Source organism: Passer domesticus, chromosome 33 (assembly GCF_036417665.1).
Source record: "Passer domesticus isolate bPasDom1 chromosome 33, bPasDom1.hap1, whole genome shotgun sequence".
NCBI classification, from domain to species: Eukaryota; Metazoa; Chordata; class Aves; order Passeriformes; family Passeridae; genus Passer; species Passer domesticus.
Genome location: NC_087506.1, coordinates 2,861,633 through 2,931,637, shown reverse-complemented (window position 1 = coordinate 2,931,637; position 70,005 = coordinate 2,861,633). Strand labels below are relative to the sequence as shown.

Sequence of the window (70,005 nt, the reverse complement as noted above, 5' to 3'; positions counted from 1 at the left end):
CCTGCTTTGAAGGATGCAGTCCCAAATAGACACATATTTGTGTTTTTAAGGAATTTAGCATCTACCTTTCCTTGAAAGTAATAGGAATCAGGTTTTAAATGCTCTCAAAACACTTGAATTCCTTGCTCTTAAGCTGTGTGTTTGAATTGAAGTGCTTTTGTCCACAAAGGCTGGACCATGGGATGAATGCAGGCAATTCAGTTGCAGTGGCACTTGTTTCACCTGCATTTCTTCTTCCTTTCCCCATGGGTGGCCAATTTGGGAGTATTTGTTTTGTACTTGGAGTTCTGTCTTCAACTTACTCATGGATGTGCAGTAAAATTTATCTACCCCTTTCTACTAAAAAATGCTTGCAGACTGGTGGGAATTGCTAGAGACAAGGCTTACAAACCAGTCCCCAGTACGATTAGCCCAGTGTCCCTGCTTCAATCCAGGTATGCTTGTATTAAAAAGGAGCAAACTATTCTAACTCACTCACCCCCTCCCTCCTCTTTTTTTTTTTTTTTTGGTAGCTCTTGTAAGGAGTCCTTACCATTCCAACTCTTAGTTATCAAATGTGTGAAGGCACAATACTGCTGTAGCAGAAGCCTGAGTTCAGTGAGAACATGTCCAAAGCACTGGGTCCCAACAGCAGTGGGCACGGTGAGAGACTTGGCTCTGCTGCCATGGCCATCCAGCCATGGGGAGAGCAGCTGCTGGGGCTTCCCCCATTCTGCCAAGAGCAGTCTGCCTCCAGCATGTGGACTGCATGGTCACGATTTGGAAAGAATGTGTAAAATGCATAGTTTGAATGTATTTTGATGGTGTCTGACATCACCTGACTGGAGCAGTTTGGTAGGCAGGACGCCCTGCGGGCAGGGCCATGGCAGGGATGGGTGGCTGGCACTGGCACTGGCAGTGTTATTTTTCCAGACAGGCTCCTGGTACATCTGCAGGGGAGGGCACCAGCAGCTGTATCAGCCCAGCGAGCAGCAGCACTTGGAGGAGACCCTCATCTGCAAAGAGCCTGTCACCCCCTTTGCTTTTTCCCACGGCAGCACAAGATGATTCCGCTGGAGGTGAAGGGCTGCTGCAGCCTGGAGACTCCTTCAGCCAGCACTTGCTGCAATCTCGTTCCTGCAGCTGTGCCTGGAGGATGTTGGCCTGCAGAGGTGCTGCCAATGTCCCGGAATGCTGCTTGGCCCAGAGAGGCAGTGTGTGTACAAAAGCTGCATTCAAAGCACTGACCACAAGACCCTGGAGCCGCTGGCAAGGGCAGCAGCTCTTCTTCATTCCATGCAGGAGAGAGCCCAGCCTTGGAGCCTGTCCCTGGGGACAGGGAAACACTCTGAGTATAGGTTTGAATTTTCAGGGACAGTCCAAATGAGAATTGCTTTGAGGCAGGTGTTGTAATGTTGGGTTTGGGTGTGTCTGCAGGAAAGAAAGCAGGAATAAACCCCTTGCACAACAATGGGGAACTTTGCATGGCCAATTTACACCCTACAGATACACTGATCATGTCAGCCCACTGAACACTGGGGGCATCTAATGCAGAGATCTTTGAATAGATAAGAGAGATGAGACTTGAAGAATAATTTTGCAGATGCTGAAGAAGGGATCAGACCCACGTGTCCCGTGGGTTAGGCTTAGTTCTGCCAAATCAAGGATGATTAGTTTTATCTGCTCTGTTGGAGAGTATTTTAGAATGACCTGCCAAGTGCTATTTCTATGAAGAAAATTTTGAATTATCAGGAACTGCCAGGGTCAGAAATGTTTTGAGGAAGATGATGTTTATGTTGGGTTTGGGTGTCTCTGCAATCAAGAAAGCAGGAAATAAACCACTGGAACAATGAAGCAGAGCAAAAGTGGAATGTTTGGATGGTCAATTAGTTCCCTAAAGCTATCAGCCAGCTGAATTGTGGGGTCATCTACTGGGGAGTGCAGAGCTGCTTTAACTTCCACCGCCTGGTGCCATTCTTTGTGTCCCAGCACTTTGTTTGATGTGAAGAGAAATTAACCAATTCCCACACCAACCAGCTGCAACCCAGAACTGAGTGGGAATTCCAGAAATAAAGGACTTGAAAAGTAGCTTTGGAGAGGGTTTACTTCCTAGACAGTGTGAAACCGTCAGCTGTGGCCAGGCTGGGCTTAAGGCTGGCTGCCCTTGGGAAGGGAAGGGAAAGGGATGGAGTTGGGGTGGGGTTTTGCAGCCATGGAAATGAGAGAACCACGGTCTAGTGCATCACAAAGGGGCAGCCCCATGGGCTGTTGTGTCACAAAGGGGCAGCCCCACGCTGGGGCTGTGAAGGCTGTGAAGGTTGTGGCTGGCACGGCCGCAGCGGCAGCAGACGCGTCTGGCTCTGCCTCTCTGTGCCGAGCGCTGGCGATCGGAGTCACCCGGCCTTGTTCTGAGGCTGGGCACCAAGCTCCTGTCGCTGGCTACACTGAGAGTGCTCCCAAATTCAAACCCAGATCCTTCTGCCAGGCAGAAGCACGGGTTCAAAGATGGAGTTTACTGGCAAAGGAAAAACCTCTGAAGGAAAAGGTGAGCATAGGAAGGAGCTGAAAGAATGAAGCCAAATGGAAAAACAATCCCACCATATTTCAGGGAAAACTGCTCCATGCTGGTCAGTGCTGGCTCTGGGTCAGAGTAGGTGGCTGACAGATACAGATGATCCTACAAGGATGCCCATGGCATCACAACATTCTGTCATTAGTTTACTCTGCTTTCTCCTTTTTGACAGCAGCCAAATCACTCATACTGTCAGCCAGGACAGGGACTGTGGCCACAGCTGAGCACAGACTGGACATGGTCATGAGATGCAAGTCCTCTTGCTTTCCTTGCCATCAATGTCAGGTCTCACTACAGATAAATTTCCCATTCTTCCTCTGCTTGCTGGTCAGGTCCAACCCTGAGGATGGTATTACAGTGCTACAGAAACACCAATAAGGCCTGCCTGTTGCTGACAGGACTTGGTGGTTTACAGAAATAGCAGTCACAGCGGTGTGGGTTTTTCCTGTGGATTCACAGGCCAGACTGAAGAAGGAATATTTTCTCCTCTTATCATTGGAGCCTTCGCCTTTTCCCTTCAGACTTCCCAGCTCCATACTGTTCATAGGAATTAAATGCAGGCTAGTTCCATGAAAAATGAACCCAAATAAATTTTCTCTAAAATTAAAAATTCTTCCCCTTGAGTGCCACACCCATTAGATATGTTAATGATAAAGGTGGGAATTCACCTAACTCACTTCTTCCCCTGTGAGCATGGCTCAGCCTCACACAGAGGTGAGGGGGTAGAGCTGGGCCAATCTCAGGTGGGAGGAAGGGTCTTGTGGCAGCCCAGAGAGCCTGTGCACATTGCCAGGGAACAGCTGTGCCCTGCATGTGGCCCTGCAATGAGCTGTGCTGCTGCCAGTGCCTGTGGAGCTGGAGGGCTGCTCAGCTGTGGGGCAGGGAGAGGAGCAGGAGGGTGCATGTGCAGCTGAGCCATTGCTGGAGAGCACAGGGCTCTGGGCTCCCTGCTGTCCCAGGGCAGCCCAGAGGCCAGGGTGCTCCTGTAGCATCCCTGTGGAAGTAGGTCAGGGTTTTCCCTTGGCCTGCCTCAAGTGTCTGCCAGCAAGAGAATGTAGCCCTGTGCAGCTGTTTAGAAGTTTGCAGGGAATGTGTCCCACGAGATATGGAGCTTCAGATGCTTTGGGTTTGCATTTTGGTTTCTCTTATATTTTGTGTCTCCACTTTGCAGGCCTGTCTGGCTACCCGCTTGCCAAGAGGTTTTCCCTGGCCAGTCCCTCTATGCTCCTTCCCTCCAAGCCATTGCCTCCCATCCAGAAGAGCTCTCCTTCTACCAAGCCAAGCCTGATATGCAGCAGAGAGCAGGAGAATGGGAAAGATGGCATTGGGTATGCTGAGGGCAGGAGAAAAGAAGAGGAGCTGAGTTCAGAGGGACAAGGACATAAGGTAAGGAGACCAAGCTAAGTGCAGTGTGGTCAATTTTCAGTTTCTGTGCTGTCAGCAGAGCTCTCAGACCTTTTCCCTGGCTGGAACTGTCCCTCTCACTGAAGTTGAACAGGTCCTGATTTGGTTCTTTAGCTGGCCCAGAAATGATGGGATACAAACAAAGGGTGTGCATCTGCCCCTGCTGCCTCCATTCGCATTCCTGGCCATGGCATGGGGGCCCTGGAGGAACTTGGGCAGGCAGAGACCTTGCAGAGAGCAGCAGGGCAGGAAGCTCTGCTGAACATCCTAAATGCCAGTGAGGCTGAGATGGTGGATGTGTGGGGGCTGGAGAGCAGCGAGCATCCCGAGAGCTCAGCAGCAGCATCTGGGCTCAAAGGCTGCTGGGGAAGTGTAGGAGGGAAGGGCAGCAGCAGAAGAAATGAGGGGCTTGAGAAGAGCAGGTTTTGGCCTCCTGCAGAATGGCTTTGTGGGGACATGAATGGAGATCAGCACTGGCTGTGAGGTACCTTAGAGGCAGGAGTTATAAAGCCTCTCCCATGACATCCAAAATGCCCGCGGAGGCAGTGACACCTCAGAACACCTTGATGTCAAATATGTGAATGCCAGCTGGGAATGAAGCCACTTTTGGAGAAGAGTGAGCACAATGGGAGAGGTGCCAAATATGTGCCATGGTCTCTCCCTCATCATCTCCCTTTCCATTCCCCATCCTGGGCCAAGCTGCTCCATCAGTTTCCTTGATTTTTCCTGCCAGGACACAGTTAAATGCATTCCTGAATGTCTTGAGGCATGAATGGGGACAAGGCTGCATGCTTGATCTGAGCACTGTGTTCTACTCTTTGCAGGCTTCCTTGCTGTGTTCCAGTGGAGGGGATATGAAGAAGGGGTTATTGGGACCACCTCTGATCCCCCCCATAGGCAAGGCAGTAAGTCCCTCTCTTGGCAGTGCTGTGGGCTCTCTGCAAAGCTCTCTGCAGCTGGAATTCCAGGAGTCCCAGGAGATGAGGTAAGCCAAGGTGTCTGCTGCTGCTGCAGTGTGCTGTTCATCTCTGTGTTCCCATCCCAAAGTGTGGTTATTTTGCACAGCCAGATGTCCCATGTATTTAGGCAAACCTCTGTGTATTCCCCATTTTGCCCATCTATGATGACCCAGCACAATGTCAAAGCCAGCACCAATGTGCCAAGAGCAGAGGTGGTGGTGGGGAAGAGGAGGCAGGGCTTCAAAGCACCTCAGGATTGGTCCTCTGCTGGACTTGGCTATTGATTCCCTTTGTAATGGTTGTGCTCTTTTTTGGGAAGTGAATTGCTTGGGTCTGGGTCCTGCAGATATTTGAATGCTGTCATTCTTGACTGCTAACTTCTGCACCCATGAGATTACGTATGGGCCAATACTGGCTACTGGAGAGGGGTCTGCAAATTCAGGTGCTGCTTCTGTAAACATCAGGAATATTTTCTCTGTGCCTGGGCCTCCACTGTGAAATGAGATGCCAGAGAAGTTTTGGGGTATAGATGTATAATCTGATCAATGTTTAATATTTTGATCTGGGCTTAAGATCAAAGAGGGCAAGGTGGTAGACAAGAGTTATAGGACCGTACCTGATGGAAAGATATTGGCTTGGATATGGGAGAGAAAATGTAGCTGTCAAGCTTATCCGAGTGATAACAATAAAGAAGGAGACACAGAAGTATCATTTGAATTGGAAATCTTTGGGAGGGCTTTTAAAGTGCAATCTGAATATCCTCCCCTAGCAGCTGAGTTGGAAAAAGCCTTTTTGTTCTTGAAAGAGCCAGGAGGTGTCATAGCATTCTCGGAGACAGCAGTGCTCTGACCACATGTAGCATGAGACTGTCACCAGGTTAAGGCACGAGCAGGCAAAGTCAAGCTTTGGCATCTGTACAAAAGTAGCTGCCCTCCATACAGTCTCGTGTCTCAGCTGAGCAGCTCTTGCTGCTTCAGTGTGGCTGTAGGAGCCACTTGGCTCCAAAAGGAGAGACAGCAGAATTGGGGAGTTAGGATGACAGTTGAGGAATGACTGATGGTGGTGAGGAAGAGGAGGCAGGGCTTCAAAGCACCTCAAGATGAGTCCTCTGCTGGACTTGGCTATTGTTTCACAGAGAGCTTGGCCAGCTCTCTGTGACTCCCGCAATGGAAAGCTTAAGGAAAATTAATCAGCTTTGCATCCTGGTGTATTTCTGTGCTGCATTTCCTCATTCATCAGAGTGCCCACGCTAAGAATGTTTACATCCTTTCATGGTACAGCCATTCCCTCCTTTCTCTTTCTACCTCCTCACATGTTCATTGTCCTCCATTTTCTCCAGGTCAGGATGCAGCAGCAGAAGCAAGGAGGAGAACTCTGAACATGCAGGTAGGTACAGGGCATGTCTGTCCTAAAATGACCATTGTGGTCTTGACTCAGAGGTGACATTTGCAAAGCTTGATTAAAACGCATTCTTTTAAAAATTTCTTTAAATGCATTTCAATTGCTTGACGCGCTCAGTGGACTCTCCCAGAGCCCAGTCACTGGGAGTGTTCTCTGGTGGTGCAGTGAAAATTCCTCCACTTTGCAGGCATGACTAGGTTCATTTTCTCCACGTCTTTCCGGCCATGTCCCTCTTCGCTCCTTCCCTCAAAGCCATTGCCTCCCATCAGGATCAGCTCTCCTTCTTCTAACAATAATAAAATGTACAGCATGGAGAAAGAGAACAAGGACATTGGCACTGGCTATGATAATGACAGTAGAAAACACCAGGAGCAGAGTTCAGAAGAAAAATGTTATAAGGTAAGGAGACCAAACTACGTCCTGTGCAGTAGATTTTCAGTTTATGTGTTGGAGGCAGAGATTGGAGATCTTTTCCTGTGGTGTGACCTCAGGGAAGCAGCTGAGCCAAAGAAGAGCTCAGCTGGACACTGTGCTTCAGGCTGTCTCTGCAGTGGCTGTGGAGTGCAGACTTCATATCCTCAGCATGTGTCAATAACAGGAGAGGTCTTTGAATGGTTTCTGGGCTCTGTTGTGGTTCCTTCTCTGTCTCATGGCTGAGAAAACACCAGCAGCAGCTAAAGTTGAGCAGCTAAAGTTGTCCAATCTGGAGAAGCTGTCCTTCTAGATTTAGTAACCTATGGGTATCTGTGAGCCATGTCTATGTCTTGGTGGTGTTTTTGGTCAGCTGTGTCTGGTTGGGATGGAAAAAGGTCTTTGCTGGAGCAGGCAGTCCTGCAAAGTCAGTTCCAGGTTGTCTCAGCTTTTGACTTGTACAGCCATGCCCTCTGCAGTTGTCTCTGCTGCTATTTCTAGACTTCATCAGCTTCTGGGCAGCTGTGTGCTGTGGCATGGCTTTGTCCAGAGGGAAGGGGTGGGAAGTGGCCATGGGGAGAGCAGCCCAGAGCCCAGGCACACAATTGCCTTGGCAGCAGGGCCAGGAGCTGCAGTTGTTTTGGGTTTGCCATGGGGTGCAGAGGAGGCAGATGAACAAGAGTTTTGGTAGACAAAATGTCCAATCAAAGGCTTGGATACTTGATTTCAGCCTTGCTGAGAAAGGGCCCAGTGTCTCCGTGAGAGGAAGTGACCCTCTCACTGAAGTTGAACAGGTCCTGATTTGGTTCTTTAGGTGGTCCAGAAATGATGGGATACAAACAAAGGGTGTGCATCTGCCCCTGCTGCCTCCATTCCCATTCCTGGCCATGGCATGGGGGCCCTGGAGGAACTTGGGCAGGCAGAGACCTTGCAGAGAGCAGCAGGTCGTGGAGCTCTGCTGAACATCCTAAATGCCAGTGAGGCTGAGATGGTGGATGTGTGGGGGCTGGAGAGCAGCGAGCATCCTGCGAGCTCAGCAGCAGCATCTGGTCTCAAAGGCTGCTGGGGAAGTGTAGGAGGGAAGGGCAGCAGCAGAAGAAATGAGGGGCTTGAGAAGAGCAGGTTTTGGTCTCCTGCAGAATGGCTTTGTGGGGACATGACTGGAGATCAGCACTGGCTGTGAGGTACCTAAGGGGCAGGGAGAGAATAGTGATCTAAACCCATTCCCATGACACCCTATACTCCAGGTGGAGGTAGTGACACCTCAGAACATTTTGATGTCAAATACGTGAATTCCAGCTGGGAATGTAGAAAATTGAGCTCAAGGGGAGAGGTGCCAAATATGTGCCCTGGGATCTCCCTCACCACTTCCCTTTCCTAGGTCAACATTCCCCATCCTAGGCCAAGCTGCTCCATCAGTTTGCCTTGTCTTTTCCTGCCAGGTCACAGTTAAATGCACATCTAAATGTCTTGAGGCATGAATGGGGACAAGGCTGCATGCTTGATCTGAGCACTGTGTTCTACTCTTTACAGGCTTCCTTGCTGTATTCCAGTGGAGGGGATATGAAGAAGGGGTTATTGGGACCACCTCTGATCCCCCCCATAGGCAAGGCAGTAAGTCCCTCTCTTGGCAGTGCTGTGGGCTCTCTGCAAAGCTCTCTGCAGCTGCAATCCCAGGAGTCCCAGGAGATGAGGTAAGCCAAGGTGTCTGCTGCTGCTGCAGTGTGCTGTTCACCTGTGTGTTCCCATCCCAAAGTGTGGTTATTTTGCACAGCCAGATGTCCCATGTATTTAGGCATTTTGCCGATCTATGATGACCCAGCACAATGTCAAAGCCAACACCAATGTGCCAAGAGCAGAGGTGGTGGTGGGGAAGAGGAGGCAGGGCTTCAAAGCACCTCAAGATGAGTCCTCTGCTGGACTTGGCTATTGTTTCACACAGAGCTTGGCCAGCTCTCTGTGACTCCTGCAATGGAAAGCTTAAGAACAATTAATCATTTTTGCATCCTGGTGTGTTTCTGTGCTGCATTTCCTCCTTCATCAGAGTGCCCATGCTCCGGCGGTTTTCCTCCTTTCATGGTACAGCCATTCCCTCCTTTCTCTTTCTACCTCCTCACATGTTCATTGTCCTCCATTTTCTGCAGGCCAAGATCCAGCAGCAGAAGCAAGGAGGAGAACTCTGAACATGCAGGTAGGTACAGGGCATGTCTGTCCTAAAATGACCATTGTGGTCTTGACTCAGAGGTGACATTTGCAAAGCTTGATTAAAACGCATTCTTTTAAAAATTTCTTTAAATGCATTTCAATTGCTTGACGCGCTCAGTGGACTCTCCCAGAGTCCAGTCACTGGGAGTATTCTCTGGCAGTGCAGTGAAAATTCCTGCAGTCTGAAGTGTTGAGTGGCAGGAGCTGGAGTGGTACCTCGTGGCCCTGGAAATGCAGTGCAGGAAAAGGAAATATTCCTCTCCATTCTGCACATGCCTTTTATCTCCCTGCAGCCTTCCTAATGTCACAATTAGTAAGGAAAACAAGGCATTTAGCACAAAATGAGAAATGTTCCCACTTCTTCCTCCTGCTTTTGTAGCAGAAATCCTTTCCTTTGGGCACTTTCTGAGCTGAACCCTTTGAGACGGGATGGACATTAATGGACATTGCCTGGTTTTGTATTGGCAGAAATAGAGAAACCTCCTATGACAGAATGTACTTATAAATTTTCCTGTCAGGGAGAAGGAGCCTTCCAAATGGATGCATCCTATGCAGGGTCTGAGTTTGTCATCCTGTGACAGCACGAGCCCAAAGCCACCTATGGCAGGTTCATCATGACAAATCTCTTCCCTGGCTCTCTGCCTGTGTCAGTGTTGCAGGCTGAGGCTGGGGGAGGAGATGCCTTCTGCCTTGTCCTCCCTCCCTGCCTTGCCTGATCCCTGACAAGTGGAATTGGGCCAGACAAAATGCACTCTCTGGTGCATCTGGCTCAGCCAATGCTTTCAAGTTGAAAGCCCCAATGACACTGTTGTTGTTCCTCTGCCATCTCTGGCTGTGTCATGATGGGACAGATGAGACTTGAAGAAATAATTCTGCTGATGCAGAAGAAGAGATCAGATGACCTGGTCCCTTTGATCCGGGTTAGTTCTGGCAAATCCTGGGTACAGCCCCTTTGGAATGACTCCTTAATTGCTGATGTGCAGCTGGAATGCTTAATGCAGCTAGGGGGAAGTATTGCTCAGTAAGGAAGGTGACATTTTTTCTGGACTCATTCTGGACTAGAAATGACCTATATCATTAATCCTTAGCTGTCTCCCTTTTATTACTGACTGAAGCATTCTACAGGGTGAAGGAATCCCATTTTAGGACAGGGATTCCTCTCAAACTGCTTGGCTGCTGTATGAATTTACCCTCTGTGAAGCCATGTAAAGAATTAGTTCTCTTAGCTCTAACAGCTCTGTTGGAGAGTATTTCAGAATGAGCTCCATTGTTCTTCTTGCAATTAGAAAATCAGCCTTTAATCAGGCTGGCCCAAAATTGGCCCAGTCTCATACAGTTCAGAAGGAAACCCTCGGGGAAAATGAATTATCTGGTGCCAAGAACACAGTTCATGTTTGGGTAACACTCCTGCAATGCTAAGTTTTTCTTTGCATGCCCTCTAAAATATTCCAACAAAGAGAAGAAAATGTTGCTCTAAATGCATCCAGGTATTAGAACCTGGGACTTTTAGTAACCAAAAGAAGATGCTTACTAATATCAGCATGAATAAGAGCAGATAAGAATTGCTGTCAAGAGCAATCTCCATCTCTACCCATCTCTGTCAGACACAGAGGCTCTCCAGCATCCAGGGGCTGGGGCCTTCATCATGCAGCAGGTTTCAGTCTGCTGGCCAGCAGAGTAATGTCATGTCTGCTGCCAGTAGCCCATCCCTTGGGAGAGGCTCTAGGCATTGTACCTTGCTGCTCTCAGTCACAGTCTCTGTGTCTTCTGAGGGCTCTGCAATCTGGAACCTGTCTTGCCTGTTGTCCAGCATTGTGGTTTTGGGGGCTTGACATCTGCCAGAGATTTACACAAACCTTTGCTTTCATTTCCAGGCCTCCCACTGAGCCGGGCCAAGGAGATGGATCATCACACTGATCCTGGTCTTACGCGTGACACAGACCTGAGGGAAGGTTTTGGAAAGGTAAGGGAGAAGGACAGGGATGAGCAGAATTCCTTTCCAGTGGCGGTTTAGTGCTTGGCCCAAAATGTCACTGAAAATCATAATCATCCTCTCCTGGGCAATGTGGATTCTCTTGGGAATATATTTGACAACTAGAGAGCAATTGCTTGGCTCTTTCCAGTGGTGTCAAGGTGCCTGGTTTGGAGATGGTGCTAAGGTCATGTCAGAAGCATTCTTTATGTGCAAAGGCTGTTTTAGAGAAGTTCTGAATGACAGAATAAGCTACACATCAGTGAATGTAAGCAAAGTGCATCCTCGGAAGCAGAGAAGCAAAGATTCTAATGTTGTGTGTAAGCAAGGCTGCAAAAGAAAATGGGAGAGTTTGATTTTTCCTGGTTACCTTTCTGACTGTATGTCACAGCCCTCTCATTCTCAAGTTTTCTGCTCATTAACAGCAGTGTTTCTGCAGCTTGTTTTCATATGACTCCCCATTTTGGTCTCCTGATGTCAGAGACCAAGTCCTTCAGAGTCCTTCAGAGCTGAGTCCTTCAGAAGCCAGGAAGTGAGAAACAGCTGCAATTCCTGTCCATGAGTGTTAAGCAACAGCTAATTACCCCTCCTTGCTGGATATTGCGCATGGTTTTTATTCTCCTGCCATGGCCTGTAGGAACTGAACTGCCTGCTCACTGGCCGTGTCAGCTCTTCCTCTGTCTTGGAGCACTCCTATGACCTTCATGCTTCAAGCAGGGCTTCCTGACATAGGCTGCAGTTGTAGCAGTGTAAGGTTGTGGCACAGAAATGTTCCACCTGGCTGTTTGTAATTGCCAAGGTGAGGACGGGAGACATTCCTCTGAAACTTTTGGAATGTCTATGGAGCTGCATTGAAACCTATGGCACTCTGTGGACTCTGGACTCTGAGCTCCTGAGGAGATGTGTCTGGTTTGTGTGTCTCTCCTTACAGTCTATGATGCATTTCCATTGCACCTAGATCCGTGCTGCATTGTGCATGTTGGCTCAAAAGAACTTAGAGCAGAAGGATGCAGAGCTTTTGGAGAGAGAGATGAAGAAAAGGAGGCAAAGGAAAACATCCTTGCAGCCCATTCTGGAGACAGTTGAGCCCGGGGATGAAGCTGAAGCAAGTAAGTGGTGGCTACACTTGTGGTGGTCCTTTTTGACCACTTGCTTGCCCTTTGCAGTGTTGCAGTCAGACTGGGGGACTGTTCCACTTGCATTTGAGTGGAAGCTTGCTTGGGATTTAATTCTGTTTCTGAAAGAAAAATACAGGGGCATGAAGTGTCTTGCCCATGGCCTCAGTGAGTCAGTAACAGAATATCAGTTTCCCCCCTTCACCTCGAAAGTCTTTCAGAGTAGAAAATTCTGTCTTGCAAAGCACACTAGAGCTTCAGACTCTGTCCTGGAGAGCAGTCTTCAGGCAAGGTGAGTCCAAAAGAATGCTTTTCAACCAGGGTGCAACCTGGAAGAAACAAAATGCAACTCCTTCTCATGAAAACACCAGAGATCCTTCTCCTGCCACTCCCTGCTGAGGAGCTGGTGCTGTAGAGCTGTGCTGAAGCCCCCAGGCAGTGCTTCTGCTGTAGCCCCGGGAGCAAGCAGCGTTCCCGACTGAATCCCGGCGGATGGGCTCTGCCTGCAGGGCTGTGAGCGCTGCCCGAGGGCAGCAGCAGGGCCCTCAGGAGGCAGCACTCAGCCCCAGGGCAGCACGCAAGGTTATCTGCACTTTCTCTGGTAACTTCCCCTGCCAGCCTCTGGAACAGGAAAACAAAAACAAAGCAGTACTGGGTTTCCTTGTTTCTTAGGGGAGGCATTGCTGCAATTTGGTTTGAAGCTAGAAGAGAGTAGATTTAAAGTAGATATTAGAGATATTTTTTTTAAAGGAAGGGGATTAAAAGCTGGAAGGGTTTGCCCAGAGAAGCTGTTGTTGGTCCATCCTTGAAGGTGTTCAAGGCCAGCTTACATGGGGCACTGGGGAACCGGATCAGGATGAAGATGTCCCTGCTCACAGGTGTTGGACTAGATGGTGCCTAAAGGTGCCTTCCAACCCAAAGTCTTCTAGGAATCTGTGATTCTTTTTCCCATATTAGTGTGCCATTGTTATATGTGAAGTTCTTTGGGATAACAGAGAGATGTTACCCAGCTCTGGCAAGTTTTCTCGCCCTTTCCATCATTACCTTATCTAGTGCCTTGCACTTAGAAGCTCCTCTTTGGTCCCTGCAGACTTTAGCCTACCACCTGTTGATGGCACAGCTTCTAGAGTGCAGAGAAAACACCCTGGTAGTGCCTTGAAGAAGAAGGTCTTGAAGAAGCAGGACAATGTGTCCCTACTGCCCAATAGGCCCATCATCCATGGGGATGGCAGCTTCCCACGCAGCTCCTCAGGTAAGCCTGCTCCATGGCAGCTTTTTCCACACAGGGTTTTCCTTGCACAAGGAGCACAAACTGCCTCCTGCCTCAGCCAGCACAGCTGGGATCTTGGGTCCGTAGTCTGTCCTGAGAATGAACAGCAAATCTACTTTTGAGTTACTCCAGCTTGGGAGTGCTGGAGCAGTGGTTCTTAGAGCTCTGTTGGAAAGTTGAGCTGAATCAAGTAGTGTAAAGGCCTGAGCTCTGGCTTTTGCCCATCCTGATAGTCCAAACTACAGCACTGGTGCCAGGAGGCAGCTGTGGCTGCAGGGTGAGCTGCAGGGCAGTCTGCCAGGGTGTGCTCACCGTGCACCTGCGAGAACCACCACCATCAGTTGCTCACTCACCATCTGGCCCTCTGCCTGTGCTGCTGCCCAGTTCTGCAGCCAGCTTTTCTGCTATCCCAGCAAGGGCTGTCTCTGCAGGGCAGTCAGCAGCTTGGTGCAGTCGTGCTGCTGCTGCTCCCAGAAGTGCCCGAAGGCTCCTCGCTGCTGCCATCCCACAGCCTGCAGTGCCAAGAGGGAACAAGCAGTGCCTCCTGTGTCACCCAGCAAATACAGCAGCCATGTGCAGCCGATGACACCAGGAGGGGCTGCCTGCTGCTCCCAGGCTGTTTGCTGCCTGCAGGAAATACACAGCAGACAGTCCCTAGTGGCTCTTGTCTCTCCTTTGTGGGCAGCCTGCCTGTGCTGTGATCCCAAGCAGGGTGAGATAAGAAGATGGCAGCCAGGAGTGATACTTCAATGCTCTTTTCTAGTGATGCTGCTTCCATGCCCAGAATTGACCAGAGCTAGGCCGAGGTGGCTCTCCATTCATACTGAATCCAGATGTGTATGCCTACAGACTTCTGCAGTGACATCACTGGTGTCAGTGGCTGGGGTACCTCAGTGACTTCCAGATTAGCTCCTGTCTGAATATTTTTCTTGTTATGGTTCCTCCATACTTGGTGAGAATATGCAAGGTAGCACAAAAACCCTATAAAGTCTAGGGCAGTTCATCAAGATTCTGTGCAATATTTATACTCCATCATTGTAGACAGCTGAAATGTTTTCATCTACACATTAGAAAATGAGCTTTTTAGTGCACAACATGAAATTTTTGATTGGCAGTGCTTTTGATGACAAATGGGTTTCCTAAGAAATGCATTTATCATCTGATTTTCTTCATACCCTCTAAGTTTTTTTCCTTACCATAAAATTTAATTAAGGCAAACCCAGGTCAACTGATCAACAAGAGAGTGTGTCTGCCAACAAAGCGGATCTGTATTTGCATATTTTTATCCTCAGAGTGCATTTGGAAACCTTTTTAATCAACTGTCTAGTCTGGAAATTACATTTTTCCACAAGAGAAAGCTTAGAACCTGCTGAGTTTACAAACACATCCATTAGATGACCAATTTCACCTCAGCATCTTTGAAATACAGGCAGTGTGCACCTCTGAAAGAGTACAGATTGATGATGTTTGGAAAGAACAACATCCATAAAGTACTCCCTTCCCAATAGTGGGGATACTAAAATGTATGTGCACTCAGCTGCCTGCTGTCTAGAATATTTGCAGTCCGTGGGAACAGAGGCGCTGTCAGGTGGGAAGGGTCAGGTATGGCTGTTCCCTGGTAGCTGCTCCGTGAGGATTGAGCCGGGCCCAGCAGGGCTGGCCTGTTCAGGCTTGGCTTGGTGCTGTCTCCAGGCAGCTGCAGGTCTCTCCTCAGGGAGCTGCAGAGTGCCTCTGTCCCCAGGGCTGGGGAAATCAGGGTGCTGAGACAAGAGGGGCACTGAGGGGTTCCCTCCTGGGTAGCGAGTGCTGCTGGTCAGCGCTGTCTGGCAGGGAGCGGGAGCTCTGCGGGCGCAGGAACCTGCCGCTGGCCGTGGCACCTGTGGCCCTGGGGAGCTGGGGCTGCGGGGCAATTGTCAGGTTTAGCCTGGAGCTGTGCCCAGCTGGGGGGCTGGGAGAAAGCAAGGAGCCCCAGGAGCCAGAGAGCAGGGAAGTCTCTGAGCCAGTGCCAGCTGGCACCACAGGGAACCCTGGCTGGGAGATGGGGCTGCAGGCCGCTCCATGGCGGGGTGCCTTGCCCGGGCCGCAGCACCCATGGCCGACCCTCTCCTTGCAGTGACCTCGCAGACGGCCACTGGTGCCCAGCGCCGAGAGGAGCCGCTCCGTGGGCATGGGCAGAAGGACAGAGCCTCTCCAGACCCACAGCACTCCTTGCTGGAGGCACTCTCCTTGCTCGCCAGCGATGACTGGTAAGAAAGGCCTTGTTCACTCTGTGTCCCTCTTGGCATTAAGGTAGGTTAGAATTGTGTCTTGCTAGTGCCTCTGAGCCCCTGAGAGCCCAGAGTGGACAAAGGGCACTCCATAGCAGTGAGAGGATAAAGATTTGAGAGCAGCCTTTTCTTGGCCTTGCTCTGCAGCACTGCTCCAGCTGCAGCAGCTCCATGCTGTTTCCTCGCTTTGCCTGTTGTTCCATGGAGCTACAAAGGAAACCTTGAGGGGATGGCAGAAGTTTTGAGTGTAGAGATTTGGGTGCCTTGGGCCACTGGCCCAGTGGGACTGAGTGAGATTCCTCTCTGCCCCCACTGCTGACAGCAATGGCAGGTGACAGCGTCTCCCTGTGACCTCCTGCATGGGAGTCCCAGAAGCAGCTCCAGGGAGTTCCTCCAGGGACTTGTGCTGTCCAGTCCCTCAGCCTGTCATTACTCCTGAAGGGCTCATGGCAGAAGAGAAGGAAAAAGAAATACAATCCTCTAGGAATCTTGCACTTTTGGAATTCAACTTTTTCCTTCTCACTGCTTCATATGGGCCTGAGGTGTTTTGTCAATACTCACCATGTGTCCCAAAATTATACACAGGCAGAAGGAGGCCCAGAGGTGATAACCCTACAAATGTTAGGTGATATTGGTTTTCTTTTTAATGTCTTTTTGATCACTCCCTGGTAGATGCTTCATTCACACAGGGGTAAGGACTCCATTCACACTGGGATGAGCATGAAAAATCTGCCACAATGCATCTCCTTGTGCAGTCACCTTTGTTTTGTCCTTTCTCTTCTGCTTTCTCTTCCCCATTTCTCATGGGTGCCCTGTGAGGTGCAGAGAGCTTCTGCAGGTGTGGGGGATCCGGATGACGCTCAGGGGTGCCCGTGGGATCAGTCGCCAGCCCCGTGCTGCAGCCCTGATGCCTCACATTCCTTCCTGTAGCTGAGGCCCTGCACAAAGTGCTGAGAGACAGAGTTGTTTGCACCTTTTAAATAACACGTTGCTGTTGTGGGGGTTGTTTTAGGTAGGGGGTTTTGGGAAAAGCCAGAGTTTCAACAGCTCTTGCTCAGGGGTGGAATCTTCTGGGACATCCTGCTGCTTTTTTGAGGAATGTGTGAGGTGGAGTGGAGGGGGTGACAGAGAGAGGCCTAGATGGCAGAGGGGAAACTCAGCTCCAGAGTGCCAGTGCAGACTCTCAGTGCTGAACTGCCTGCTGGGGCTGACAAAAAAGGAAAATGCCCCAATAACAGCTCGGTGGGACTGTGTCTCAGGGACAGGCACAGGGAGGTGACAAGAAACAGCAGTTTGGTCTGGTCTACAGCTTCTAGGAAGCAGTGCCAGGGGGGCATCATGTGCCAGAGATTTCAGAAAGGCTGTCTGCTTAAATGGCCACTCTGAAACCCCTCTATTCACCTCTTGGATTTGTGTAGGCTTTTGACAGCCACATCATCCTGTGGCAACCTTTTCCACAACTAAATTAAGTACTCCTTGAAAAGCACCTCCCATTGTTTGACTGAGCTGCCAGCCTGATAATCTCAGAGGGTGCTGCCTTGGTGGAGAGAAAAAATCAATCTTCTGCCTTTCAGGGAGCTGAAGGAGAAGGGACTCTTCAACATCAAACACCTGGCTGGGTCCCATTCAGAGGTCCTGCTGTGTAGACTTCATGACGTTTGCTTGGCAGTTACCAGCGAGGTGAGAACATTGTTCTGAATTGTCCCACATACTTCATACATGGTGTGTAGAGTAGGTATCTTCTTGTTCGTCTCCATGTGTGCTCAGGGTCTGCCTTCATTTCTGCTTTTAGACCGTCTGTTTCTAATTTCTGTCAGCTATCTGTGGGATCTGTGGGTACATGTAGCTGTATTTACTGGTAGGTCGGGTATCTGACACGTGTCTTTGAGTGTGGTGCCTTTATAATGCAATGTGCAAATGCAGAAACTGAGACACTAATGAGGTTATTTGCCAGAGTCCCAGTCTCTGCCCAAGCTGTAATTCAACACTGCAAATTGGTCTGTGGGTCTGAGCCTGTGTTTTCTGTTTCCTGGCTGAGTGCTTCAGCTGCTGGTGTTGTTTTTTGAACAGGAGCACCTGACTCTTCTATCTTTATGATTTGTGCTTTTATGATTTGAAAGCAGCCCTTGCTTCAGTTTTCTAGTCAAAGGGCTTAAAATCAAAGCTGTGAACATTTTAGAAGAGTTAAGTAGAACACTTGAATGAAATATTTTTTTTTAGGCCTGCAGTAAGCAGGTGTGAGACCAGAAATTGGTGCCAGAGTAAAAGCCTTTCTGTGCTTGTGCTCTCCTGCTCTTACTGTATTTTGATGTTCCTCTGGACACAGTGGGATGTGTTGTCATTTTCTGGGACTTCTGTTGCAGGCAACTGGTTTTCTTTTCAAGGTGATTCTTATGTTTCCCCTCATTACTTGTCCAGGTGGCCAACCTCCGTTCCAAGGTGTCCTACTCTGCAATTGTCACTCTGGGAGAGCTCTTTGCGACCTTGAAGAAGAACATGGACTCTGAGGTGGATGAGGTTGCTCGGGTCCTTCTGCAGATGGTGTCCAACTCCCCAGAATTTGTTCAGAAAGCAGCCAGTCAGACCCTGGGGATCATGGTGGAGAATGTGACTCCTGCACATGAGAGCAATGACTGCTCTCATGGACATGGGAGTCAAGTAGGTTGTTCTTCTTTTAGTGATATTCTTCACCTTCTAGTGTGTGGGAGGGAGAAGGGATGAGACAGAGAATGGGAATGGTGGGAGGGAAGGGTCCTGTATGCTGCATCTTCTGTGAACTCAGTGACTTCATTCTCCAATCAACATCATTTCTCTCTTCTTGTCACCTGTTTCTGCCCTCCTGCAGCCTATTAGTTCTCAGAATCCCAGAACTTTAGAATATGGGGAGTTGGAAGGGGCTCATCAGGACCATTGAGTCCAGCTCCTGGCCTTGCACAGAACAGCCTAAGGGTCACACCAAGTGCCTGAGATTGTTGTCCAAATGTTTCTTCAACTCTGTCAGGCTTGGTGCTGTGACCACTGCCCTGGGGAGCCTGTTCCAGTGCCCAACCACCCTCAGGGTGAAAAACCTTTTTCCTGATACCCAAATGAAAGCTCCTCTGACTCAGCTTCCTGCTGCTTCCTGGAGTTCTCCCAGGCTGTCAGATTTTCCTAGCTGTGGTGACTGGTGGGGAAGTGAAAGTGCCTGCAAAGGCTGAGGATAGAGCCTTGTGCTTTTGTGGCAAGAGGGACAATTGCAATTGCAGCTGTGAGTGGTGTTTGGTATTTCACAGCACTAACCACAGGGGCCCTGGGAAAACCATGTCTCCTCATGATGCCATTAGCTTGAGAAAGGAGGAGGGTACTTGCTGGGGTGTGGAGCACATGGGGGACAATCTGCTGGGTGTGGCACAGCCTGCACAGCAGGTGCAGCTCCTGCCAAAAGGAGTCTTGTATGACTGTCCTGGCCATAGAACTCTACTTTCTATTCAAACTCATGTTTCATGTTAGCCTTGGGATGATGAATCACTTTAAAGGCACCTTCACAGCCTGACTGCCATGGAACAGTTGAAGCACATGCTGCCTTAAATGTTGGTGCTGGGCCTGATAGTTCCCAAGAGACACTCTCTAGAACAGGACAGCCTGGCTAAACTGCCTGTCCCTCCTTTCCTCAGCTTTGGAATAGGGTAAAACATTCAGATGTATCCGTTGCCAAGCCTCACAGAAGAAACAGGCTGCATTGCTGGATATTCTGCAACTTCATGGCCCACAACATGTTTTCCCTGCATTTGTTTTTTTCCAAAGGTCTGAAGATTTGGGGATCATGGGTGGAAAGAGCCTCAATCCCGCTGCAGCTCTGTGTACTGGGTGCCCTCTGATGGGTCAGCATGAAGTGTCTTTAATTTCTAAATCATTAATGTGTAATCTATTTCCTTAATCTTTCTCAGAGTAAATACTGTGAAAGGAGCTGGGTATCAGAGAGTGCAGGGAGACTGAATTCCTCCCTCTGCCTTGCAGGCAGTCCTTCTGTACAATGCTAGCTTTGTGTTTACCTGAGTTCAGAACCTTCTAGCGGTGTCTAAAGTTGCAGGGAGAAGCCAGGCCTCCTTCCCCCAGCAAGGACAGGGAGCAGGCTCTGGCCAAGGCCTGTGCTGCTGCTGCTCCTTCTCCCTGTGCCCCAGGGTTTGCTCTCTCCTTCCCAGGAGCCGCCACGCCCAGGTGCGGAAGTGTGGGGCAGAGCTCCTCCTGTCCCTGATGGAGAGAACTGGAGTCACAAAGCTGGCAGGCACAGCCAGGGCTGAGAGGCTGGCACACGTGGCAGGGAAGCTTGCTCAGGACTGTCACAAGGACACAAGGTAATGATCTTCATTTCACCTCCTAAAACAGGAAAAGCCTTTTGTGCCTGGCTATAAAGGTAAAACCCCACAAGAGTGGAAACTGAAGGAAATATGAAGTTCCCTCACTGTGTGAATAAGGCTCATAGAAGCCTGGAATATGCTGAGTTGGAAGGGACCCGTCAGGGTCATCGAGTCCATCTCCCGGCCATGTGCAGTGACCCCAAGAGTCACTGCATGTGCTTGAGAGCATTGTCCAAAGGCTTCTGGAGCTCTGTCAGCCATGGTGCTTTGACCACTGCTCTGGCTTGCCTGGGCAAATGACTGTACTGGGTAACCTGAGGTTGGCCAGCAGAAATGAGCATTGCCAACTTCCTGTGGCTTGAAGGATTCTTTACTGAGATCAAAAGAGCTCAGATGAGCCAGTCCAACAGTTTTCATTGTCTTTAGGTGCACAACACAAAGCCAAAGTGTTGGCTAATATTCATTACTGACGGATCCCAAACATTTGTTTATCATTAATTTAATACATTCCTATAAATATTTCAGGGGTCTTTAGCCAACATATTCAGTCTTTCTGAACTTGGTCTGCAGATTTCTAGAATGCTGTTATCTGTGGCTCAGTGACCTCCAAATTTCTTCTTGAAGAAAACTGTGGTTTCCCAGTGGCAAAATCAACCCAAACCACCAAAGTTCCCTTACTCTGATGATGAAATTCCCATTAATAGCTGCCAAGAACACCAGAGCAACTAGCTGCCCCTGTGCATACATATAGTATAGAATAATCAATAGGATGCATGAGGTGTTTTGTCCTGGCTTCCCTGCCAGTTAAAGAAAGGCAAATTATTGTGCAATGGCAGCAAGACACTGCTAATAGGCTCTGACAACAAAGCAGATGTGTTTTGCTTGTTGTCTGGGATCCTTTGATCCCAGAGGAGCACACCCACATTTTCAGAGTGAAATGGTATTTTTCTGTTGCCCACATTCTCCTCTTGCCTCCTGTGTTCATCTGACAGCACTGTGCAGTATCAACTGGAGGTAAATCTCCCTCTTTGCTGAGTAGGTAATGCCTTCCTGTGCAAGGATTGCACATGATGAATTTAAGGTATAAGCCTCTTCTGTTCACACTCTTCCTTTGTTTGTTCACTTTTCTTTCCTTTCCTCCCTCCCTTCCTTCCTTAGGCATTATGGACAGGAGATGGTGAAGATGTTGCTCAATCATCAAAAATTTAAAATGCTTTTGGAACGATCTCTTTCCACCAGTGACCTGGAAGATATTCTGACAAGAATGAAGAAGAAAGTAAGTGCTTGGCAGGAGAAATGGCTCCTTTGTGCAAGTATTGCCACTGCTAATGTGAGATCAAACATCCCCAATCTGTCTTGATCTCATTCCTCTACTACTGAATCATTTTTCTCCTGGGAATGAGCTGTTAATCCTCAGCCTGTTCATCTGCAGACCACAAAGAAATTGATGTTATTAGGGAAAAAGTGGGGTTTGGAATATTTTCAATATCATTCACAAAGAAGAAAGGGAAAGAGAGCAAATGGGTTTACATTTAAGTGTAAGGCCCCACCATGCTCTCCCTCCTCTGCCCAGTAAAGCAATTAAGTGAGAATAGTGCTTCTGAAGAGAACAGAGTCTTTGCAAAAGATACTGGAAATAGTAGTACTAAAAATTTCCAAATTTACAAAAGATGGCCAAGTCAATCCTAGTTACTACAATTACAGTCTTTTGGGAATACTGCCCTGCTGTCAAGCTCTGTGGAACTGGAAAAATCTTGGTGAATTCAGCAGCATCCAGTGGAAACCCCTTTGTTTTTGTTTTTGTTTTGTTTTTTTTTTTTGTCGGGGGGGGGGGGGCGGGGATTTTATTTTTTTTATCGACATTACAGAAGGGAGCATGCCTTTCTTCAGGCACAGGGAGAGTGAGTGTTGAACCAAATCCTTCCAACACAATGGGCCAATCCCCAGAGAGTCCATTTTTTTCTGTTGCTTCTGTTGTTTACGAACACTTGTTGCCTGCCAGTTTGCATTATTCCCATTTATGCTCAAGACTAATGAATTTGGGATTTTAGACTGCTGCTCAGTCTGGTAGCACCCATAACCTGCCTTGGGCTATTGAAAACAAAGAGTTGGCATCACTGAATCCCTGGGCTGTTTCCATCTGTAAGTTAGGAAATGTTTCCCTAAGCCTTGGTAGCAGTGATCCTGGTTCTAACTTGTGTTTTAAACAGGGAATTTCCTATTTTATACTTTAAAGATTGATGGGGTTTCTCTATGTCTTTGTAGGGGATGGAAAACCAGAAGGCTGAACGCCCATCTGTCAAGGAGCTGGTGAAGAAGAGGAACGATGGCTCCAAGAAGCCCCAGGCCACATTGTCTTCTAGCAAACGGTACTGAGCACTTTATTCAGATGTGACAAAGCACATGACAAGCTGTACATGTCTCTTCCTCAGGAAAATCTTTCTGGCAGAGAAGGCCAGTGACACAGATTGTTCTCTTTCCCTACAAATGCTCTATGATAAAAAAAGTCTACTTCTGCATTACACTGAACACAACTTCTTTGGAGGGGTTTTCACAATTGAGAGACAAAAAGACCCCATTGGTTGCAGCTCAGACGATCCAGTGCAGTGGCAAGGGCAGTGGTATGGAGGCTATGACAGGGCCAAGTTTCTGCTGCCTGACTTGGGACAAGGAAATTCAACCAGGGCTTTTTTTTCATCTGAGTGGAGTCTTTTCCACATGGGTGTTTTGATGAGAAGTCCCAGTCTAGAAGCAGGATGCCATTCCACAAAGATGCAGTTCTCATGCATGTGGTTTGGCCTGGCTGAATCATGGTTTTCTTACCCTGAAACAGTATCAAGTTTGAGTAGTAAGTAGCAATGCAATTCCTGATCAACTTCAGGCAACAGGTGTCTCAATGTGGACTTTTTGTCTTGATATTCCTGTCCTTCATATGATTTGCTTGATGGAGACAGCATGTTTGGTTTCCTTTGTCCTGTGCTGCAATCAGCATTTAAGACAGGAATTTGGTCCTTGCTGTCTCTTCATGGCAGTTGCAGAGCTACTTGTACCTGTTCTCCTCTGATCACAGAGGGGATTTATTTAGCTCTGTCATGCTCAGCAGTGGCAGGAAAGTGACCACATGCCTCAGTAGCATAGCTAGCATCTTTCCATGCTCATGCAAGAGACAGGTTGATCCAGGAGAATTGTTCCCAGTGGGGTTGTTAAGCTGTGGATCTAGTCTCTAGGGAAGCAAATGAAATGTGAGCATAGTTCTGGGGTGTCTGGCTTCTGTTTTTATCTCTGTGACTGATTTTCTGAATCCTTCACATATGACCCTGTTCATCTGTTCAGATGCATCTGAGCTATTTTTGCAGATTGTCATGCCTGGTTGTAGAGACACTTCTCCGGAGTGATGAGTTTCCTTATTATGAGACACAAACATCCCATATGAGGAGCCACTTAAACTTGGAAGTAGTGTCTCTCTTTCTCCACAAAGCAATGTGAACTGTGTGCCTTGGCAGCCATCTGAAGATAGATCAGATGCATCTCATCCTTGCTTTTCCTGAGTGAGCACTGGCAAGAATGTTCCTTGCAGATTGTCTCCCAAAATGATTGTCATTAGGTCCACATTGTTTTTCAGAGCCTCATGACTTTCCAGCTTGAAATCACATCATTAGAAAAGCTACTGAAGATGTTTTGCTCACAATTTACTGAAGGTATTATCACCAACAGGTCCTCATTTGGTTTTATTTTCCAGGGTGAAATCTACCTCTGATGGATGCCTCCTACACCGTGCACAAGCCCAGGTCACGTTACCTCCAGTTGAGGAAGAAACGGAGCTGCTCCAGAAGCTTTACAATCTCCTGGAGGCCAAGGGGTTTCAGACGCGCATGGAAGGAGTGTCACTCCTCCAAGACCTGTGCAAAACCAGCCCCCAGGTCATCTCCACTAACATTGTCCAGGTATGTAGTGTATCTTCATTGCTCCTTTCCTTTAGCTCCTTTCCTAAGCCTGCAGCAGTAAAGTTAATTCAGTGTGTCTTGGCACTCCATCCTGGCTGTTTGGGACATGCTGGTCCCTCTTACCCAGGCAAATTTAATTCAGGTCCAGGCTTCAGGACAAGTTATTTCAGTCCAGCTGTATTTGTCTGGCAGGTGCCTATTGACGCTGTTCATCGATGATGACAGAATTTTCTGCTGGTGTGACTGCTGCTCTCTCCTACTCCCAGCTGGGTTAAGTGAAGGCAATCCAGCCACTGAAAGCATGGCAATTATTCTCTAGACCAAAAATGGGTTTACCTAGGGAAGAGAAGATCAGACTGGGTTGGTTTAAACCCAGGTTTTTTTTAAGAATACTTCCATATACTCCATCTAGTCTTGCACAGGCACAACTCTGGCTCTCATTTCCATCCTTGTTCCTATTCCTCTTGGTAAAGACAGTGCTCACCCTTTTTGGGGGGTCTTTTTTTCTCCTTGGAAAAGGAGGAAAACAGCTAAGGACTCATCTCTGCCATCTCCTCCCAGTAGCTGCTTTTCCCCTTTCTCCAAGAAAAGGTGCCTGATGATGTGTCTGTCAAGGGACTGAACCTGCTCTAATGAGGGCTGTACAGCTCATTAAATTCCAGAAGTCTACCTGTTACTTAGAGAAATGGTCTGCATCCTGGAAGAGTTGATCAGAGCCCTGCACTTCTCCAGATACTGCTGCTGAGACAAACAAAATAAAACTTAGATCTCCTCCTGCCATAGTTTTGGCAAAATCCTAATTGCCCTCAGTACTTGAGGCAACTGTGTAGAAAACCGGGCATTGTAAACATCTGCTTCCATACTTCTAAAGCAAAGGTAGTCTTTAGCATGAAGAAATGGAATGGATTTAATGATTTACAGATGGAGTGAAATACCATAGGAACTATTCTGTCCCCAACCAAACCTCTTAAAAACAGAAGAAAATCTTTCTAGCAGCATGAGGTTGTGCCACCATTCCAGTGAGTGGCCCACAGGAAAAGAGTGAAATTGTGCAAGCAAGTGCTGACCTGACAGAAAGTATCACTCTCATCTTTTACATTGCTGACTGCTACATCCACTCTTCAAACAAGGACATGTGAATCCAGCTTTCATGTTGTTTGTTCTATTCACAGATTTTTGATTATTTTGTCCTGAGAATATCTGACAGCCACAAGAAAGTGAAGCAGAAGGCGCTGGACGTGCTGGCTGAAATCACAGGCGTCCTGAAAGATGCCTTGAACCCGGTGATCATTGGTTTGCTGGAAGGAATAACAAAGAACCTGAACTCCAAGGATCCCAGGGTTCGTGCCGCAGCTGTGAAAGCACTGGAAGAATCCATTGCTCATTTAGGTAAGGCTGAGCCCTGGCATGGACTCTCCTCACCTGTGTCTCTGTCTCTCTGACACAAGAGAGTGCTGAGTGCCTTGATAGCTGCTGTTGTCTGTGGAAAGCTCCAGCTGGCATCCCCCAGAAGCTGTGCAGGTGCAGTCCTTATGCACCAGTCCCCCAACAGGCTTGAATGTGATCAGCATTTCCCAAAAGTCCCAGGAGCCCTTGGCTCTGTGCTGCCTGTCTGAAGAGCAAGTCCCAGACTACAGCTTTGCTGCAGTTCAGAGGCAAAGGGGGTTTGGAGTTTGATTGGGTCCCGTTTGACTTCCCAAATGAATAGCTTTGCTCTTGGCATGAAGGGAGAGTGACCCATCAGAGCTCCTGCAGAGCAGCCACCGGGAATGCTCTACATGATAGTCATTAGCTGCCTATTTACCCCTTTTCTTCTTTGTCTTCTATTTTCAAAGGGGAACTTAGGATTTGCCAAGTTCATTTCTTTATAACAAATAGGTATAAACCCAGCTGTCAATGGTGCCTTGTTCCACATGTTGTTTTGCATGGGGCAAGATGTCTACAGCAGTTAGCTACATAGGCAAAGGCTGCCCTAAATTCCTTTGCCACACAGATTTATGTCAGCTCTGAAAATGCCACACTGGGGAAATGTGCCTGAAAATAGGAGTGTTGAAGAGGCAGGTGTTCAAGGGGAGTTGCCACTTTCTCCTCCTCAGCTGCTCTGTGAACTCAGGAACTGCCTGACTCGGTGCCTTTCTGTGTCCCAAGTATGGGGTTCTTCCTTTTTGCTCTGGGATGCAAAACCATTTCACTACTTACATGTGACTGAACTCTTGATGTCCCTGATGGGAAATGTTTTAACATAGCTCCTGATACAGCAGACAACTTTGCATTTACAAATGTGAAAGGAGAGCTTTTCTTTTGCAATTTAAATCCCTGCCAAGCAGGCTGGAAGGAAAGAAGAAAAGGATTCAAAAACCAGCAGAAATGTACTTTATTTTATAGAATGGGGTTGCCCCTGCCCTTTCCCTCTGCACTGTCCCTTGTCCTATGGCCTCAGAAAAGTGAGCAGAAACACGTGTTTCACTTGTAGATAAAGTGTCACTGCTGAAGGAGTTCAGCTACCAGTGGAATCACCTGAGTGGCCAAGCTCTGCTGGATGTCACGGAGTGTATCACAGGTATGGCCTCCCCTTCTAGGCCAAGAGGTCTTCCCAGGGAGTATTTACAGGCAATGCCTGTGAACAGACAGCAGAGTAGCTCCTCCAAACCAGGAGGTGCTGAGCTTGTCCCTCCTGCCCAGTGCCCAAGGCAGGTGTATTTGGCAGGTTTCCCTGGCTGCTGCAGAGCTGTGCAGCACCTGAGATGGGGGCAGAGCTCGGCCTCGGGGCTGAGCTCCCACTGGGGCATCTCAGAACCCAGCTCCAGGAAAGGGAGGGGCTCAAAATACCCCAGCTGGCCCCTCTCTTGGAAGCTCAGGGACATCTGTCATCTTTTAGGGAAAATGGTGGCAAATGCTGTTTCAGGGGACCAGTTTGTTTTGTCCTCACAGAACTCTTGTTTTTCTCTTGGAAAGCTTTGAGGCTGAACTGTGCAGAGCCTGGGGTCACAGCTTAGGTCAAAACTCAACAGACGTATTAGAGGCAGGGATTTAGTGCAAGGCAGCCTTTGGGGGCAGAGGGGCAGAAGCAGAGTGCTGAGGCTCCCTGCCTGTGCTGTCAAAGTGGCACTGGACTGAGCATTTCAGGGTGTGCAAACAGTGTCTGCCTGTGTCAGCACTGTCCAAAATGTTACAAATGCAGCTGATAATTGATTCCTCAGAGGGGCTTGCTATGTCAGCAATAGCCAAAGAATGGGAAAATTATAATCCCAATATATACTAGAACAGACGATTGATAGTCTTGCTTTATCTGGGGCTAAAGCCACTGCTAATTAGGCCAACATCTTTGAATGCAAGGTTTAATACACTTTGTGTCTCCATTAGGAATCTCAAAAGGGCATGTTCAGCGATTGGGAATGTCAAAGGCCTTGTAAAGAGCTTTGAAAAAAGTAGATCTCCAGCAACAGGGAATTTAGTTTTACAGATCTTTTGATCTCTTTTTCAAATAAAGGAATGAAACATAAATTAGGACTACTTTAGAAAAAGTAGATGTTCTCTCTGAGATTTAGTAGGAAGAGACAGCTGTTCCTTACCTTCAATAGTCACCAATGCCTTTATTTGTATTTAAACTCAAATGAAATCCCATGTTAAAATGGGTACCATAACGCTTTTCCTGCTTAGCACAATTGAGGTTTGGGTACTTTCAGCAGCTGTTTTAATATTGATGACTGCCAGTGGATTAAAAGCTTAGAGAAAATGAAGTCTCTTCCACCACAGAATAATAAATGGCTACTAGATAACATTTTGCCTGATCAGAAAATAAGAATGGTCTCCAGAGCTTTTCATCTTTGATCTTTCAGCCAAATCTGCCATGCAAGGAGCCTGTTGGTAGTAAATTTTTGTCTGGGATATAGTTTGGTTCAGAAAATGAGCAGAGAGCAGATTTCAGAGACAATATGAGAAAACACTCGTGTTTTGGATGAATTTCAGTCCCCTGTGTAGCATTTTGCTCTTTCTATGCCCCTACGTCAGTGGACATTATAAGAAAAAATGCCATTAAGATTGGGAGGGGAAATGGCATTAAAATGTGGAGATGCTCAAATGCCACAGCAATGGGGTCTAGCTAATTCTCTAAGACACCCTGAGGTTTGAAACAGCTGCTTGTTGGAAGCCCCAGAAGCATTCTGCCAAAGACACCAGCTAGTCACTGATGTTTCCAATCCAACTGCCAAGCAGCAGCCATCTCTGGTAGGCTGGAATTTTGAGGTGTGTTCTAATACTGCCCTTTGCTGTGTGCCATTGAGCAAAGGGAAGAGCCAGATTAAACGTTTGGCACTTGACATCAAAGTTATGAAAATGGAATCATCCCTTTTATTAGAAATCTCTCAATTTTCTGTCCACAGTGCATTTCCGAATCTTCAGTGTGGGTTTAGACAACTTCTTAATGGAAATAAAAAGCAACTGGACATTTCATTCATTGCTCATGCAGAAAGATAATGTGAAATAATTTAGTAAAGGGACAAAGTCTGCCACAGGGACAAGGCTGTGGTTGGAGAAATTAGTCCTGAGGGATTGGTGGTTCTGTTTCCAGGATGATCAGCTGCTTTGCCCGTTTCTGGATCATGGGGCTCTGTGCTATTTTGCTGATCTTAGCCAGAAGGCTTCCAATTAGCAAATGCAGAGGTAGATCCCTGTTTGCATTGAGGCTGGTGGTTGAGAAGCTGTGTCTCTCTCCCGGCAGTGCTTGTGGAGTGGGTTTATGCCAGGAGCCCTGAAGTGGTCCAGCACGACGCCCTGCCCGTGCTCTGGTCCTTCCTGGAGAACAAGGCACTGCCGGTGCGAAGCGCCAATGTCCGCACTGTGGCCACCAAGCTTGCCTCTGCCCTCCACAAGGTGATGGGCACCAAGCTGAAGAGATGTGCTGCCAGCCAGCCTCCACATGTGCGGGAAAACCTCTCCAAAATGTTGGGCTGGTGAAGGCATGATGTTCTCCAGAGAGATGACATCGTGCTGAGTTGGACACCTCCAGATCTGCCTTGTTAGCTGTGCCAAAAGAGACCAAATGCTAAGGAAGGGTGTGCACCTGCCCCCTCTCTCTCCATCGCCCTTCCTAGTCATGGCATGGGGGGCCTGAAGCAACTCCAGACTGAGGACAAGGTGAAGGCTGATCATGGCTCAGCCTCACACAGAGGTGAGGGGGAGCTGGGCCAATCTCTGTTGGGAGGAAGGGTCTTGTGGCAGCCCAGAGAGCCTGTGCACATTGCCAGGGAACAGCTGTGCCTGCATGTGCCCCTGCAATGAGCTGTGCTGCTGCCAGTGCCTGTGGAGCTGGAGGGCTGCTCAGCTGTGGGGCAGGCAGAGGAGCAGGAGGGTGCATGTGCAGCTGAGCCATTGCTGGAGATCACAGGGCTCTGGGCTCCCTGCTGTCCCAGGGCAGCCCAGAGGCCAGGGTGCTCCTGTGGCAGCCCTGTGGAAGTGGGCCAGGGTTTTACCTTGTCCTGCCTCAAGTGCCTGCCAGCAAGAGCATGTTTCCCTGTGCAGCTCTTTAGAAGTTTGCAGGATGTCTGTCCCATGAAATATGGAGCTTTAGCTGCTTTAGGTTTGCATTGTGGCCCCTGTTAAAATTTCTGTCTCCATTTTGCAGATCGGACTGGTTACAGTCTTACCGAGAAGGTTCCTCTGGACAATTCCCATGGTGCCTTACCCACAAAGTCCTTGCCTGCTGTACAGAAGAGCTCTCTTTTCTCCAAGTTCAGGAAGAAGCTGCTGCCTGTATGAAGATTGTTTGAAGAATAGGATTTATATGTTAGGTTTTGTAGTAGATGTACATATGTTCTGATCCTTAGATGTAGTTTTGAATAAATGTGTTTTGATTGTACCTTTAAATCTTGATTACATATTTTTAATTGTATATATTTTATACTGATGATGAAAAAAAAGTAAATAAATAAATTAAATTTAAATAAACCAGGAGAAGAATGTGAGACCAGGTCCTGCTAGCCTAGAGATGGTGGGAGTGCAGCTCACTCAATGTGCCAGTGTCTCACCACATCCTTTCGTCCTCACTGGGCCTCTCCTCTTCCTCTTTGGCCATGTTTTCTTTGTGTCATTTGTGCTGCTCTTTGTTACTTGGCATTACGACAGGGCCACCTGTTGACTTATTTGGGGGACAATGGATCCAAAAGATCCTGTATAGTCAAAAGCTTTCTACCTAGGTGTGTTCTGTGCTCAGAAAAAGCCTGAGCAAAGAAACAAAGAGAAATGTGCCCAAACCCCAAAGCTTTGCTCCTTTGCAATCTCACACAGATCTGGCTCACAGGTGTCTTCAATCACAATTTCATAGGTAAGAAGAATTCGTGTCTTTCACTGGGAAAAGATGCACTGATTTGGAAAAACTGTCTGTATGTATATTTACCCAGGACAGCAGCCCAGCTGTGTTGTTTGCACCTTGTTTGCAGAAGGATGAGTGCACTGGGAGGCCAATAACAAGTGACAAGGGTTCCTCAAATCTGTACTGCAGCCTGGGTGCCATTCAGCCCGAGCTAGGGGACAATTTGTTCATCATGGAACAGTGTTTGCCACTGAAATGAATTCCTGCACAGCTGGAAGAAGCAATTCTGGATGCAGCTCCAGCTGTTGCTGGGCTGCATGATCATTGACAATGCTGCCTTTCCAGAAATTATTCTGCAGTTTCCTTTCATAGGCATTTGAAGCTTTTGAACTTCACATTGCAATTTGCTTTGCCTTAGGGAAAAACACTTCTAGGCCCAGTGCAAAATGTAACCTTTTGCCAGCAAAGTTCTCACGGTTGCCACCTACTGATGTTACAGAAGAAACGGCATGGGAATGTGTTAATTAGGTTTTCTGAAAGAAAAACTCTATGTCACCTGGCTGCATGTGTTTGCTTAGCTATGGGTCTAGTCCTGGCCTAGTAAAGCCAGGGCAGGGTGGCATGTTGCAGGGAAAACTAGCCTGTGAGCTTGTGGGGTTGCCATCACCAGCAGAGTGAATGTGGCCTTTGGGGATTTCTATGGAGACAAAATTAGGGACCTACTCCATGCCACAATATTCTCTTAGATCGTTCTATAATGTTCTAGAAAAGGCTGTGAAACTTCACATCTCCTTGCACAGCCACTGTTTGAATTGGGGCATTTTTGTCCCTCCTCAAAGTCATTGCTCTTGCACACCAGAAACATGAACATCCACCAACAGGAATGATGCACGGTCCTCCTGCTGCTGCTTCAGAGCACTGGGAAGTGCAGACCTGGGTATGACCACCATGAACACTCAATTAGCATTTCATGCTCCTTCAAGCTACCCAGATCTCAGGGCTTTTTGTTTCAAAGCAGCCACTGTACTGGCTCTAGGGAAGAACAGGAAATGGGAAGCAGCAACTGCCAGCCTTGCAAGGGTGTAGGGGAAAACCACAAGTGTCTGCATCAAAAGATGAATGGGAAGAGTGTAATTGCCAAAGGCCAAAGCCTCATTAGGATAGCAGGATCAGGTCTTTACTGCATGCTTGCATGAAGATCATTTGGGACCTCCTTTTTTGTATCTCATGCAGAAAAGGAGCTCTTAATAATACCATAGTACTTAAAAGCGCATTGGGATGTAGCTCTGTAGTGGTTCTCAATGAAGCAGTCTGCCTGCTTTGTCACTGCCAGCCCTGGTGAGCCTGCGAGGGATCCTAGTGTATCCCATGCCTGCTTTGCCTCCAAGCAAAGTTTGCGTTTCCTTCTTAGTGTAGAGTAAATAGAAGAGTAATAAAATGGACAATTAAACTGACCACTTTGGAGGATATGCTCATGCTTTCACATGTCAGTTCTGTACCTCATGCTCCCGAGGCCTGTTACTCATTATGGAATATTTTAATAAAAAACCTCAGTTCTCCTGTTGCATCTGAATAAAATTGCATAAAATCACAGAGAATTCTGCTGGCAGGAGCAAGACAAGAGCCTTCCAACACTCACTTGCAGCAGTCCTCGATTTCTGCAGCCCATTGTGAAAAGCTGCTGTAGACTGAGTGTTTGGAGTTGGTTTGGGCCTTTATGAAAGATATGTGGAACAGAGTGCAGGGCTCTCCTAGCAGAAAACTGTTTGTCCAAGCCCAGGGACATGGTGCTGGCAGAAGCGGAGCAGCCCCGCTCCCAACCCAAGAGTCTGTGAGCTGAGCCACGCCAGGGAGAAAAGGCACTGAGGGGCTCCAGCCCAGCTGCTTCACCTGCTGTGACTGTTCCATGGAGCTCTGCCACTGGCAGAAAGTCGATGCCAGACGAGCCAGCGAGCTTTCATCAGCTGCTAGAACTACTCCATGACAGCTCCTGTTCTTCCCGAGAGAGATCCCGGCTCCACCTTGTAACACATGTCATAGGGGGATCTGTTTGTTAATAAACTGTTGGGGTTTTTTTCCACTTTCATCTATTAGTAATAATTTCCTATTGCTGGAAAGGGATTGTTGCAACAGTTTAGAGGAGACGACTTATTGCACAGTATCCTGTTTTAAGTTGTCTCAAACTCTGTGAGACAGATGGCTTCACATAGGAGCATCCCCAAGGCTGCTGAGGGAAAGGCACAGAGGAAGACAAACTGAGTATTTCTCAGGGAAATCCCTTGACACCAAACCAACCTGAGTTGTCAAACAGTGGACCTGCCATTTGGAGACAGGGGGAAACCTTTCAGTGTGTTTGGTCCAGGCTGGGTTATGCTCAAGGCAAAGGTGTGTCAGTGCACTTGATTCCTTCTCTCCTCATTGTGGCCAGCACGCACAGGAGCCCAGAGCTCCTCCAGAAAACATCACAGCACTCAGTGAGAGAAAACTTGTGCCCAGTTCTCACCTAGAGCTGTGGTGCCCAGCATTCCACCGCACTGGAATGAGGAACTGTTCCAGCTCTTTTAGAAGGAGCTAAGGAGGTTTGGCCTTCAGATCAGCTCCTTCCTAGCTCTTGATTTGCTGCCCTGGGTAAGCTGCTGCTTGTGGCAGCACTTGTTTCACAGCTGACAGTCCTGCTCTGAGGGTGAGCAGCCATTGCAGGAGCTTTTGCTGGTGACATTAAACATTTTAGATCTTCCTGAGGAAAGCTCAGGGCAGAACTTGTCAAAGGAGCATTGCCTGGGCCATGCTTTTAGAATTAGATGTTTCCTCCACTGGCATTCATGTCCAGGGGCCTGTGACCCCAAGTGGGCTGCTGCCTCCTAAAATCCCAAATGCCACAGGATGTCTCCCAGACCCAAGCTGCCAGCACCTCCAACTCGGGCTGCCCTGGCAGTGCCAAGTGCCTCTTGCAAAGTGACACCATGAAACTGGGGTGGTGAGTTTTGTTTCCAATGGAAAATGGCCTGCGTTCAGCCAAGGGGCCTGTGGCCCCAACTAGTCTGCTGCCTCCTGAAATCCCAGACGGCGCAGGATGTCTCCCAGAGGCAACCTGGTACCACCTAAAGCTCAGGCTGCCCTGGCAGTAGGAAGCACCTCCTGGAAAGGACATCAGCAAACTGCCTGGTCAGTTTTTTTTCCCATGAAAAACAGCTGGCGTTCGTGTCCAGGGACCTGCATCCAGCCCAGGGTCCTGTGGCCCCCCATGGCCTGCCACCTCCTAAAATTCCAAATTGAGTGGGATGGGGCCTGTGCTGCAACAACTCCCCTGGGCCCTGGAGTCTCAGACCTCAGGCAGGCACCGATGACCAACAGGGAAAGGCAGGCAACAGGATGCTTCTTGCTTTAGCACAAGTCTCAATCCTTTATTGTGCCAGCGACCAAGACAAGAAACAAGGGGGTAGTCATGGGTTTTATATGACAGGCTAGGGGTGGCATTTAGGGTCAGGGTCCAATAGCAGAAGGAGCAGGGGACTGCAAATGGGTGGATCAAGGAGGACAGCCAATGGAAAAAACTAAGGTGAGGACATTGCAGTAGAATTGAAACCAATGGGGGTACAGGAAAGGAAGAACATTCTGGAGCCATTCCTTCTTTGACAAGATGGGGTGGAATGCCTTTTTCCGGACTTCCAGGGACATGCCCCACAGGGTGGAGGGGTGGAATCTTCTTTAAATCACACCCCTCAACCCATGCTGTCTGTCTGGGTAGAATCCCTGCCACCTGGGGCGGGGGCACTACACAACTCCCCCTTTTTTATTTCTTTTAGAAACAGGAGAACAATCTTTAAGTTATGGCCCCAGAATACTCTTCAACTTAAATTCCTTCATACTTACGGGGTAACTTCTAGAGGCATTAGGACAACTCATAAAGGGATTCCCGGGGACATAAGAATGAACAGTGAAACACTATTAACAAGTAAATGACAATTATAGAACTGATAATTTTAGCTAAACTTCAGACAATAAACAATCTTAATGGAAAGATTAAACATGAAAGGGGTACATACAAGAAAATAATTTTGACATATGTAAAGATTGAAAGGTATAGGTAAGAAAATAAGTTTAACGTAATAATCAAAGTAACACTTAAGGAAAGTCTTTTCTTTCATTTCTTTGTTCTCAACTTAATGCCGTTAATCTAAGTAAACTAGTCCTTTTTTCTCACTCTCACTGTCTCTCTTTTCTTTTTCCTTTTTTTCCTCTTTCTCTTCCCTTTAAGTCTTTCAAGTATTCTATACTATCACTCCTTGTCTTACAATCAGAACTCCCACGGCTGCTGGGCACTTTTTTTGTGCCACATCCCTTACTTCTCCTTCTGGCCAGCTGTGCTGTCAGGCTGTGATATTGAATTTTAAGGCAGCACAGGCACTGGCTCTCTCTCTCTCCTGGGGAGTAGGGGGTGGCTCAATGCTTTTCAGGGCTGTTCCACTTTTTCATCTTACAAGGCCTTCACCTCCCCTCCTTTGCCTGAAGCTCCAGCCTACTTCACCCAGCCGCAAGGCTTCGCCTCCCCCACCCAGCCCTGGCTGGGTAGGGAAGGTCTGACTTGCTTCACGGACTGGGACCAAGAAAGTTCTCTTAGGAGTTCTCTGCTCTTTTCACCCCTGGTGTTCTCAAAGGCACTCCATACCTTCAGTGGCCAAGCTAAGTGCCAATATTCAAATCTAAGCACTGATTGCTTTAATCACAGCTTCCCAAAAAAACTCACTTCCTTCTTACCCTATGACAGACACATACTTTTACAATATGATATTGTCTTTCTGCGGGGTTCCTTGCAGAAAGGACAATAGACAGGGTATAAAGAGTGCATTCTAAAAACTCGATTTTTCCAATTAATTAAAATAGAGGCATTTAAAGATTTAACATGAATAATGGGAGTTAGGATTGTTTCTGTCATATTAAATTCTTGTAACTTTAGTTGAGAACTATTTACATTTTTGTATATATTAAAATTGAAAGAGATAATAACAGTCTGTAAAAACTAAATCAACTTTAACCAACAAAAGAATAATACTGGTATTGAATAGCTTACATCACTTCAATTAATACTATTAAATCAAGTTACTCCTTTTTAATGAAGACTGGGGAGCTGTAAAAGGTTAATCAAACAAACACATCTTCAAGGTGATCTAGAACTTGGTTAAACTTAAAATTATCTAAATACAACTGAAAATATATTTACCAGGAAGGAGGAATAAAAGGGGAAGTGTTATGATTTCTATAGAAAACTTGTACAGTTACATTCATTTGCTGTCTGGAGCAGGCTTGGTGATGATTTCTCCTCTGCTGGCGGCGCTTGGGAGCTCTAGGTGTCAAACTTTGTTGAATGCAGTTTGCCACAGCATGCTGGAGATGCCTGCCACTGCAATCCATGGCGGTGGTCACTGGCGCAGGCACAAATTCATTGAATATGAAGTTTCTTTGGGGAGTCCGGATGGCAATGGCCACATTCCAAGGAGGCTCTCGACACTGGAACACGTCCCAAACTGTCTGATGGATCAGCCTGGCTTTAGAGGGGCTGTATGGTGCTGGTGGAGGCAACTAAGGGGGAGACCCTCTCAGGAGAGGGAGTAGAAGCCCTGATGTTGTATGTTGGGTAACTGTAGCAAGTTGTCTGGGGGTCCATTCGGGGGGTTATGGGCGCTACCATTTTGGCAGAGTAAAAAAAAGAATGGTTTCCGGAGCGGGGTCTCTGGTTCCATCTTCCCTAGAAGAGACGTGCCCTATGGTGGAACGGTCAGAGCCTCCAGAGGTGGTGCATTCGGGAGAAGAGGCAGAGCCAGAGGCGAGATCAGAGCCAGGAAGAGAAGGTGAAGAGCTGGAAAACAGTTTCAAGGTGGTGTGACCATTACCATCTTGAAAAGGAGGGTCTGGGATGGCATGGCCAACACTACTCCAGATCAGGGACTGGGGAGGGTATGGGAAAATCAGAGAGGGGCAGAATAAGGGGAGCTTCACAGAAGCTAGAAGGGGTTTTATGGGAGACGTGACCAAAGGCAGGAGGCCTCCATGTGCTGCATGATGGTGTAAGGTCTCTTGGATGGCAGAGGATATGGGCAGCAATTCAGGTGCCATAGTGAGTGTTCTTCACACAAACTAGGTCCCAAAAGTTGATGGTAAATATGGAGTCTTGCAGATGCACCAGGAAAAGTGTTGTAAAGCCGCCAAACAATTCTTTTCAGATCCCATTTAGAAAACTCTGTCCCATAAGAATCTAAAAATAAATTAAAATGTTTATAAATGTCCTGTTCTTCCTTTGTAATTATTGTTCCCATCTTTATCTTTGTCCCTGTAAACTTTCCCCCACGCAACACTAGGACTGGGGGTTCCTGCAATCTTGGCCTGAAAGCTCTTGGGGATGAGACCTGGGTCTTCTTTATAAAATTGTCCTAGCTTGACAGCACTTTTAAAAAAAAGACTTATGGGGCTGTTGGTCTTGACCCGGTCTCTGCTGCCTCTGATGCTCAGCTCTTCTCCTTTCTTACCAAGGGGAGCGTGTCTGGTACCCTGGCAATCAATGATCATCAGGGCCTCAGGGCCCTTAGCATTGCTGCCTCACGTTGGGCACCACTTGTCGTGGCAGGTGGCTGTCTAGAGTACCTTCCCAAAGAAGTGTCTTGGAAAAGACTCCTCAGGAGCACAAGGCACGACTGCGCTCATGCAGGGTGATTTCTGCTCTTCCGAGATCCAGGCGACGCAGAAAGAGAGATGGGGTCTTTGTGTGGGGTTCCAAGGAGAGCCTTCATTGAGCTTCTTCTTCAGGAAAGTCTGGGGCCTAGGAGCCACTCAGGCAGGGAAAGCACAGCTTTATATAGGGTTCTTGAGGGGCGGGACAGTACACCAGGGCCAATGGGATGAGGGCACAGGGGTGGAGAGAGTGGGAAGGGCCAATGGGATACATTGAATCTGCATATCACAGCAAGGCATGCTGGAAGAAGCCTTTCTTCTCACCTTGACAAGAGTGGTTATTGCTTGAGGGGTTTTCCATCCAGGGGACAGTTGTAGCCTTTTCCCTGTTGGCCCACTGGCCTTCACAACTCCACTACCTTTATTCATTAAAAAGGCTTCTCCCATGGCTTTTTTACAATAGCGTAAAAACCATGAAAATGTAAGCAAAACAAAAAAAAATTACAATTAAAATCCACAAAATGTTTTTAACTACATGTCCTGAGTTGACTATATAATGCTTTTATCCCCAATCGTCTTGTTCTGTTTATACCAAATAATAAGTTTTACACCTTTAAGACTCTCCCAGACAGTGAAGAGGGGAGGGAAGAAGCGCACAGTTTGTTTTCAGACTGCTCTCACTCCTCCACATTCCTGCTCCTAAACTGTGTTTTCTGCAGATGGACAAACAACCGGACAGAACTCCTTTTTCCTTTTTTTTTTTTTTTTTTTTTTTTTTTTTTTACTTTTAGTTAGTTTTAGCTAGCTGAGGCAAAGAAGTTCCCTAGACTGTATTTTTTTTTCCTTTTTTCTTAGACCAGTTCAAGCCTGCTCTAGACTGAACACCCAAAAGAACACCAAGAGCTCCAGCTGTGGACCCCTGGCCGGGCCTGGGCCGCGGCGTTTCCAGCACCAGAGAGACTGATCAAAGACTGAGTGAGCCGAGCTGCAACTCGGGGAAGGGACTGTTCTGAGTTTGCTTTTTTTTTGGAGCAGTGAGAAGTTTTATTGTTTAATATTGTTTGGGTTCCATTGTTTAATAAACAGGTTTCTTTCCACTTTTTCTCCAAAGAAATATTTTCTCCCGAACCAGTTAGAAAAAAGAAAGGCAATTGAATCTGCTTTTGTAGAGAAGCCCCTTTAAGAGTTATCTCCCAAACTTGCCCTAAACCAAGACAAATACAGTTAGTGGCGCCCAACGTGCGGCTTGAGAAAGTAGAAAAAAACCCTTTATTGATCGCAGGTTGGTTATGCTTGCTGTGTACTAAGTTAAAGTACCCAGTAGCCATGTTGTTTGAATTTGTAATGTCTCTTGGGGAGGCCTTTATGTGGCTCTGGTCTCTAGACCTTTTTGAGGTTTCAATACCTTTCTGGTCACTAAAATTATTGTCCCTATCATGTAGTTTTTGCAGTAAAAAGACACGGATTAGATTAGCTATTGTGCTGGCCTTGGTGATAATGCTTTATAGGGCATTTACAAAGATACTGGCGTCTGTTTATGATATGTGTGGTTTATGGTTTCTTTGTCCTACCCTGCATCCCAGTTCTAACAGTATGTTTTGAGAATTTATTAGTAATTACACCCAGCTAGTTAGAGGAGGAGCGGGGAATGAGGCTTTCCAGCCTTTCCTTTCCTTCTTCTCCTTTGAATCTGTTACGTCACTTTTGGAGAATGTTCAGTTTCCCCTGAATGTTAAAGACACCATCTTTCTGGTATTTAATCTGGTAAGCTTCCTCTATATGGTCTACAGCTTCTCTAGAATGAGGGCTGAGATGTCTAGAAGGGCTGATGAGACCCCTGACCCAGAAGTAGACCCACATGTGGAGAATCCTGAGTGGGGTGGAGAATGGGAAAATATGGGCCAAATCCTGAAAGAATTCTCTGACCCTATAGTCTGGGACTTTCCCCATGAACAAATTCAGAACCCAGCTACGGTGAAGAAATATCTGAAAGAGAAATATCATAATGACCCTAAGGAGAAAAAGATCATTGCAGTGAGCTAAGCCCTAGCATATGCTTATCACACACTGCTAGATACTCTAGGGCAGCAGACAGAAGAAAGAGGGCAGAGAGATACATCAAGAGCTATCCCAGTCACTCAGGCTCCAGCCAACACCCCAGGCTCAAAGCCAGCAGTTAAACCAGACAATAAGCCTCAAGCAATGGCTGTTGCTACTAGCACTAGAAGTGGGAAGTGCACTGACAAGACCGATCGACCAGTGGATGATGATGATGATGATGATGATGATGATGCAGGAGAAGGACCCTCAACATTTCCTGACATAAAATCAGGAGTCAAAGCAACTGGCACAAGATCAGAAGCCAATATTGAGTCCTTCTCCCTGAAGGACCTGCGTGGCCTAAGGAAGGATTACACCCGACCATCTGATGAATCCAGAATTAGCTGGTTAGTCTGTCTTTGGGATGCTGCAGCCAAGGCTACAATTCTGGATGGCACTGAAGCGAGGCATTTGGGATCCCTGTCACATGATCCTGTCATCGACCAAGGCATGATGAGGGGAGCTAACCCTCACAGCCTCTGGGCACGGGTCTTGGACAGTGTAGCGCAAAGATACCTGTGTGCCGATGATCTCTACATGCAGCAAACACAGTGGAAGACCATAGAACAAGGGATTCAATGCCTGAGAGAAATGGCAGTGGCTGAGATTATCTTCTCAGATGACATAACAACTAGGAATCCAGACTTGGTACCATGCACATCTGTGATGTGGCGAAAACTGGTGCGACTTGGGCCACATGAATATGCTTCTGCTCTAGCTATCATGAAGCGGGATGACAGGGATGAGACCATGCTTAACATGGCAAAGAAGCTCCGAGCTTATGCAGATGCTGTACACGGCCCAACACATGCCAGAATCGCAGCAGTGGAAACACGTCTGCAGAGATTAGAGGATAAGATAGAGGAGAATCATAAGAAGCTCAGAGAGGAGATTAAAGAAGACCTTCTCCAAATCTCAGCAGTACAGATCAAAAGTTCTGGTACCCAACACAGACGTTCCCCAGATAGAGAAAGTACACCCCACCAGCTGAGCTGTGGTTTTTCCTGCGCGATTATAGAAAAAACTTGAGGCTGTGGGATGGAAAATCCACCGCTGCTCTGGCCCGAAAGGTGCATGAATTGAAAGAAGACAGAGCTCAGAGAAGAAGTTCCACCACAAGAAAAGCAACTCCAGTTGCCCATAGCCGAACTGCCAGGTATGATGATGATGATGACATATCCGATCCCCTTGAAGGAACCTCTAAGATATATGCCCAAGAAAAGAAAGATAACCAAGCTTAGAAGAGCCCTGCCTCTAACCAGGTAGAGGCTAAGGAAAATCGTGTTTTCTGGACAGTGTAGATTCGTTAGCCTAGCACATCAGAACCACAAGAGTATAAAGCTTTAGTCCACACTAGTGCACAGCGTACCTTAATTCCATCAAGACATGTAAGGACAGAATCCGTTTCTATCGCTGGTGTAACAGGGAGATCACAAGACTTCACTTTAGTAGAAGCTGATGTGAGCTTGACTAGAAATGAGTAGAAGAAACACCCTATTGTGACTGGCCCAGAAGCCCCATGTATTTTGGGCATAAATTATCTCCAAAGTAGGTATTTCAAAGACCCAAAAAGACTGAAGTAGGCATTTAAGATAGTAGCTGTAGTGACAGAGGGCGTCCAGCAATTGAATACCTTGCCTAGACTGTCTGAGAATCCATCTACAATAGAGCCTCTGAAGAGAAAAGAGCAACAGATACCAATTGCCACTTCCACAGTGCATCGTCGACAGTATAAAACCACTCAAGATGCTATGATTCCCATCCATAAGATGATCTGAAAGCTGGAGAGCCAAGGGGTAGTCAGCAAAACCCACTCACCCTTCAACAGCCCCATCTGGCCTGTGCGTAAATCTGAAGGAGAATGGAGACTGACGGTGGACTACCGTGCATTGAATGAAGTGACTCCACCACTGAGCGCTGCTGTGCCAGACATATTAGAGCTCCAGTATGAGCTTGAGTCTAAGGCAGCAAAGTGGTATGCCACTATTGATATTGCCAATGCATTTTTCTCCATTCCGCTGGCAGCAGAATGCAGGCCTCAGTTTGCCTTCACCTAGAGAAGTGTGCAGTACATTTAGAACGGCTGCCCCAGGGGTGGAAGCACAGTCCTACCATCTGCCATGGACTGATCCAGAGTACACTAGAAAAGGGTGAAGCTCCAGAACATCGGCAATATATTGATGACATCATTGTATGGGGGAAGACAGCAGCAGAAGTGTTTGAGAAAGGACAAAAAATCATCCAGATTCTCTTAAAAGCTGGCTTTGCCATCAAGAAGAGCAAAGTCAAGGGACCTGCTCAAGAAATCCAGTTTCTGGGAGTGAAGTGGCAAGACGGAGGGCGTCAGATTCCCACTGATGTCATCAACAAGATCACAGCAATGTCTCCACCATCCAACAAGAAGGAAACACAAGCTTTCCTAGGCGCCATTGGTTTTCGGAGAATGCACATTCCTGAGTACAGTCAGATTGTGAGCCCTCTCTATCTAGTCACCTGTAAGAAGAACACTTTCCACTGGGGCCCTGAACAGCAGCAAGCCTTCGTCCAGATTAAGCAGGAGATCGCTCATGCAGTAGCCCTTGGCCCAGTCAGGACAGGACCAGATGTGAAGAATGTGCTCTACTCTGCAGCCGGGAACCATGGTTTGTCCTGGAGCCTGTGGCAGAAGGTGCCTGGGGAGACTCGAGGCCAACCACTGGGATTTTGGAGTGGAAGCTACAGAGGGTCTGAAGCCAACTATACTCCAACAAAAAAAGAATTTTTAGCAGCCTATGAAGGAGTCCAAGCTGCCTCAAAAGTAATAAGCACTGAAGCACAACTCCTCCTGGCACCCCGACTACAAGTACTGGGGTGGATGTTCAAAGCAAAGGTTCCCTCTACCCACCATACCACCAGTGCTACATGGAATAAGTAGATTGCTCTCATAACACAGTGTGCCCATATTAAAAAGCTGAACAACCCTGGGATTCTGGAAATAATTACAAACTAGCCAGAAGGTAAAAACTTCAGTCTCACTGAAGAAGAAGAACAAGAAATGACACGTGCTGAAAAAGCTCCTCCATATAACCAACTGCCAGTGGAAGAAACACAATATCCTCTTTTTACTGATAGTTCCTGTCTCATGGTAAGAATGAATCAGAAGTAGAAAGCAGCCGTATGGAGCCCCACACAACAGGTTGCAGAGACAACTGAAAGAAAAAGTAGATCAGGCCAACTTGCTGAACTCAAAGCTGTTCAACTGGCCTTGGACATTGCTGAAAGAGAGAGGTGGCCAAAGCTCTACCTCTACACTAATTCATAGATAGTAGCCAATGCTCTGTGGGGATGGCTGGAGAGGTGGAAAGAGGCTAATTGGCAGCGTAGAGGAAAACCAATTTGGGCTGTTGAAGAGTGGAAAGACATCGCTACCAGGGTAGGGAGGCTACCTGTGAAGGTCCGCCATGTAGATGCCCATGTCCCCAAGAGTAGAGCCAATGAGGAGCACCAAAACAATGAGCAGGTAGACCAGGCTGCAAAGATAGGGGTGTCCAAGATAGACCTAGATTGGGAGCACAAGGGAGAGTTATTCCTAGCTTGATGGGCCCATGATGCCTCAGGTCATCAGGGCAGAGAGATGCCACCTATAAGTGGGCACGAGACCGAGGGGTGGATTTAACCATGGACAGTATTTCTCAGGTTATCCACGACTGTGAGACGTGTGCTGCCATCAAACAGGCCAAGAGGGTGAAGCCCCTATGGTATGGTGGGCGGTGGTCCAAGTACAAGTATGGGGAGGCCTGGCAGATTGACTACATCACACTGCCCCAGACATGCCAAGGCAAGCGCTACGTGCTCACAATGGTAGAAGCCACCACAGGGTGGTTGGAGACCTACCCTGTGCCTCATGCCCAGAACACCATCCTGTGTCTTGAAAAGCAAGTCCTGTGGAGACATGGTACCCCTGAGAGGATTGAGTCAGACAATGGGACTCATTTCAAGAACAGCCTTATCAGCACCTGGGCCAGAGAACATGGCATTGAGTGGGTGTACCATATCCCCTACCATGCACCAGCTTCGGGCAAAGTGGAAAGGTACAATGGGCTGCTAAAAAGCACCTTAAAAGCCTTAGGTAGGGGATCTTTCAAAAATTGGGAGCAGCATCTGGCAAAGGCCACCTAGTTAGTTAATACCCGAGGCTCTACTAACCGAGTGGGCCCTGCCCAATCTGAGCCTTTGCATAGAGTAGATGGAGACAAAGTCCCAGTGGTACATGTCAGGGGTTTGTTAGGGAAGACAGTTTGGATCAATCCTGCCTCGAGTACAGACAAACCCATTTGCGGGGTTGTTTTTGCTCAGGGACCAGGTTGCACATGGTGGATAATGCAAAAAGATGGAAGAACACGATGTGTACCTCAGGGAGATCTGATTGTTGGGTGAGAACCATGTATAAATATCACTGTTTGATGAATGTTGCCACCATTGTCTGTCTATAGCTGTATATTAGATGTATAATGTATGTGTGTGTAGAGTTAGAATATATATATTAGTTTTAGTAGTAAGGTGACGATATGGGGATAAGGGGTGGAATGTCCTGTGTTGACTATATGATACTTTTATCCCCAATCATCTTGTTCTGTTTATACTGAATAATAAGTTTTACACCTTTAAGACTCTCTTCCAGACAGTGAGGAGGGGAGGGAAGAAGCGCGCAGTTTGTTTTCAGACTGCTCTCACTCCTCCACATTCCTGCTCCTGGACTGTGTTGTCTGCGGATGGACAGACAGCCGGACAGACCTCCTTTTTTCCTTTTTCTTGCTTTTAGTTAGTTTTAGCTAGCTGAGGCAAAGAAGTTCCCTGGACTGTGATTTTTTCCTTTTTTCTTGGACCTGTTCAAGCCTGCTCTGGACTGAACACCCAGAAGAGCACCGGCAGCTCCACCTGTGGCCCCCTGGCCGGGCCTGGGCAGCAGCATTTCCAGCACCAGAGAGACTGATCAAAGACTGAGTGAGCCAAGCTGCAACCCGGGGAGGGGACTGTTCTGAGTTTGCTTTCCTTGGATCAGTGAGAAGTTTTATTGTTTAATATTGTTTGGTTTCTATTGTTTAATAAACAGGTTTCTTTCCACTTTTCTCCAAGGAGATATTTTCTCCCGAACCGGTTGGAGGGGGGAGGGGCAATTGAATCTGCTTTTGTAGAGAAGCCCCTTTGGGGGTTATCTCCCAAACTTGCCCGAAACCAGGACACTGCATCAAATATATCAACACATTTTGAGCAGAGGAGCAAGAGGATGCTCCTCTCCACAAATCCAGCCTGGGGACCAGGTATACATCAAATCCCCTGGGGGAAAGCCTCTTATCCCAAAATGGAAAGGACTCTATTTAGTACTTTTAATCACTTATACAGCCTTTAAAGCTTGAAGTGTTAACCTCTTGCCTACACTGTTCCAGAATTAAAAGACTTCTGCAAAAGGCAAGAGGAGTACACAAGTGGACCTCAGAAAGAACAGAAGAAACCAAGATGCGCTTCACACCATCATCATCTTCCCGATATTTCTGATCTGAATCCAAGCCACAGTAGGTGACTGTCACTACCATCATGATCTCCTTGGCCTGCGAGATCCTGCTAGATGGAACATTCAAAAATATTTGGGACCTAATTGGCTAAAAGGGAATAATAAGGTAAAAACACTTTATGCTATTTTAAGGATTAATGACTGAGCAGTTGAAGATTGAGGAAAACCTGACTCCATGCCAGCCTTTCTTGTCCCACCTGAAAGCAGGACCTCTATGGCGTGTGAATTTGAAACTCACAAACCTCTTTTAGTTGTGATTATTACTGTGACCATGCACATCCGTGAGATTTCTAACAAGCAGCGTGTGAATCCATTTTAATGTGATTCCTATCAGGATTTTGCGCTATGCAAATTAAAATGGGAGACTATAACCTAGCACAAGATAGTTCCCTTCTTCTGCAGGGCACAGGTGGGGTGGGAGGACCATCATCACACAGAGATACAGGAATTGAGCCCGCCAGGAATGCGACCAACACATATTGTTTCCAGCAGGCAGTTCTTGTGCCACTAGAATAATAAATTGTCCTGTTGGTATGCTTAGTACGTGGAACAGGTCTCACAGAGCATCTGCTTTTGAGAACTGAATTTCATTCTTGGCATATTCCAGGCCATCAGAAATAGTCACCAATCCAGTTGGAGGGGAAGCCGGGAGCACAATCATCCTGTTAGGGTATATCATGCCCAATGTCATGACCGCGTGATGGCAACCCAGATATGCATGGACTCCTGACAGCACAACTACATCCTCTTATGGGCTGAGGTACTCAGAATACTCAGCCATTTGTACTGGGAAATTTAGTAAAGTAAGTGTCCTTTGTAATACTACCAGGGGCCAGTGTAAGGTTTCTGAAGGTTTCTGAAACGCTTGCCTAAAGGCAGGCAATGTATCTGAAGAAACCAGTTACCACGCCTTGGGTACTCGACAAGGAGCGAAACAGAACGGGTCACACAACAGACATTTAAAATTAAAACAAACAACTTTACATGAGCAAACAATGGCATAGCACGGGACCCATGTGTGAAATAATATAGTCTTTCACTCTGTGGTAAGAAAAACAAATGAACAATTGTTGCTTTTAGATCCACAGTACTCTCTGAAAATGCTGGAGGTAAAGATACAGGCTAATAGATCCAAAATTAAACAGCAATACTACCCATTCATACAGCAAAGCCTAAAAGGCTGGGAGTCATGGATGCATTCCCAGACACCAAATCATAGGTCTAAAAAAGGCTTAAGGGGATGGTTTGGGTCTGAACTGGGAATATGAAATTCTATTGATCAAGAAGTCTTAATAAATGAAGCACTGTGAGTTCTTATATTGGACAGACACAAACTCCTCTCAGATCAGCCCTGATAACACTTGCACAAACCCAAAGCCTGGCAGCTAACCTATCAACCACCCTGGCCAACAATACACAGCAGGATTGTTTCCAGCAGTCGTTGGCTTTATGGGGAAACTACACGGTAACATTTCTTTAGCATTTCAGTGTAGACCAGCTCAGCTGTGGCTACAGTTTGTAATCTCAGGAAAACTTAAAAAAAGGAGAGCTGGGGGAAATTACCATGAGAATTAACTAAATCATGCCTAAAAATGAAACCACAAAGGAGTTTGAAAAAGACTTCCACACTTGGTGGCAATTGGTCAGTTTCACATAGAATGAACAGAACGCTGCAGTCTTTTACATTAACCATTAAGAATGCAACAAAATACTGTGTAATTCCAATTTTGGCCTGTGTGAGATCTGCTTGCACAACAATGACAACAGATTCATTTAATGAAACTGCTAATGGTAATAACTTCTCTATTTGTAATTCACAACCAAAAGTGGATATGACTTGAGCTGCACCACACAATAACTTCTCTTCAGATTATGCAGAATGTGTATGATGTGTATCATGAAGCACCCAAATTCCAAACTGCAAGGAACATTGATGTACTAAAACAAATGCTGTACCAGCCTAATATAGAATGGCCAGTGGCAGAAGTCAAAAATGCATCTCACAGAGCCTTATGGACACTCAAATTGCTATCAAAGAAGTTACCAAAATCATCACCAAAATAGAGAAAGATAGAGAACATCATGAGTCAGATGTCTTCTTGTGATGGACAAATCTTCAATCACCAACAGCTCCTCAGATTTTTATCTTCCTCAGCAAACCCGTTCTAATTTTTAAAAAAATGAACCCTCCTCTAAACCATCATGAACCTATGGATGTGGTAGAAAATTAAAAGAGCAGCATAACAGTACATATGTCCTGTGGACTGTGGAGGAAATCTTGCAAAAGAATTTGCATCAGGATAAAGAGAAAGGGAGGATGAAACAAGGCCTTTGTTTGACACAAGCACAAGCAATTCACATAAGCAAACAAGTACTTAGCACAGACACAGGTAAGTACTTAGCACCAGTTAGCATAAGAAAAACCTGGCGGGCCTAACTTGACAGGAGAGGGACTTGAAGAAAGCTTTAGACACATTCTAGCAGAAGAAGGAAGGGCAAGTAGGGAATGAGCCCTGTGCAGGGAAGCCATGAGGAAGAAGTGCTGCTTTAGGGCATGGAGATCGCTCTGGCCAGCTCCTGGACATCAGCTTCAAGTACAGGAATCTGACAGAATGTATTTCTAACCCCCTGCCTATGCAATCACCTCAGCAGGGTAAAGATGGATGGTATTTTTGATGCAATTCCTACATCAACCCACTGAAATTTATACATGGCAGAGAAGCATTTTGGTGGGGTGCAGACCCCTGCCCTCCCGTCAGCTCAATAAAAGGGCTTTTGGTGGACAGTGCATTTGTCTGCAGATTTCTTTGAATTAGGGAGACCCCTCGGGACTGCTGTATCCTGAGGGAACACCATGGGCCCTGACCTGTGCCTCAGCTTCCAGGGCTGCTCTTGGCCAGCATCCTGACAGGGGAGGCCGGGGCTGGGCGCAGGGAGCGCCCGCCACAGGGGCTGAGCCCGCGCCGAGCCTTCCCTGCTGCCGCTCTCTGCAGCTGGCAGAGGACACGAGCCGAGCGGCCGAGCAGCTGCGCCGGGCCCTGCGCTACCTGGAGAGCCCCCAGGAGCCCCTGCGAGAGGCGGCCATCAGGTTCATGGGTGAGCCCCGAGGCCGGGCTCCCTCCCCGGCCCGCCGCAGCTCGGCCCCAGCCCCGCCCGCTGCCCCGGCAGCGCCATCCGGGCCCGGCGCCGTGGAGCCCCGCCTGGCCCGGGCGCTGCTGCCGCCCTCTGGCAGCCGTGCCCTTGGGCGGCAGCGTGCGGCAAGGGCCCGGGCTGAGCCCTGCCGGGCCAGCAGGGCGTGTGGCCGCAGCGCTGGCAGCGCCGCTGGCAGGGAGCTGTGCCGCTGCCGCCGTGACAGGCTCTGTGTTCACAGGGATGGCCACGCGCTACCTGTCGAGGAAGAGGGAAGAGCTCCAGTTCCACAGTCAGGGTGAGTGAGGGCAGCGGGCTGGTAGCGGGGCTGCCAGGGAGAGCTGCAATGCCCGGGCAGGGAGCTGCCATCCCTGTCCCGGCTGCGGTGGGCTTCGCTCCTTGTGTGCATGAGGGATGGCGTGGCCAGAGCACACAGAGCGATTGCAGGGACACTGCTGGGGGGATTCGTGGCCAGCGTCTTGTGGCTGATCCCGTGGGCCCCTCCTCTCTTCTGGCCGATAGAAGAGCTGAGTGGGACACCCTTGATGTAGTGGTTTTGCTTTGCCAATTTAGGATTTCCTGGCCAATGTGCCAATTGCTGTGGTGGGTTCAGTGCTGGTTAATCAGCAGTTCGCTCACCAGAATATATTTACTCATTTCCCCTTTGAGATAGAATTAAGAGAAAGCCAAAGCAGGGTCGAGCCTTTAAAAGGGTATGAAGAACAATTTAAGAGTAACTAAAAGAAAGAGTAATAAGAGTCAGAAGAAAACCTTCGGAACACTTCTCCTCCCCCTACAACCTTTTCTTTCCCACTGACAATGTAAAGAGACCAAACCAAAATGTTGAGTCAGTTTACTACCTCTGCAATAGTCTTTTGTCTCTTTGCTTAAGGAGAGAAGTCCCTCTTATTAATGTTATGGAGACTTCTCCATAAGAAAACAGTTCTCTTGTGGCTCTCAATTTCCATGAATAGCAGCCACCCAGGGAAATGTGCAATGCTGAAATCACTCCCATTTTCCACAAGCTTTTCCCACAGCTGGGTTTATGTGGCATGTCAACTTATGGGCTACTGTTTTAAAGATGAGCTGTTCAAAAGCAAAGTTCTTGTTCTCTAAAATCATCTTCATCTCTAGCAAGAGAGATCTTCTGTTCCTGGGGACACAGGATCTTCATCACTCTTCTCTCTGTCTCTGTTGAAACTTCTCAAAGAATCACAGCTATGTTAACATCTGCTGACTTTAGCATGGAGGTCTTTGCTCAATACCTACCATTTGAACACTTTCATCTCCCCATACCTTCATGCGTTATAGGGAAAAAAGTATCATTCTCCATATACAGGAGAATTACAAGAGAATTTTGGCCTAAAACTAAAGGCATCTCCTCATCTTTCCCATCTAGGACTTCTTCTTCACGGACCTCAGCCAGGCCTTGGCTGGGCCAGCAGTGTTACCTCTTTGTCGGCCAGAAGGGAAAAGAGAAAGTTCCCTGAGTTTCTTTTGTTTTTAAGATGTGTTTTTCACAGAGGCTTTTGTGTACAGCTTTCCAGATTATCAATTCCCAAAGGCAGCCATTGATTGGTTTCCTAGCAGACACGGAGGAAGCTGCCAGCAGCTTCTCCCAAAACATGACGTCTGGGGTGCACAAAGCAGCACACCTTGGCAGGAGGCTCTCCTAGGATTCATGCAGATGTGGGTGCTGACTGTGGCTCTCTTCTTTGTTCCAGCCATTTCAGTCCCAAGGAAAGACACTAGTCTGTCCCACTGAAACCTGAATATTCACGCCCGGTTTGCCAGAAGAGCTGAAGAATTAGGTCCATCTTCAGGATGCGGTGAACCAGTGTCCCAAGAACAGCACCAGGAGACACTGAACAGGACACCATCTCCCATTGCCGCTGGAGCTCCAGGCACAGCTGATGATTGGTACAGCTGAGCCTGTGGGAAGCTCGCATGGCTTCTGGCCTTTCCCTGCCTGTAGATACCTCCCTCCCTCCAGCCCTCAGACACTGCCCATTCCCTCTTCCCCTCCCATATCACCCCTTGTTTTTGGATTTCATTAATAAACGGTTTGGCTTCTTCACTTTGCCTGCATCCCTGTGGAGCTGAAGCGCCGCAAATCCGGGGCCCTGGGACACACAGGCCCCTGCTGCCGTTCTCTTCCACACACCGTGTTTTGTGCACAGGAACGAGGGCAGGTCAGGCTGGCACGGTCCCTGTGCTGAAGCTGCAGTTCCACAACCCTGTGCAGTTACAGATCTTGCTGAGCACACGGAAGGCCAGCAGTGGCACAAGGAGCCTGTGTGTCAGGAGCCAAGTCGTGTCTAAGGCCCTGCCACATTTGATCCGCTGTTGTGCACATCAGCAAGACAATGAAGAACAGACAGTGAAGGAAACCTTATGGATGAACTGGTGGGAATGTGACCCTTAGGAGACAATGGATTGGTCAATTGATGGGAAGTTAACCTGTGAAAGAGGAACAGCACCCAATGGAGCTGTGGTTGGCATGGAGGTGGCATCAGAAGCCATTGCAGCCTCTTCTCACGTGCTGACCAAGCATGAGATGACGTTATAACAGGAAAAACTCCACTCCAGAGGAGGAGATGTCAGGCCTGGTTGTGGGGTGGAGGGATGAGAGGGACAACATTCATGTCCTTCTGATGGGGGGGATGCCCTGAATGTGCATGGCCTGCCTGCCCCTCCCAATGAAGCACCATGCTGCATCTCCTGCTCAGTGGCTTTTCACCATTCCAGAGTTTGGTACATATTCTTTGTAAGAGCAGCTGATCAAACAAAACTGGATTTCCAATCACAAGTACAATTAAGTCTTTCTACATGGGAATCCTCCAGAAACTGTGCCACCCCTGATATTAGAAGAGCCAATCTGAGGATGCTCTGAACCCAGCTGAGAGGGATTCCATGACAGGCATCCATGGAGAGCACAGGGGCTGGGAATGCTGGAAGTTTTCAAGAATAGCATCCTGAAAGCACGGCAGGGCTCCATCCGTGCACAGCATCATCAGGAAGAGGGCAGAACTGATGGAGAAGGAAGACTCGCTCACCATATGATGATCGACAAGTCTCGTCTTTATTCCCAAATCGCCAATTATTATACACCTTCTAATTAGCTCATGCATATTGCAAAATCCCAGCTCACCGTTGGCTAATTAGTTATCAGCTATCTACGTGCTGTTTTGGTATAACTACTTACTACTTTCCCAGGCTGTTTGGCTTTACCACCTGTGTCTGTGCATTTCTTCATCCGTGGGCCAAGGACACAGTTTAATTGGAATGGCAACTCCCCTCATTCTCTATCTCCGTCAAATTAATCTCACAGTGACCTTTAGCTCGGAGCTAGCTTGTTACAAAGCTCCCAACATTTCCCCCGTTTTCTTTTTGGGCCAGAAGTGTTGTTTTCCAAGCCCTTCCCATCATCTGACTCACTATTCTTTGTACGCAATTAAGCAAGCATGGTAATGCAAGCATTAGCAATACTATTACACCTAATATCCCTATAGCATACATTGCTGCTCTATTCTGCAATACTGCATGACTTACACTTTGTACATCTTGAGACAGCATGTCCAATATCTGTCTGTCTTCTTTGCTTGTTGAATGGTCAACGTTTCTCTTGCTCTTGATAGAGTTACACATTCTTCATTGAAATCCTTCTGGACTTTGCACCTGTTAAAACACAAACAAATCCCACGTCCCTGCAGGACTGAAGAATCTTCTCAAAATCCTGGAGGTGAAGAATGGGTCCTGGTTTCATTTTGCAATGTTACATAGAGAAATGTTAAGATAAGAGTAATTAGGAATCAATTTAGATAATACACACAATCAACAACACATACAAGATCAGAAAATTACTAAACACTACAACACTGAACTTTTATCCCAGAGTCTGCGACAGCTGATAAACCTTAAAATGACAGAGAATTGGAGAAATCATGTCCGGATTCATGTTTCCCCCAACTCCCTCTGAAAATGGCTCAGCTATCATAGATGGTCAAATCGCCAAGTCAAAAGGACTTGAATACTTTTTGATGCAGAAAACATCTGGGTTGATTGTCAGTCATTCCATCCAAATAGAGCTAGAGCTTGGCCAGAGCCCGAACTCTAATTGGTGAGTGTCACTTAACACATTTTTTAAACAGGACTTTTTAAAAACAACTGTTATAAACAAGAAACCTTAGGGTTACAAACTAATCAAACTATCAAACAATTGAATCTTTCTGAAGTTTCTGTCAAGACAGAGATTTTCCAAACACAGCAAACTTCTTGAATTCTCTGCTGGAGTATTCCTGTAATAATAATTAAAAGAACCACAAAACTGGCAATTTGGATAAAAACTTTCAGAAACATCTAAATAGTTAGGAAATAAAAGACAGGATCTTGAAGAGACACGTGTCTTGCAGGTGATCACACAAAAACAATAGAAAAACACATGAAAGCTGGCTGTAAATACTACAACAATACCTTAATAATAATTCTTATCACAAAAATCAGAGAATTCACATAATGTAATCAACTTATCAACAGCAAGTGTTCAAGGAAGTTAAGACAACCCCTTTTCTAAGCATTCATGTAATATTAACAACAATCACTATCAGCATTACTTACAAAAACTAAAAATAACAAAGGTTATAAACTTAATATAAATAATTCTTAAAACTTTGAATCATTGGGGAATCGACTGATGACCCCATAACAGGGTCTGATTGACCTTTTCCAAATGCTCTGTCTTCCAAGACACCTTGGGTAATTGAATCTTTACTAATACTTTCATCTTTACATGACATTTTGTTTCCCTGGGAATAATTTTTTACAATAAAAGCAGTTCCTCTGGCATATTGTTACACTGAGATTTCTTACTGATTGACAACAATCATTAACTGAAGGATAACAGGCTGGTAAAGCCGGACAGTTTGCATAGATATTTAAAAACAAAACTGAGAAAGATGACAGATAATTTTAAACACAAATAATTTCACTTAAAATAAGGACAGTACAAAAACAATTAGCACATTTACATCCATTTATCTAATGCCATCTCTTAATGAATAGAAGAGAGCAAAGACCATAAAGACTATAGTATACAGAAATACTACAGTTTAAATCTTCTCACATGTAGTCCAAACAGAAACTAGGAAGTTTACTTAGACTCTGCCCCCCTAAAAGGTTGCTCCCGCCTCAGGCAAGGGAAAGGCAATGAAGTCATCAAACTTAAAGCTATCAAACCCAAATACTCAATCACTTTTAGAAAAGCAAACACATTTTCAAAAAAACTGGTAAACTAACTGTAAAGCCTGTGGAACAGTTGGGTGAAATGCCCCGTATAACATCTGCTGCATGATGAAGCACTGTGTGAATTTGCAGAAGTTTTCCATCCTGATCTTGAAGAAAATTCCTGACCTGTTTTTTCTCAGACACTTGTTTGAATTGCTGTGATGGGCTGGCTGCTGTGGTTGCCAGGAAGCTGTGACAGGGCGGTGCCCTGAGGAATGTCTGCCCGCGCCCGTCTCCGCCTGCTTGGGCACAGCTTCAGCCTGGGCCACTTCGGGGGTGTGGAAAGGAATGCCCTCGCCCGGACCCGCGCAGCCGCGATCTCCTTTGGGGTCCGCTCCGCCTGGATCTCCGCTCGGGCTGGTTCCCCCTGGCTCTGCGCCAACACCCGCAGCCTGCGGGAGCATGTCCCACACCGCTGGTGCTTTTGTGCGCTTGCAAAAAGTGAAAAAGCCCTCCCAGCTCCAGCTTTCGGGTTTCGCGTTACTGGTGTGCGTCCGCTGCCGCTACCACCGGCACTGCGCTTAACGCTGCCGCGTATTCGGCCCCCGCGTCTCGCCTTGGCTGGCCCGGCCCCGGCTGGCACTTCCCTCGCGATCTGTGCTCTTTCCCTACGGACAGCTGCCGTGCGAGTTTTTGTCACCGTGCGTGTCACTGGACCCGCGGTGTGCGTAACCGCCGCCGGCACCAAGCATGTCGCCTCTGCAGCGCTCGGTCCGCTCCGCCGCTGCACCGCTGGGACCGCCGCCAGCACCGAGCATGCCGCCGCCACCATACGCGTTCTCGCCGCCACGTCCGCCCCGGGCTCTCCCGCGGCCCCTGTCGCTTTCCTGGTCCCGAACTTACGCCACTCTGTTAATTCATGTACTATATAAGGATTTTGAGAAACTCCTTGTGCATACTCGTAAGCTAACAACTGTGGGAGCTCTTTCTGCAAGTCTATGTCCTTAATCTGCTGCTTTTTTAAAAAGCAAGTAAATAAATCATATGCTGCTTGCCTTTCCATTTCTAATCAGCGCTGTTGCAAGGCTTTCAGACTCCGGAAGCACGTAGGCTGGGACTATCTATATAGCTCCCAGGGCCGCGAACTCTCAGTGGTTCGTTTACCGTCCCACCCCTTGCTTCAGAGGGACCCGCTCCTACTTCCCGATCCGTGGCAGCCGTGTCCGTCCGTAGTCGTCTTACGGGTTCACGTCGGGGTCAGCCATTTGATGGAGAAGGAAGACTCATTCACCAGATGATGATCTACAAGTCTCGTCTTTATTCCCGAATCACCAATTATTATACACCCTTTAATTAGCTCATGCATAGTGCAAAATCCCAGCTCACCATTGGCTAATTAGTTATCAGCTATCTATGTGCTGTTTTGGTGTAACTATCACTACTTTTCCCAAGCTGTTTTGCTTTACCACCTGTTTCTGTGCATTTCTTCATCTGTGGGCCAAGGACACAGTTTAATTGGAATGGCAACTCCCCTCATTCTCTATCTCAGTCAAATTAATCTCACAGTGACCTTTAGCTCGGAGCTAGCTTGTTACAAAGCTCCCAACAACTATTGATATTGCCAATGCATTTTTCTCCACTCCGCTGGCAGCAGAATGCAGGCCACAGTTTGCCTTCACCTGGAGAAGCTCCAAAACATCTGCACTATATTGATGACATCATTGTATGGGGGAAGACAGCACAAGAAGTGTTTGAGAAAGGAGAGAAAATCATCCAGATTCTTCTGAAAGCTGGCTTTGCCATCAAGAAGAGCAAAGTCAAGGGACCTGCTCAAGAGATCCAGTTTCTGGGAGTGAAGTGGCAAGACGGACGACGTCAGATTCCCACTGGTGTCATCAACAAGATCACAGCAATGTCTCCACCATCCAACAAGAAGGAAACACAAGCTTTCCTAGGTGCCATAGGTTTTTGGAGAATGCACATTCCTGAGTACAGTCAGTTCGTGAGCCCTCTCTATCTAGTCACCCGTAAGAAGAACATTTTCCGCTGGAGCCCTGAGCAGCAACAAGCCTTCGTCCAGATTAAGCAGGAGATCGCTCACGCGGTAACCCTTGGCCCAGTCAGGACAGGACCAGATGTGAAGAATGTACTCTACTCTGCAGCCGGGAACCATGGTTTGTCCTGGAGCCTGTGGCAGAAGGTGCCTGGGGAGACTCGAGGCCAACCACTAAGATTTTGGAGTCGAAGATAAGAGGGTCTGAAGCCAACCATATTCCAACAGAGAAGGAAATTTTAGCAGCCTATGAAGGAGTCCAAGCTGCCTCAGAGGTAATAGGCACCAAAGCACAACTCCTCCTGGCACCCCGACTACCAGTACTGGGGTGGATGTTCAAAGCAAAGGTTCCCTCTACCCACCATGCCACCAGTGCTACATGGAGTAAGTGGATTGCTCTCATAACACAGCGCGCCCGTATTGGAAAGCTGAATTGCCCTGGGATTCTGGAAATAATTCCAAACTGGGCAGAAGGTGAAAACTTCAGTCTCACTGATGAAGAGGAACAAGAAGTGACACGTGCTGAAGAAGCTCCACCATATAACCAACTGCCAGCGGAAGAAACACAATATGCTCTTTTTACAGATGGTTCCTGTCGCATGGTAGGAATGAATCGGTAGTGGAAAGCAGCTTTATGGAGCCCCACATGACAGGTTGCAGAGGCCACTGAAGGAGAAGGTGGATCAAGCCAACTTGCTGAACTCAAAGCTGTTCAACTGGCCTTGGACATTGCTGAAAGAGAGAGGTGGCCAAAGCTCTACCTCTACACTGATTCATGGATGGCAGCCAACGCTCTGTGGGGATGGCTGGAGAGGTGGAAAGAGGCTAATTGGCAGCGTAGAGGAAAACCAGTTTGGGCTGTTGAAGAGTGGAAAGACATCGCTACCAGGGTAGGGAGGCTACCTGTGAAGGTCCGCCATGTAGATGCCCATGTCCCCAAGAGCAGAGCCAATGAGGAGCACAAAAACAATGAGCAGACAGACCAGGCTGCAAAGATAGGCGTGTCCAAGATAGACCTAGACTGGGAGCACAAGGGAGAGTTATGCCTAGCTCGAGGGGCCCATGATGCCTCAGGTCATCAGGGCAGAGAGATGCCACCTATAAGTGGGCACGAGACTGAGGGGTGGATTTAACCATGGACAGTATTTCTCAGGTTATCCATGACTGTGAGACGTGTGCTGCCATCAAACAGGCCAAGAGGGTGAAGCCCCTATGGTATGGTGGGCAGTGGTCCAAGTACAAGTATGGCGAGGCCTGGCAGATTGACTACATCACACTGCCCCAGACACGCCAAGGCAAGCGCTACGTGCTCACAATGGTAGAAGCCACCACAGGGTGGTTGGAGACCTATCCTGTGCCTCATGCTACTGCCCGTAACACCATCCTGTGTCTTGAAAAGCAAGTCCTGTGGAGACATGGTACCCCTGAGAGGACTGAGTCAGACAACGGGACTCATTTCAAGAACAGCCTTATCAGCACCTGGGCCAGAGAACATGGCATTGAGTGCGTGTACCGTATTCCCTACCATGCACCAGCTTCGGGCAAAGTGGAAAGGTACAATGGGCTGCTAAAAAGCACCTTAAAAGCCTTAGGTGGGGGGATCTTTCAAAAATTGGGAGCAGCATCTGGCAAAGGCCACCTGGTTAGTTAATACCTGAGGCTCTACTAACCAAGTGGGCCCTGCCCAATCTGAGCCTTTGCACAGTATAGATGGAAACAAAGTCCCAGTGGTACATGTCAGGGGTTTGTTAGGGAAGACAGTTTGGATCAATCCTGCCTCGAGTACAGACAAACCCATTTGCGGGGTTGTTTTTGCTCAGGGACCAGGTTGCACATGGTGGATAATGCAAAAAGATGGAAGAACACAATGTGTACCTCAGGGAGATCTGATTGTTGGGTGAGAACCATGTATAAATATCACTGTTTGATGAATGTTGCCACCATTGTCTGTGTATAGCTGTATATTAGATGTATAATGTATGTGTTTGTAGACTTAAAATATATGTTAGTTTTAGTAGTAAGGTGACGATATGGGGATAAGGGGTGGAATGTCCTGGGTTGACTATATGACGCTTTAATCCCCAATCGTCTTGTTCTCTTTATACTGAAGAATAATTTTTACACCTTTAAGACTCTCTTCCAGACAGTGAAGAGGGCAGGAAAGAAGCACACAGTTTGTTTTCAGACTGCTCTCACTCCTCCACATTCCTGCTCCTGGACTGTGTTGTCTGCGGATGGACAGACAGCCGGACAGAGCTCCTTTTTTCCCTTTTTCTTGCTTTTAGTTAGTTTTAGCTAGCTGAGGCAAAGAAGTTCTCCGGATTGTGATTTTTTTCCTTTTTTCTTGGACCTGTTCAAGCCTGCTCTGCACTGAACACCCAGAAGAGCACCGGCAGCTCCACCTGTGGCCCCTGGCCGGGCCTGGGCAGCAGCATTTCCAGCACCAGAGAGACTGATCAGAGACTGAGTGAGCCGAGCTGCAACCCGGGGAGGGGACTGTTCTGAGTTTGCTTTCCTTGGATCAGTGAGAAGTTTTATTGCTTAATATTGTTTGGTTTCTATTGTTTAATAAACAGGTTTCTTTCCATTTTTCTGCAAGGAGATATTTTCTCCCGAACTGGTTGGAGGGGGGAGGGGCAATTGAGTCTGCTTTTGTAGAGAAGCCCCTTTGGGGGTTATCTCCCAAACTTGCCCTAAACCAGGACAAATACAGTTAGTGGCGCCCAACGCGTGGCTTGAGAAAATGGAAAAAAACCTTTTATTGATTGTAGATGTCCCTGTCCATGATGTCCACTGGTCCTGGAAGAAAAGCAAGTGCCACGGTCGGCAGACACTGGCACAGCAGCAGGACTCTGCTACCAGAACTGAGCCTGGCTGGGTCTGGGATGGAGCTTGTGCGGAGCAAAGCAGGCACAGGACAGGCTGTGGATGGCCACCAGAATGCAGTGCCCTGGGTACAATGTCCCTGAGCAGGGAGCACCCAGCCCAGCCCCAGCCTGGCAGCAGGAGACCCACTCTGCCTGTCCTGCTGCTGGCATTGGTCTTCAGCCCAAGATCACGGCCTTTTCCTCACCTTTTCAATCAATGTTCATGTCCTCAATGGACTCTTCCATACCCACTTCCATCTTCTCTTCCACAACCTCCTCCACCTCCATCTCCTCCTCCCCAGTGTCTTCTCCCTCCGTCTCCATGTCCTCCTCTCTATCAATCTCTGTATCCACCTCCATCTCCTCCTCTCTGTCTGGGACAGCCTGCAGAGGCAGCAAATCCTCAGAGTGGGCTTCCTGTCCCACTCCATCCCCACAGAGCTCCAGCCCACCCGGGCAGGTGCGGGGTGTCCACCTCCATGGAATGGCACCATACCTTCCTCAGGACAAATGGGAGCATCCTGCAGGGCTGGATGATGAAATCCAGGCACTCAGGAGCTGTCAGGAATGATTGGGGTATCGGGGGGATAAGAAGAGTGAAAGGCGAGGGCAGGAGCAAGGTGTAGAGCGTGTCAACACAGCGGCCAACGGTTGTATTGTGCCCTTTGCTGGGCGCTGGACGTTCCAGCTGGAGCGTGGGCTGTGACATCACAGTTCCCAGGCTCCATCTGAAGTGGACAGTGGAGACCATGGAATGATGGAGTCCCTGAATGGTTGGGCTTGGAAGGGAGCCTGAAGAAACATCTTGTTCCCAGCTGAGCAATCTTCCCCCAGAGCGTGCTGCTCAGAGCCCTGTTCCCAAGGATGGGGCATGCACAGCCTCTGTGCACAGCCTGGGCCAGTGCCCCACCACCCCCAGTGGAAAAGAGCAGCTTCCTTAGATGCGGCTTCAATCAACCTGCTGCAGCTGAAAGCCATCCCCCTTGTCCTGTCAGCACAGGCCCTGCTGAACACTCTGTCCCCTTCTTTCCTGTGGGAGCCTTCCAGTCCTGCACAGCCACAGGGAGGCCTCCCAGTGTCTCCTCTCTCCAGGCTGAGCATCCCCAGCCCCACTTGCCCAGCAGTCAGTCACATCAGGGCCTGTCAAGGCTGAAGGGTAGCAAATAGCATCAGGAACTGAGAGATGCAAGCTTTAGACCCAGCTTTGTCTCTAAATGTACAAAATTAATAACAGTGGATGGGAAGATGGTGGGACACTGGTTCTGTTCTAACTGGTGATTTATTTTTCTTCTTTTCTGTCATGCTGACCCAGGTTTTTCTGTTTGAAAGGAAGCTTGGCACAATGTCCATTGTCTTCTCCATTTGTGAAACACCAAGCGGAGTCTGGGCAGGCTGATACGCAGAGCAAAACCTGAAAATATACTAGTGATCCTGAGCCTAGGGGATGCAGCTACACCCAGCCAAAAGGAATTTCTGAAAAGATGATCCTGGTTTACATTATCTTGAGTTTGGCTTTGCCAACTTCACCAGTCAGTTGTGAAAATGCAAACAAAAAACTCAAGCCAAATCAGACAAAAACCCAAACAAACAAACAAACAAACCCATGCAGCAAACCAATCAAACAAATAGATAAAAAACCCCAAATAAAACCAAAGGAAATGAGGAGTTAATATTAGTAGTGAGAATAGCACAGCAGGCAAATGGTTGCTTCCCACAGGATCGTCATCAAAAGCCACATAGAACAGCTGCTCCAAAATATACCCAAGAGGAGAAAAAGAAAAAGTGATCCATGGCAACTTTGGGGGCAGCTCCACATTCAGGTGAAGGATGCGCACACAGTGGTACAGATCCAGCATTGCCCACTCTCCAGGCTGCTCTTTGCTCCTGATGAAAGACCCTTGCAGGACTGTGGCCCCTCTCAGTGCAGTGTCAGTCACTGCCAGAGCTCTCAGCTGAGCCACTGGCATTTCCAGAGCGACATCCAGGCACAATCCTGCTACCTGCTGAGCACCTGTGGAAGATCCTGAGCATCGTCATGCCTAGCAGCACAAAACAGCTCAGGATTTCTCTGAACTGCTTTTCAGGAGAGGTTTCCATATCCCCGTGAGATCTGTTCATCCCTCAACACGTCTGTCTTGGTGTACAACGATGCATTTGGGTTCCTCCCTTCCTCCTGTGTGCCAGTGAGAAACCATCCATGGGAATGGAGGATGTTGTGTGCAGGGCAATGTATTCCTGGCTTGCCATTTTGCTTCACTGTCACTCAGCTGAACATGGTCCCTATCTAAGAAGGACTTTGGAGAAATGGGTAGGAATTTTGGCTCTGAGAGGAGCAGAAAGCACATTTTCTAGACCACATTGCCAGCAGATGCCGTTTCCCTGGCAGAACAGTGATTGCCACTCATCTTCCTGGGAAGAATGTCAAGACCCATTCAGAGATCCCAGGTTCAGCTGGCCTTTGGCTTTGTCTGTCTCATTTCACACATCCACTTTCAAGGGCCATTAGAAGAGGCACATGTCTGCCTTGCTCCCCAGAAGTGCTGTAGTTATTCCCAGGAAAAAAAAAAAAAAAAAAAAAAAAAAAAAAAAAATTGGCTGTGCTGTGGTGTGGTAGAAATCCCATCACAACTGTGACTCTGTGAGCAAAGACAGCCGGTGCTTTTTGGGGCTGTAACAGCTGAGAGTGTGGCAGAGCAGGTTTGATATTCTTTTTAGACTCCTGAAAACATTGTTCCCAAAACAATCTTTCTCTCCTGTCTTTTGTCATCAACTGTGGAACAGAGGAAATGGAAGGGATCAGAGGTTTGTTTAAATTTGCGCTTATTTTTAATTCTTCAAATAGTGTCAGCTCGATGCGTGATACTTTAGAAATTGGATGAGTAGCACCTGTTTCATCCCAGCAGAGGGGTGGGATTGAAGACTTCCACCAACAGAAACACTGGATGTGCAAGAGCTCAGTTTTCCACCCCTCACACAAGTAACTTGCTGTACTATTTTCAGCATCCTCAGCCAGATCGATTAAAATACTGCTCCAAACAACAACAGAATGAAAATCTTCCACCAAATGGGGAAAAGGAAGAAAAGTGGGCCGCAGCCCTTTCTTCAGAGCTTGTGTTGATTTTGCCAAGTCAGATGCAAACAAGGTTTGCCATATTTCTTTCCTAGAAAAATGCAGCTCTTGAATAGAAATCTATCTCTGAGGCTGCTAAGTTGAGTGCGATTTTAGAGCTGGGAGGAGCAAAACAGGTTCCAGAGAAGCTGTGGTTGTGTCACCTTTGGAAGTGTTCAGGGCCAGGTTGGATGGGGCTTGGAGCAACCTTGTTAGCGGAAGGTGTCCTGGGTCTGGTGAGTCCCTGAAAAGAAACTTTTGGTTTTCCTGAAATGCTGCCTTTGCAAGGGGAGGTCACAACTACCCCACCTAATTTGAAATGCCCTGAGCAGAACCCAACTGTGTTTTCTCACAGGTGAGGAGGGATTTTCACTTGTATTTTATGGGGGATTTTGACAGGGCAGAGCAAGAGCAGCTGAATGGGTTTGACATGCAAAGAGGGCCAGTGTGGCAGCAGCTTAATTCCATGGAGCTTTTCCTTCTGTGATCCTGTACAACCTGAGGCAGCACTCTGGGGCTCTTGAACCTGGCAGCTGGGCAAGTTAATCATTGGAACAAGTGATAAATTAAGCTGCTCCACTCTCTTGAGCATGGGTGTGATGAGCCTTAAGTAAACCTGTGAGCACTTGTCAGGATGGGAGCTTGTTCTTTGCCAGGGAGGAGGGAGAAAATATTGCTTGGAGTAAATAAAGCAACTCTGCTTCCCCTGGAAGAGGAAAAGAAGGAATTAAATATGTGAATGCTGCATGGAGTCATTTGCACAAGGCTATATCTTGTCTGCTATGCAGGAATGTTCTCAATAAACCCTGCTTCTCCTGACCATTATTTTTCTGGGTTTCCACCACATGATACAAGAGACTCTCAATAGACCCCTGTCTCCCCACCCCCCAGCGCCGCGTCCTCCCACAGAGGGTGTTCCACGAGATCGACCCCAGAGCCTGACACGGGGACGGGGGGCCGAGGCCCTGGGGGGTGGGACAGGGGGACAGGGACCCCTGGCAGTGTCCCTGTACCCCCAGGGCCAGAGCCTGGGCAGGGCTCCTTCACCCTGTTACAAACGAGGGCTTGAGAGCACTGAAAAAATCCCAGGAAAGATATCAGCAAAAAACATATTTGATATTAAGTGAGAGCACCACAAAAATTCCTCGGCAAGAGTTACTCTGCTCCTGACTGGACACTTCAGGCACACAGAGGAAACAATCCAACAACAAAACCAAACCAAACCAAACCCAGGCAATCAAACCAGAAATGAGTAACAAATCCTATGGAAAAGGTAGTTTTCAATCCTGTGGAAAAGAACTGTCCCTCTTGGCCAGGTGATCATTGCCAAAATTGAAGTTTCACCTCCAACATTCCCTGTTGTGACCCGCTGGAGGAGATTGTTGGCTGGAAACATCTTGTGTGTGGGAGAGGAAGAAGCAGGTCCACCTTGTCCTGCCCTGAAACCCCAGTGCTGCCCTGCCCTGGAACCCCAATCCCCCCAGAGCCTCTATCCCAGCCCAGCAGTGGCTGCCAGTCCCTGCCACAGCACAGGCAATGCTCCACAGCCACCTCTGGAGCCCCAGCCCAGCTCCTGAGTGACCAAATGAGTCCAATTCCCACTGGGGGAAGGGCCCAGGAAGACCAAGGGGTATTGAAGGCTGACCACAAGGCAAGCACACATCTTGACCCTGCAGCCTCTTGGAATTTCTGTCTGAACGCTGCTGGAATCCAGGAGTTGGTATCTCTGTGTGTGCTTCTTAAATCTTATTTTTCTCTCTTTCTATGTCTACTTCTATTTCTCTCCTCTGGCGAATTTTGATGAACTTAAAATTTATCAGGCTTAGAGTTTGTCAAGTGGAATGGCCAAGTTAATGCTTCAGAAATTTTTTTTTGTTGATTGAATGTCATATTAAACCTTTTGCCATAGTTTCTCTGATTTTCTAGAGTTGCCAATAAAAGCTGCTTTGAGCTCCTCAAAATCTCTTGTACTGGTATTTCTCCAGTGCCTCCAACTCAGAGGACACAAACAATTGTAATTCCTTTTAAATGTCTCCTTGAGACAGTTGTTTGGGGGATGGGAGTCAGGGCTTGTGTGTCCTGCTTGGCACAGCCCAGGCAGGGCTTTCCCATCCACATTCCACACTCCATTGCCCAGCTGGAGCCGCTGGTGCCTCTGAGTTCTGCTGGCCCAGCCCCAGGGACGCTCTCCTTGTCTGCCCATTCCCCCACGGTCTCTGGGCAGGGATGGCCTCAGTCGGGGCTGCTGACATCCTCAGCAACTTGGAGGCTGCTGCTGGATTTCACTGCTTCAGAGGCTTGTTCAGCCTTCAGCTCTTCAGTGCAGGAATTCAGTGTCCCAGGGCTCATTAACATTCAGAACACCTTAACAAGCCAAGCCTTTGGGAATAATTTGATTTTAGCTTTCAAATCTTGTGTGGTTAATTCAACACATTTCATAAGTGTATTCAAAGTGAATATATAATTGAATGAATATTTACAAAGAGAGTGAGAAAACATTTTTTAGGTCCTATTTTTTTTTTCCTGATCATAAATTGATATGTGCAATCTCCAATTGGCACTGAATCCAAGTACCTCCTCATGCAGTTTGAATAGATATGAATAGATATAGCCAACACCCTTCATGGCTGACAATCAATCAGACTCTGTCCCTACCCCCTCCCCACCATTTCCCCCATCCAAGCCCTGGCACTCAGAGCAGCCTTGTGCAAATCTCAGCTCCCTCCAGCCCAGGCTGCACCTGCAGCTTTCAGCTCCTTGGCTCCAACTCCCACCTGCTTTCCTTGGAGAAGGATCTGCCTGAGACACCGAGGGATGCTCATTTATTGTCAGCCAACAAAGCCAAGAGAAGGCACAGCTCCATCAAATGCAAAAGTCATTCTTCTCCCTGGCTCCGCCCTGCCCCTGATCCCTACAGCCTGTCCTGTGTCCTTCATCCCTCATTTGCCAGGCACTTTCTGGGACAAGGGAGCTCTGCTTTGGTTATGGAGGGAGGTCCAAGTGCAGCCACTGGAGTGGGAACCACAACTCATCAAGTTTGTGCCCTTTGAGGGACCAGGAATTGGTGAGACTCAGAGGCACAGAAGGGTTTCTCTTCATGGCCAATATAAAAAATGTGAACATGATAAAATTTAAGTACCTTGTGACATCCCAGCAACATCTGACATGTCCACCATCCACAAGGGATTGCCATACAGGAAGGATTTTAGACAGAGACTTAAGAAGAGGTGGTAGAAAAGATAAAACTACAACTAAGATGCTGACTAGAGAGGTATTTAAACTTAAAAGAAATTGGGCAAGTCCCTGAAGCTCGAAGCATGAAGCCTGCGATGCACACTGGAATGACCTGAGAACAGCTGCAGGAAATAATCTGGGACCAAGGGGAAGGGCATAGATCCAGCTGCCCTAATGAAGAGATGTCCTTAGACACGGCCATTTTAACAGGAGAGCTGCAAACACCTGAAGGACAGGGTCATGAAATATTAGAGTGAATATTGGTGGCTCATGTAGAAGGGAAGATCAGAATTTCTTCTCCTGCCATCAGTTGAAGAATCCAGTAGATCCAGGAAATTCCTGCTCATGGTGGGAATACTTTGCCATTTCTTCAAAGCACTCAAGTGACCCAGATAATAAAGATTCACTTGTTTATTATGAAAGTAACAAGTGTTAAAACCTGTGCCCCTTTCCAGGCAGACATCAGCTGTGTGCCCATAAACAGGCAGTGCCACTTGTACCCTGAGGTGCTCAGCTGGGATTGGATCTCTCTGAGAGCACCTGAGGGAGAGCAGAGCACCTTGCAAGCTGCAGGTCCCTGAGAGCCCTGCAGGGCTCCTGTCCCATTAACATCTGCTCTGCTCCAGTCTGAAACAGGGCCCAGCATGGTGCCGGGGTCATCAGAGAGCTGAGGTGTGTGCTGGAATTCCATGCTCTCCCCATCCTGCAGCAGCCCTGCATTTCCCTGCTCCAGCCTTGGTCTCCAGCACAGCCATGGAGGCTCTTTGGGCTCCTGACTGTTCCTGCAGCCCCCAAGGGCAGCTGAGCTCTGCCTGTGGCACAGTCAGCCCTGGCCAGCGCAGTCCATGCTCAGCAATTGCTTGTGTGTGCCTGGCCTTGCTGTCAGCCCTGGCAGTGGCTGCGTGGCCCCTTGGTGGCCCTGTGCTGGCCCAGCCATGGTGGCCCAGCCCCTGTGCAGGCCCAGCCCAGGCCAGGAGCATTGAGGCTGGGAACGGCCCCTGTGCCGTGGGGCCCACAGCAGCCTTGGGGCTCTGTGCCCCATGGCCTCCCTGCTGGGCAGCCTCTGCCAGCTCCTGCACAGCCCCTGGCACCTGTGGGCCTGCACAGACAGCCCTGCCCCGGGCTCTGCCGGCCTCTGGGCCAGCAGAGAGGCCGGCCAGGGCTGGCCATGGCCAGGAACAGGCCCTGAGCCCCGCAGGAGGATGGAGCTGGGCCACAGCCAAACTCAGCCCAGGGCAAAGCTGGGCTCAGCAGCCAGGGCTGCCAAGGCCTGGGGACAGAGGCTGGTGGTGACAAATGTCCTGGGCTCCCTCCCTGCTCTGTCCGTGCCCCCAAGGGCACAGAGCAGCCTCCTCTCTGGGGCACTTGCCTGTTTTCAATGCCTTGCACAGGCGCTGGCCCTGCCCCACAAGGCCTGGCCTGAGTCCTGCCCCTGCACGCTCAGCCAGGCTGAGATGGACACTGATGGTTTCTGGGGCAGGCTCTCTGAGCCCAGCCCAGCTCCCTGCAAGCTCTGCCAGCTGCCCTGAGCTCTGGGCAGCACCAAGGGCCTCTCCCCAGCCCAGCCCAGCCGGCTCTGGCTCCACAGCTCTGCTCAGGCCAGGCTGCTCTGGCCACTGGCCCCACGGCCTCAGCCCCTGCCAAGGGCACAGCAGCAGCTGCAGCTCACACAGGATTCAGCCCAGCCATGGGAGAAGGTGCTGGGACAAGGCCAAAGGAGGCTCCCTGCCTGCCCTGCTCCCCTCTGGCTCAGGTGCTGAGAGCTCTGCAGCCCCTGCTGCCATCCCATGTGCCCAGGGCAGCACAAAAGCCCCGGCCTTGGGGCCCTCAAGAGCTGCTCCTGCTCCAGGCCCAGGGCCCATCCCAAATCTGGGGCAGCCACAAAGCTGTGCCCATTGCTGTTCATTGCTGCTCTGATGGGGATGGATCCTCAGCCACTTGGAGGTTGATGATGAATTTTCCTACACCCAAGGCCTCTTCTTTCTTGAGCTCTTCAGTTCAGGAATTCAGTGAGAAAAGCTCATAAACATTTGTTCAACATGCCCAAAGAAGAAAAGCCATTTGGAATAACAGAAGTTTTCAAGTTTTCTGTAATTAATTAGACAGATATCTGAAGTGTATTCAAAGTGTATATACTGTCTTGAAAACAATGCAGAGAGAACAGTTTGTTCTGTATAATTTTTTTTCCTATTTATAAATCGATATCAGCAATGTCCAGTTGATATTGACCCCCAGCACCTTCTAATGCAGACTGAATAGCTATGAAAATCAAGACCCTTCATGGCTGAGAGTCAATCAGACTGTGTCTCCTGCCCCCTCCCAACCATTTCCCTCATCCAACCCCTGGCACTCCTATGGACCAGGAATGGTGTCACCAGCAGGACCAGGAGAGCAATTCTTCCCCTGTGCTGGGCACTGGTTGGGCAGCACCTCGGGTGCTGTGTCCAGTTCTGGGACCCCAAATTTAGCAAGAATTGGAGGGGCTGGAGTGTGTCCAGAGAAGGGCAACAAGGCTGGTGAAGGGTCTGGAGCAAAAATCCTGTGAAGAGAGGCTGAGGGAGCTGGAGTTGTTTATCCTGGAAAAGAGGAAGCCCGGGGGAGACAAGGTGGTGTCAGGGCACAGGTTGGACTTGATGATCTCCAAGGTCTTTTCCAACCTTGCTGATTCTGGGATTCTCTGAAACCACCCTTGCAGCAGTTGCACGATGAGCCCTGGGCCTCCTCTTCAGAAGCTCCAGCAGCCCAGGTGCCTCAGCTTCTCCTCCCAGGCCCAAAGCCCATCCTGTCAGTCCTGCAGAGCCTCTGCAGCTCCTCCTCATTGCCCAGAACAGGGAGCCCCACAGGCAGACACAGCAGCCCAGATGTGCCCCCCTGGCCTGTGGTGCCTCTGACAAGGGAGCAGCACCAGGCACTGCAGGAGCCTGCAGACAATTCCTGCAGCACTTGGAGGATGATCCTGCTCCTCAAGGGACGTTCCCATGGTGCCAAGTCAGGAACTGCAATGGGGAGTGGGGCCAGAGAGGAAAGGGCAAACAGGGATGGGTTTTTTGCAGGGGAGGGAACAGGGGTGGGCAACAGGAAGAAATTTGTACCAAAAAAAAGGGGAAAAAAAGCAAAGGTGAAGCCAAGGAAATGCTCAGGGCAGTTTGGGGGTGGCTGCCAGGCTGCCCTGGCTCTGAGCAATAACATCTGCAGTGGGACAGGAAACTCCTAGCTAATGGGAACAAAGTTTCTGGCTGACTGCAGAGGCCAGGACAAAGCTGAGTGGTTTCCCTGCTGTCCCCAGCCCTTGCTGGCCCCAGGGGCTGATGGCATTTGTGCTCCCTCAGGTTCATGTCCCCACAGCACCAGCATGGGGGTTCTCCTGCCTGCTCTGTGCAATGCAAACAGGGGCTCCTGAGCCAGTGCTGCCGTGGCTGTGCCTGCAAGGCTGCGGCACCTCTGTGAGCTGGGGGAGAGGCCAGGGCTGCAAAGGGGGGATGTTGTTGGCAGCTCCATGAGGACGCTCTGGGACGCTGCCCTGGGCTGTGCAGCACCCTGGGGATGGATCAGCCCCTGCTCTGCTGCTCCTTCCCGTCTCCCCAGGGCCCTTGCAGAGCCCCAGCCATGCTGTTTGCCCCCAGCCTGCCCACGGCCAGCCTGGGGCTGCTCACCCTGGGGCTTTTCTGTGCTGAGCATTGGCCTGGCCGTGTTCTTGAGAGAGCCTGGGCAAGGAGCCTGGAGCCCCCAGGGCCTGGCCTGAGGCGTCAGCGCTGCCCCAGCAGTGCCCATGGCCTGTCCCTGCTGCAGCCCCGGCACTGCCACCCCCAGGACTGTGCCCGGCCCCGAGAGCACTCAGGCCCTGCAGCAACACCAGGGCCACCAGGGCAGCGGGGCAGGGCCACGGCAGCAGCACTGGCAACACCAAGTGCTGCTGCTGCTGCTGCTGGGCACAGCTGCTGTGCCAGCACTGATCTGCCCCCAGCTCTGCACACAGACATTGCTGCTGCAGCTCCAGAGAAGGCAAGAATAGAGGGATCTCTGCAGAAATCTTTGCTGGGAGATCCTTTAGTTCCTTTAAAACCTTTGAGACTGCAGCCCCTCATTGGCACAGTCTGTGGCCACAGGGAAGGTGGAGAGAAACAAAGTCAGAGATGGCAGAAACAATCGTCTAGCTTTAGGAAGAATATTTAAAAAGGAAAACGACAGGGAAATCAAAGAACCAAACCAAAAGAGCTAGAAAAGATTACTTTTATTACAAGTGATTTGCCGAAATTGGCAATCACTTTAATGCTTCCTAAGATGTCCAGTCATCAGTCTCCTCACTGCAGCCTTGAGCTCCTGGTTCCTCAGGCTGTAGATGAGGGGATTCAGGGCTGGAGGCACCAGCGAATACAGAACTGACACCAACAGATCCAGGCATGCAGAGGAAATGGAGGAGGGTTTCAGGTAGGCAAGTACTGCAGTGCTGAGAAATGCATTTCTCCTGCATTTTCCCTTTTCAGATTCTTTCCGTCATCTCCTGAGAGGTACAGTTTGTTCTGGTGCTTTTCATGAACTGATTGTACTCTTGATTTAGATGGAGACTGTGGAATTGTTTTCAGATGTAGAAGAATCTGGACTGAAGACAGAAACAAACTCCCTGTCAGCCCATTTTCATCTTCTAGATCATTTTCAAGATGTCCTTGGGGGTGTTGGAATGATTATCACACAGCTCTCCACTTCTGGCTGCAGGCTCTAGAGTTTCTTTCTCTGCATTCAGTCAGGCTTGCATTCCCTAAGAGTTCTTGGTAGCCTGTCATCTTTTCTTAGGGTAGAACAGTAACAATGAAAACCTTACCAATGGCACAACTGCCCAGCCCACAAGGAAAAGAAAAGAACAAGCTGTCAAATTCTTCAAATATTTCTCCTGCTTTGCTGCAAGTGTTGTGCTGCACCCACAGTGTGGAAAGCTGCAGTTGGTGGCACACCTTGTGACACAAGCTGCACCTCGTTCTCCGGGAAAGGTTCTTGGAAAAAGCAAACAGGACTGAGGAGAAGATTCTGGAAAAACTGAAAAAGCTTTTAAGAAATTAAATGAAAATTGAAACAATTCAAGACGTTTTTCTCGATATGTTTTTATGCTCCCCTTTTCCATCTTGCACTAGTTGTCCATCCCATTAATTCCAAACAGATCTCACTTCTAAGATCCATGAGTTGGCAAGTTTTAGACATTTTAAGATACCATGACCTACACACACTTTGGCTTTCCCTGTTTTTCTTGGAAATCAATGCTGGAGAGGTTAAGTGCAGTGCTTGGGTCAGGTACAAATTCTGCATTCAGGGAATGCGCTCTGAGAGTGTTTGACCCTCAGCAGGGACAATGCACAGCAGTGACCGAGGGGATTCCTGAGCCACTGTGCAGGAGTCCAGACTCTGGCTCTGGGCTGAACTCGGCAAAGTTCCCGTGTTTGGACAGGCTCAGGGGCTGCCCTCGGGGAACGTGGGGCTCGGGGCGGGGGCGAGCGGGCAACGGACAAACGGACACGGGGACAAACGGCCCCGGAGCTTCAGTTGCAGCAGCGGCAGCAGTGGCAGCAGCAGCGGCAGCAGCAGCAGCAGCGGCAGCAGCAGCGGCAGAAGAAACTTTAGAGTCTCTTCTCCTCTCCCTCTCCCGCTGCCCCGTACCTCTCCCGCTCTCCCTTTCCCGCCGTCCCTCTCCTCTCCCCGCCTCCCTCTCCCCGTGCCGGGCTGGGCCATGCCCCCGGCCCGCCCCCGGCCCCAGGCGGGGCTGCCCCGTGCCCGCCCCCGGCCGTCCCGCCGCCGCCTGGCCTCAGCCCGGCTCTGGCCGTGCTGGCGCTGGCGCTGCTGGGCGGGCGTCAATGCCTGGGGCTGGGGCGGCATCGCCGGCTTTTGGCTCCGCCTGGCCCGGCCCCGGCCCCGGCCCCGACCTCGACCCCGAGCCCGAG

At 48.4% G+C, this 70,005-nt stretch overlaps 1 protein-coding gene and 4 long non-coding RNA genes across 6 annotated transcripts; 4 read left to right on the top strand and 1 right to left on the bottom strand.

Moving 5' to 3' along the window:
* The first annotated feature begins 2,314 nt into the window (after positions 1-2,314).
* Positions 2,315-4,939, top strand: LOC135288515 (uncharacterized). The gene is made up of 3 exons (XR_010351583.1): positions 2,315-2,524; positions 3,723-3,937; positions 4,780-4,939. It is a non-coding gene; the product is annotated as an uncharacterized LOC135288515 (long non-coding RNA).
* A 14,854-nt stretch (positions 4,940-19,793) lies between these two features.
* Positions 19,794-28,037, top strand: LOC135288494 (TOG array regulator of axonemal microtubules protein 2-like). Its single transcript, XM_064401880.1, has 5 exons — positions 19,794-19,889; positions 21,051-21,168; positions 22,158-22,261; positions 23,632-23,836; positions 25,009-28,037. The coding sequence occupies exons 2-5, from the start codon at positions 21,067-21,069 to the stop codon at positions 25,276-25,278; spliced, it is 681 nt and encodes a 226-aa protein (XP_064257950.1). The 5' UTR covers positions 19,794-19,889; positions 21,051-21,066; the 3' UTR covers positions 25,279-28,037.
* A 54-nt stretch (positions 28,038-28,091) lies between these two features.
* LOC135288511 (uncharacterized) lies at positions 28,092-29,701 on the top strand. Its single transcript, XR_010351580.1, has 2 exons — positions 28,092-29,006; positions 29,460-29,701. It is a non-coding gene; the product is annotated as an uncharacterized LOC135288511 (long non-coding RNA).
* A 20,954-nt stretch (positions 29,702-50,655) lies between these two features.
* On the bottom strand, positions 50,656-58,375 carry LOC135288503 (uncharacterized). Of its 2 annotated transcripts, none has more exons than XR_010351569.1 (3): positions 58,232-58,375; positions 57,942-58,119; positions 50,656-51,270 (listed from the first exon to the last, which is right to left on the bottom strand). It is a non-coding gene; the product is annotated as an uncharacterized LOC135288503 (long non-coding RNA). The 2 variants fall into 2 exon arrangements; XR_010351570.1 differs by lacking the exon at positions 50,656-51,270 and adding an exon at positions 57,073-57,667.
* A 118-nt stretch (positions 58,376-58,493) lies between these two features.
* On the top strand, positions 58,494-61,669 carry LOC135288516 (uncharacterized). Its single transcript, XR_010351584.1, has 2 exons — positions 58,494-58,951; positions 59,048-61,669. It is a non-coding gene; the product is annotated as an uncharacterized LOC135288516 (long non-coding RNA).
* The last annotated feature ends 8,336 nt before the right edge of the window (positions 61,670-70,005 follow it).

Bases quoted from the DNA above. Each gene is read 5' to 3' on its own strand.
- LOC135288494 (XM_064401880.1), top strand. From the start codon at position 21,067: ATGGTGAAGATGTTGCTCAATCATCAAAAATTTAAAATGCTTTTGGAA. The intron at 22,262-23,631 runs GTACTGAGCACT...TTTATTTTCCAG, and splicing joins ACATTGTCTTCTAGCAAACG to GGTGAAATCTACCTCTGATG. The intron at 23,837-25,008 runs GTATGTAGTGTA...TTCTATTCACAG, and splicing joins TCTCCACTAACATTGTCCAG to ATTTTTGATTATTTTGTCCT.